The sequence below is a fragment of the Apodemus sylvaticus genome, chromosome 18, assembly GCF_947179515.1.
Source record: "Apodemus sylvaticus chromosome 18, mApoSyl1.1, whole genome shotgun sequence".
Lineage (NCBI taxonomy): Eukaryota > Metazoa > Chordata > Mammalia > Rodentia > Muridae > Apodemus > Apodemus sylvaticus.
Window position 1 is genome coordinate 64475203 of NC_067489.1, and position 72089 is coordinate 64547291.

The 72089-nt window shown below is 40.0% G+C and overlaps 1 protein-coding gene across 1 annotated transcript; it reads left to right on the plus strand.

Moving 5' to 3' along the window:
- Nucleotides 1-14388: 14388 nt before the first annotated feature.
- Naf1 (nuclear assembly factor 1 ribonucleoprotein) lies at nt 14389-50018 on the plus strand. The gene is made up of 8 exons (XM_052162502.1): nt 14389-14790; nt 18540-18702; nt 35824-35917; nt 38050-38132; nt 43007-43167; nt 45324-45375; nt 47347-47449; nt 48930-50018. The coding sequence occupies exons 1-8, from the start codon at nt 14525-14527 to the stop codon at nt 49376-49378; spliced, it is 1371 nt and encodes a 456-aa protein (XP_052018462.1). The 5' UTR covers nt 14389-14524; the 3' UTR covers nt 49379-50018.
- Nucleotides 50019-72089: the final 22071 nt, after the last annotated feature.

Here is a 72089-nt window from a genome sequence, read left to right on the forward strand (position 1 = left end):
AGAAAACACAGCTGGGATGCTATGGGAGCTAGCTGGGAGAGAATAGCTCGGATGCAAGACTACACCAAGCAGGACCCTGCCGAGCCATGGTGTTGTGGCCTGGCGGGACAGGAGAGATGACAGGTTCTTTTTTAATATTTCATGCAACATAATGATAATAGACTATACCTCTGAACTGTAAGTCAGCCCCAATTAAATGTTTTCCTTTATAAGAGTTGTCACGGTCATGGAGTCTCTTCTCAACAATAAAACCCAGACAATGACAGTAGTCTTGACATCATGAGACTTTACTTTTGCCAGGCTGCCCATCTGCCCATGTACATTTTTTCTGAAGGTCTGGGTGTCTACTTTTTTTTTTTTTTTTTTTTAGTTTGTTTTTTTCCGAGACAGGGTTTTTCTGTGTAGTCCTGGCTGTCCTGGAACTCACTCTGTAGACCAGGCTGGCCTTGAACTCTGAAATCTGCCTGCCTCTGCCTCATAAGTGCTGGAATTAAAGGCGTGGGCCACAACCGCCCAGCAAGGGTGTCTATTTTCTTGCAGTCTGTGAGCCAGTCTATGTGTATTCTGTGACTGCCTGTGTGAGGCCTGTGTGCTCACATGTGCCTGGGTTCCTTCAGGAGACTGTCTGCCTAGTGATCAGTGTGCTGGTGAATAAAATGTTTTCTTTGTCCAAGGCTCCTGTCTTAGTGAGGGCTTTATTGCTGTGAAGAGATACTGTAGTGGTTATTCCTGGTTGTCAACTTGACTATATCTGGAATGAACTTGTAACAATCCAGAATTGGAAGGCTCACCCATGATCCTAATCTGGAGGCTCAGAGAAACAAGTTTCTGATCTGGATCTTGGCATGAAGATCTTGAAGCACAGTGGCTATGAATTCCAGAAGATTAAGACAAGGAGATCTCTGAGTTCAAGGTTATCTGGGATTAAAGGCTTGTGTGACCCTAAATCTGGGCCACACAGCTGCTGCTGATCATTGTTGGGGAGTTGGACTACAATCTGTAATTCCCTAATTATATAGAGACTACCCATACATTCTGTGACTCTAGAGAACCTTAACTAATACAGAAGTTGGTACCAGGAGTGATTATAGAGGATCAAAGGTATAAAGATGAATCTTTAAAAAATCTGGAGTTGGTTGGTTGATCCACTAGCACCTTCAACTACTGAAACCTCTGCAGATTCTCTCCCTCATGGGAGCTCAGAGAATATTGAAGACCTGAGGTTGAAACTATATTTCAAGCTTAAAGAAACTAATGTCTTTGATTATCTTGATGAAGTAGGCTATTTGGTGGCATACAGAAATTTCTACAAGTTGGGGAAAACCTGGGGAAATGATTTTGCTGTCTGGTTGCTCTTAGCATCTGGGGGAGGAGGGGAAACTATGAAGGAAAGGAAGGAGTTGTGTGATAAAACCAAACAGCTCCAGATGCAAGTAAACAATCTAAAAGTTGCTAAGTGTGTCCTTGAAGAGAATCTTTTCTCTAGCAGCCACAGAGCCCATATTGCAGAAAATCAAACTGAAGCCCTCGTTATAAGGTTAGCTGAATTATAGCAAAATTTCAGGTCTCAGCCTCAGAGGGTGTCAGCAGTTAAAGTAAGGGCATTAATTGGCAAAGAATGGGATCCTATAACTTGGCATGGGGATGTGTGGAAAGACCCTGTTGAAATTGAAAATTTTGAATCTTCAGATTTTCAAGGATTTGCCCCACCTGAGAAAGTAGTACCCTCAGCCCCACCCCTTAAAATAATGCCTTCTCCACATGAGGAAATTAATCCCTCAGAGCCTGATAAACCAGCAGTGACTTTTGCGGAAGAAAATGCCAGACAAGACAATACTGATGATTCTCAAGGCCCACCAATTGTTTCTTCTAGACCTATAAGGAGACTCAAGGCAAAACAGGCCCATAAAGGGGAGAAAGTGTAGTCCATGAGGAAATGAGCTATACTACTAAGGAGCTAAATGAGTTTGCTAATTCATTCAAGTAGAAATTTGGGGAATATGTGTGGGAATGGATTTTAAGGGTGTGGGATAATGGTGGAAGGAACATAAAACTAGAGCAGGATGAGTTTATTGGCATGGGCCCTCTGAGTGGAGATTCTAGGTTTAATATGGATGCTCACACAGTTAAAAAATGTATCAGAAGTTTGTTTGAATGATTGGCTGAAGTGTTTATCAAAAGATGGCCTACTGAAAAGGAGTTGGAGATGCCTGATATCCCTTGGCTTAGTGTGGTTGAAGGGATTTTAAGGTTTAGGGAAATTGCAATGCTAGAGTGGATACATTGTGTAAAACCTTATCCTCCACAATGGGAAGATCCAAAAGATATGCCCTTCACTAGTCCTATAAGACACGAACTAGTGAGAGTTTTTTGTTCTTGTCCTTTTCCTTGGGCCAAACCTTAGGGTTGGAGATGCTGCTGCTCAATTAGATGAATTAAGTTCAATGGGTTTAACTGGGCTCTGAGGTAACAAGGGCCAGATTGAATAGCCAGAGACAAGGTGATCGTAGTTATTATAATGGACAGGGTAGACAAAACAATGTTTATAATGACATACCATGTAATGGTCAGCACAAGAGAGGTAGAATTTATAGTGGCATGACTCGTTTGGACCTTTGGTATTGGCTAATCTATCATGGTGTTTTCAGGCATGAAATAGATAGGAAACCTACTGCTTATCTGTTTGAACTGTACAAGCAGAGAAATTTTCAAACAAACGAAAGAAAGCTTACATTGGATCATGGCAAAAGGCAATCTCCGCCAGTGAATCAATTTCCAGACTTGAGCCAGTTCACAGATCCAGAACCCCTTGAATGAAGGGGTGGCCAGGTTACCCTGAGGAAGGGTCTTGATAAGACTCCTAAAAGTTTTGCTGTTAGTCTTTCTCAAATTCTTCCCCAGAGGGACCTATGGCCTTTTACAAAGGTAACTGTACACTGGGGGGAAAGGAAATAATCAGACTTTCTGGGGGATATTGGATACTGGTTCTGAATTGACACTGATCCCAGGAGATCCCAAAAAACATTGTGTCCCTCCAGTTAGAGTAGGGGCTTATGGAGGACAGGTGATTAATGGAGTTTTGACTGATGTCCGACTCACAGAAGGTCCAGTAAGTCCTTGAACACATCCTGTGGTCATTTCCCCAGTTCCAGAATGTATAATTGGGATAGATATACTCAGAAATTGGCAGAATTCTCACATTGGTTCCCTGACCTACCTGCGAAGTGTGGGCTATTATGGTTGGAAAGGCAAAACGGAAGCCTTTAGAGTTGGCTCTGCCAAAGAAAATAGTGAATCAAGAACTGTATCTTATTCTTGGAGGAATTGTAGAAATTACTGCCACTATCAAGGACATGAAAGATGCAGGGGTGGTGGTTCCCACCACATCTCCCTTTAACTCTCCCATCTGGCCAGTACAGAAGACAGATGGATCATGGAGAAAGACAGTTGACTATCGAAAACTAAATCAGGTAGCTCCTGAACCAGATGTAGTTTCATTATTTGAGCAAATTAACACATCTCCTGGAACCTGATATGCAGTTATTGACCTGGCAAATGCCTTCTTCTCAGTACCTGTCCATAAGGACCACCAGAAGCAATTTGCTTTCAGTTGGCAAGGCCAGCAGTATACCTTTACAGTTTTGCCTCAAGGATATATTAACTCTCCTGCCTTGTGTCATAACTTAGATAGAAGGGATCTTGATCATTTGTTTCTTCCACAAAATATCCCATTGGCGCACTATATTGATGGCATCATGCTGATTGGACCAAGTGAGCAGGAAGTAGCAACCACTTTGGATTCATTGGTAACACATATGCATATCAGAGGATGGGAAATAAATCCAACCAAAATTCAAGGACCATCTACCTCAGTGAAATTCTTAGGAGTACAGTGGTGTGGAGCATGCAGAGATATTCCTTCTAAGGTGAAAGATAAGTTATTGTACCTGTCCCCTCCCACGACCAAGAAAGAAGCACAACATTTAGTGGGTCTACTTCATCTATTTGGAGACAGCACATTCCTCACATAGGTGTGTTACTCAGTCCTATTTACCAATCGATTGGGAAAGCTGCTAGCTTTATGTGGGGCCTGGAACAGGAGAAGGTTCTTCAACAGGTCCAGGCTGCTGTGCAGGCTGCTCTACCACTTGGACCATATGATCCAGCAGACCCTATGGTACTTGAGGTGTCAGTGACATATAGAGATGCTGTTTGGAGCCTCTGGCAGTCCTCTCTAGTGAATCACAGAAGAGACTTTTGGGATTTTGGAGCAAAGCTCTACCATCATCTGCAGACAACTACTCTCCCTTTGAAAAACAGCTCTTGGCCTGCTATTGGGCCTTAGTGGAAACTGAACGTTTGACAATAGGGCACCAAGTTACTATGCAACCTGAACTGCCCATCATGAGCTGGGTGTTATCTGACCCTCCAAGTCATAAAGTAGGACTTGCACAGCAGCAGTCTATTATCAAATAGAAGTGGTATATACGAGATCAGGCCAGAGCAGGTCCTGAAGGCACAAGCAAGTTACATGAAGAAGTTACTCAAATGCCTATGGTTTCTATTCCTGTTGCAATGCCAACAGCTGCCAAGCATGCGCCTATAGCCTCATGCTGTGTTCCCTATGACTGGCTGACAAAAGAAAAGACTAGGGCCTGGATTACTGATGGCTCTGCGGGTTATACAGGCACCACCCAGAAGTGGACAGCTGCAGCATTACAACCTCTTTCTGGGACAACCCTGAAAGATACAGGTGAAGGAAAATCTTCACAGATGGCAGATCTTCCGGCAGTACACATGGTATTATAGTTTGTTTGGAAGAAGAAATGGCCAGAAGAAATTGTTCACTAGCTGAACAATCATTGGCTGTAGCTAATGCTCTGGATGGTCAGGGTCATGAAAAAATCACAATAGGAAAAATGGTGAGAAAGACATCTGGGGAAGAAGTATGTGGATAGATCTCTCCAAATGGGCAAAGGATGTGAAGATATTTGCAATATTTTCCCATGTAAATGCTCACCAAAAGGTGACTTCAGCTGAGGAGGAGTTCAGTAATCAAGTGGATAAGATGACCCGTTCTGTGGACAGTCAGCCTCTTTCCCCAGCCATCCCTGTCATTGCCCAATGGGAACATGAACAAAGTGGCCATGGTGGCCGAGATGGAGGTTATGCTTGGGCACAACAACATGGACTTCCACTCACCAAGGCTGACCTGGATACAGCTTCCGGTGAATGCCAGATCTGCCAACAGCAGAAACCAACACTGAACCCCAGATATGGCACCATTCCTCGAGGTGACCAGCCAGCAACCTGGTGGCAGGTTGACTACATTGGACTACTTCCCACGTGGAAAGAACAACGTTTTGTTCTTACTGGAGTAGATACTTATTCTGGTTATATATTTGCTTTTCCTACACATAATGCTTTTGCCAAAATCACCATCTGTGGACTCACAGAATGCCTCATCTATTGTCATGGTATTCCACACAGTATTGCTTCTGACCAAGGAACTCATTTCACAGCCAGAGAAGTGCGATAGTGGGCCCATGATCATGGAATTCACTGGTCTTACCATGCCCCCCATCACTCTGAAGCAGCTGGTCTGATAGAAAGATGGAATGGCCTTTTGAAGACACAGTTACAGTGCTAATTAGGTGGCAACGGCCTGGAGGGCTGGGGCAGAGTTCTTAAGAAGACAGTATATGCTTTGATTCAGCATTCAATATATGGTAGTTTCTCTCATAGCCAGGATCTATAGGTCCAGGAATCAAGGGGTGGAAAAGGGAATAGTTCCACTCACTATCACTCCTAGTGACCCTCTAGGAAAATTTTTGCTTTCTGTCCCCACAACTTTAGGTTCTGCTAGCCTAGAAGTTTTGGTTCCAGAGTGGGGAGTGCTCCAACCAGGAACCACAACAAACATTCCATTGAACTGGAAGCCCAGACTTCCACCTGGTCATTTTGGGCTTCTAATGCCCTTAAACCAACAGGCCAAGAAAGGAATAACAGTGTTAGGAGGGGTGATAGATCCAGATTACCATGGGGAAATTGGATTGCCTCTCCACAATAGAGGTAAATAGGATTATGTCTGGAGTGCAGGAGATCCCTTAGGGCATCTCTTAGTACTACCATATCCTGTGATTAAAGTCAATGGGAAACTACAACAGCCTAATCCAAGCAGGATGACAAAGGATGCAGACCCATCAGGAATGAAGGTATGGGTCAATACTCCAGGAAAAGAGCCAAGACCTGCTGAGGTGCTTGACAAGGGTGATGGAAATACAGAATGGGTAGTAGAAGAAGGTAGTTATAAATACCAGTTAAGGCCATGTAACCAGTTGAAGAAACAAGGATTATAAAGTAATATGAATGTTTCTGTCTTTTTTTTAAAGAATACATTGGTCTTTCTTCCAATTTCTTTAACATCAATTGGTATTTAAGTAGAGACACTAAAGAATGTTCCCAAGGGACATTGCCCCATTATAAATTTACATATGTGTTTGAGATTATATGAGGAATAGTTATATCATGTTAGCATATTCATGACCTTGTTATTGTTTCATGTGGACATGAGATATTATTTGTGTCAAGTTGACAAGAGGTGGATTGTAGTGGCTATTCCCGGTTGTCAACTTGACTATATCAGGAATGAACTACAATCCAGAATTATACATTCATCAACAAATTCCCTATCTATATAGAGACTACCCATACGTTCTGTGACTCTAGAGAACCCTGACTAATACAGATACCATGACCATATTGGGGCTGGCTTACAGTTTCAGAGGTCAAGTCCATTATCAACATGGTGAGAAACATGGCAGTGTTCAGGCAGGCATGGTGATGGAACAAATGTTGAGATTTCTACATCTTCATCAGCAAGAAGGCATCTGCAAGATACTGTCTTCTGCAGGCATCCAGGAGGCTCTCTTCTCTACTGGGCTGGGCCTGTGCACAGGAGGCCTCAAAGCCCATCTACAAACTCTCCATACTTCCTCCAACAAGGCTATACCTCCTTCAATAAGACCACACCGCCTAACAGTACCACTTCCTAAGGGGGTAGGGATGGGTAAGCATATTCAATGCACCAGAGCTTGTCACAGTTTCTTCAACCTCCCAGCCTCCCATGACTCTAGTCCTTTCCTGGCATCTATAGTTAGGCTTTTCATCATCTCTGATGCAAAACAAAAAAAAAAAAATTACATTTTGAGTTCCATGAGCTCATGAGTTTTTTCATTTACTTAATCACTTTCTTCCCATTTGCTAGGGTTATACTTAACACAAATTTATTGCTGACTGAATGAATACATAGCAGACAGAGAAAACTAAGTGACTAAAACAAAAATCACTCAGCATTTTTGTGAGGTTGGGACTTTGTACATAGTGAGTGACTAACAGACAGTGGAATTGTTATCAGAATGGAGACCAAAGGAGAAGTATGAGGAAGAGATGCTGAGCATTTGGGACTTTGAGGAACTTGTCACTAACCTAAGTACATGGGTTGGCCTACGATAAGTGTGCTGGCTGGTTTTGTGTGTCAACTGGACACAAGCTGGAGTTATCACAGGGCAAGTAGCAGAAATGCTTCCATGAGATCCAACTGTAAGGCATTTTCTCAATTAGTGATTTGGGGGAGGTGGGGGGTGAAGGGGGTGGGGGGGCCACTATGAGTGGTGTCATCCCTGGGCTGGTAGTCCTGGGTTCTATAAGAAAACAAGCTAAGAAAGCCAAGGGAAGCAATCTAGTAAGCAGCACCCTTCCATGGCCTCTGCATCAGCTCCTGCCTCCTAGTTCCTATCCTGTGTGAGTTCCTGTCCTGACTTCCTTTGGTGATGAACAGTGATGTGGAAGTGTAAGCTGAGTAAACCCTTTGATTCACAACTTGCTTCTTGGTGATGATGTTTTGTACAGGAATACAAACCCTGACTAAGACAATAAGATATTCAATAGTTTGTTTCTATTCACTGGCTGCACATCCACCATAATTTTTGAGACAAGGATTTTCAAGAGCCTAGAATTTACTATGTAAGGCTAACTGGCAACTGAGCCTCCAAGATCTGCCCATATCATTATTTTTCCTCCTCTGGGAAGGCATTGGTATACATGACACTAAATGTGGTGGTTTGAATAGGTATGGTCCTCATAGATTCATGTGTTCAAATGCTTGGCCACAAGGAATGTCACTATTTGGAGGAGTGGCCTTACTAGATTAGGTATGGCATTGTTGAAGGAAGTATGACACTGTAGGGGCAGGCTTTGATGTTATATATGCTAGGGGACACTCAGTGAGATGACAGTCCCCCTCTGCTGCCTGTGGGTCATGATGTAGACAGCTCAGCTCCTTGTCTTGTATGTGTCTGCTTGCACGTTGCCATGGTTCCCATAATGATGTTAATGAGATTGCAAGCCAACCCCAATTAACAAGTTTTCTGTAATTCTAATGTATTCTAATGCTAATTGGGTCCCCCAAAACTGTTTGCACAAGAGTGTCTGCAGACAGCATCTGAGAACCTGCCCCCAGTTAATTCTGATTGGTAAATAAAAATGGCAGCAGCCAAGAGCTGGGGAGGAAAGACAAAGGTGGGTTTTAGGTTTCCTGGGTTTGGGACCTCAAAGAAGCAGGAGGCAAAGAGATGCCATGCTTTAGGCCTGTCAAAGAGAGAGATTGTAGAGAAGCAAGGCATGCACCCTGGACCCTGGGCCAAGGAAACGTGGCCCAGAGGGCTGAGTAACGAGTTAAGAACAGCCAAGATGGAACATAGAAATTAGTAAGTAGTAAGTCAGAGTTATCCGTGAGTGGTAGATTCTACCAGCATGGAAGGTAAGCAGGTGCCCAGCTACTGTGCTGCTTAAGGAATATTAAAATATAAAGGCTGTGTGTGTCTTTCATTTGGGAACATAAACCATCGAGGCAGGTAGTAACCCCACACCAGGATTTATTAAAATATTCATACTACAGTTTTCCTTTATAAGAGTTGCCATGGTCATGGTGTCTCTTGACAGCAATAAAACCTGAGCTAAGACAGCACAACCTGTCTGACATTTCTTTTCTTTTTCTTTCTCTTTTCTTTCTTCCTTTTTTCTTTGCTTGTCTTCCTTCCTTCCTTCCTTCCTTCCTTCCTTCCTTCCTTCCTTCCTTCCTTCCTTCCTTTCTTTTGTTCACATATATGTTCATTTATTTTTCTTTTTAAGTGGATTCCAGGGATGGCACTCAGCCCTTCATGCTTGCATAAGCAAGCACATCAGTGACTGAACTATTTCACTAGTTTTCACTAGTTTTGTTTTTTTGTTTTTGTTTTTTGAGAAATATGGTCTTACTAAGGCTCCAAGCCTTAAATAGCCTTAAACTCCCTAAGGTGCTCCTGCTTCAGTCCAGAAGTGAATGCTGGGATTACAGGCAGGAGGCCCCACAGTCAATTAAAATGTGAATTGTAATGCAGGTCTGGGGCAAGGCTAAAGATTCTACCCAGCCCTGTGACAAGTGTCAACCTCCTCTACATTTTGGACAGCAAGATAGACAGTACAGAGCAGCAGCCTTATGAACTGGTTAGGATTAGGTTTTGTTTGTTTCTTTGCTATGCAATTTTTCTGTCTTAACAGTGTACAGAATATTGCATATTTGCTAAATCATCTTGCTAAATTTTATTTTCACATATTAAATAATGTATCATTCTGAAGTGGAATTTGGCCTTTGATTTGGAATTAATTCAATGAGGCAAATTCTCCTCTTGAAATTTTACTGGTGATTCTGTCAGGTATTCAGATGCCAAAAAGTTAGAGTTAGCCTTGGGCTAAATACTTCAGGCTAAGCTTAGCAGCTATTAGAAATAATGCAGTAGGCAGGAAGGTACTGGAAGTACTGGAGGTAAATTCAGGACATTTTGAAACATTCAAGCACTTAGAAAAAGCACCAATTGTGAAAGAGTGACCTATTTCAAAGTCAGGCACAGGTACAGCTATTCTTATCCTAAAACCCAGGTTGGCCCCATCTTAGAAACAAGAGATTTTTACAGCTACAGCAGCTTTCTTAGTTATTGCTGAGAATGAACAACTGCAGTGTCATCTTCAGTGTTATCTAAAATATAAAAAAAAATATCAAAAATAAAATATAAGTTTTATATTTTTTTCTTTCATTCTTCTATTCAAATATCTTTATGGGGCCTGGTAAGTAGCACAGTGGGTTAATTCCCTTGCTGGTAAGCCTGATGACCTGAGTTCAATCCTAGAATCTATACGGTGGAAGACAAGAAGCGGCTCTTTTAAGTTTTCTTCTGACCTCCCTAAGTACCTGCCCATACACATGCGCAAGCACAAAACAGATGTTTCAAAAACTCTTCGTAATATTTGTTATAATCTGAACAAGAAAAATAGCTTTAATATTTAGACAAAGTCCTTAGGTTCATGAGACTTCATTTTTCAGGAGAAAAAAAGAGATAAGGGATAATAAATATAATAAGTAGTACCTAATTTCATAAGTATAACATGAAGCTATTGGACAGAAAAAAAATAAGCAATAATAATTTAGGCAGTGACTAATACTTGAGTACCAAGGTTGATTGTCTAGTTGAGGGGTCTCTTCTGGAGTGTTACATTTACCAGGGTAAAATGAGTAATTTATTCTTGTTCTTGTGCAAAGAAATAATACCAACAAAGCAAAAAGGTCATTTATGGAGAAAAAATCTGGTGGACTGAAGGACTTCTCAACCAGAAAACATGAGACACAAAAGAGGGGGAGAGAGCAGAAGACAAAAATAAGAGAGTGAATTGCATCCAGAGTAAACGGAGCTCGAAACCTAAGCTGGGCATTTAGCTTGATTACTTTTGTTTGTTTGTTTTTCAATTCTTTGTGCAGTTTCCTTGTTTTCTCAGATTAACATATCCATGGATCTCTTTAAAGGTCTAGCTCTGCTCACCCTAATGTAAAAGTCTGATACAGTGCTGGGTGGGTATGGGGTGGTCCTGGGGTTCCCTATTTATCCTGGGGGCCAGTTCTCCACTTAGTTCCCATTTCTGTTAAAGATGACCTTAGGCACTGGCTGGAACTCACCTGTTTTCTTCTGGTCTGACAAAATAGACAGTATAAGGTGTCTTAGTCAGGGTTTCTATTCCTGCACAAACATCATGACCAAGAAGCAAGTTGGGGAGGAAAGGGTTTACTGAGTTTACACTTCCACGTTGCAGTTCATCACTAAAGGAAGTCAGGACTGGAACTCAAGCAGGTCAGGACACAAGAGCTGATGGCCATGGATGGATGTTTCTTACTGGCTTGCTTCCCCTGGCTTGCTCAGCCTGCTCTCTTATAGAACCCAAGAGCACCAGCCCAAAGGTGGTACCACCCACAAGGGGCCCTCCCCACTTGATCACTAATTGAGAAAATGCCCCACAGCTGGATCTCATGGAGGCACTTCCCCAACTGAAGCTCCTTTCTCTGTGATAACTCCAGCCTGTGTCAAGTTGACAAACGAAACCAGCCAGTACATGAGGCTAGGCTCAGTGGTAGAGTTCTTGAACAACCTATTCGAGGTCCTGCCTTTACTCTCCAATGCGGCAAAGAAGGACCTTGGTGACCCAGTCCCATGGGACAGATATAGTCAGAAATGGTAACTGTTACCCAGTTGAGTCTCTATGTGGAGGGTATTCTTGGGCTTTGAGATCCTTTTCCCTCTTATGATTGTATTGGATATGGGGCAGTTACAAAATATTGGCTTCACAGAGAAAAGACTGAGCTTTTCTTAGAAGGGTCGGCTTCGTTTTAAGGCTCAAAAAAGTTGTGTCTGTGTGAAAAGAAGTCTCTATTTTTCTGCATCGTCACACTGCTAAACGATCTGTAGTGAGGACCTTGAAATATGCTTGAGGCAGGTTACAGCAACTGTGAACATTACAGTTCCTTTATTTCCCGGACTACATACTGCAGCTTCTTACCTTACCAAGGGTCTTCTCCATTCTCAGCTTTCCTCATTTCTGTCATAAAAATGCACAGTATGAAAACAAACAAACAGAAATGCCAGGTGAGATAGTGCATGCCTTTAATCTCAGGAGGCAGAGGCAGGTGGATTTCTGTGAGTTTGAGGCCAGCCTGATATACAAACACTTCCAGGACAGTCAGGGCTACCCAGAGAAACATTGTATTGAAAAACCAAACCAAACCAAATCACACCACACCAAACCAAAGTACCTTCCTCTTCTACACAAATATCTCTCATTTTCCAACTTATTCTTTTCACTGAAGTATGAATTCCTTCTGAGTAGGATTGTGACTGTGCAAACAAGTTATACAGCAGTGCATAGCTCAAAACAATGCTACGTAAATAATTTTGGGCTGAACAGATGAGTTATGGGATTATCCTTGAACTCTGCTTCTGATCCTAAGTTTTTATTGAATGCCCATCTTGCATTTTTAAATTCCCTTTGGCACTTTCAGTTGATTGTGATTTTTTTTTTCTGAGTCAGTTTCACACACTCATTAGTATTTTCTAACTTCTCCAGTTTTTCAGGCAATGTCAACTTCTTTGTTCTTTCCTAGGTCACAAGTTTTCTAGTACCTTGTTTCAGTCTTAAGATTTTGAATTGTTATTTATTCTACCTCATGGACTTAATCCCTAGTTTAGACTGCTGTCATCTAATTCCTGAAAAAAAAATTTTTTGCTGCCCACAGAATTATTTTTAATAATATGTTGTCTCTTCTAAAATTCAGCTGAGCCGGGCGGTGGTGGCACACGCCTATAATCCCAGCACTCTGGGAGGCAGAGGCAGAGGCAGGTGGATTTCTGAGTTCGAGGCCAGCCTGGTCTACAGAGTGAGTTCCAGGACAGCCAGGGCTACACAGAGAAACCCTGTCTCAAACAAAACAAAACAAAACAAAACAAAAATAAAAAAAAAACCCTAAAATTCAGTTGCGCATCTTTACAATATCAGTATCAATGATACATATTATTCATAAATCCATGCTTTGGCTCACTTTGCAGGGATTTCTTTTCACTGAATGCATGTTAGGCACATCTTGCTTCTCCATACAACCTTACTTAATGTTCTATAAACTAAATGAGATAGTATTTTTGTCGGTATTCTACAGATAAGAAAATTAAGATGTAGTTACACCAGGTTGCATATTTCAAGGACTATGACAGTATTGGGGTTTTAGGACACGTGTATTTACTTGGGCAACACTGCCTAATTGTTGTATTAGTAACTACCGTCTTGATTTTCTACTTCATGTGGAAGGATTTCCAGAACTCAGCCCACCAATCTTAACTTTCCATTGTTGTGCTATTGAATGTCTATTTTATACTTCAATTCTCTGCCAAGGATTTGCCTTTGCTTTTCAAACTCACACTTGATTGTAAACATTTTAATGTGCAGGAGTGCCTGGATTACGTCTTCTTTTACTTTAATTGAGAGTCTTCCATGGAGTTCCTACAATAAATTGTCAGTAAATAACATATAAAATTTTACATAGTCCTTTGTATGTATGCTTACTAAATTGTTGCAATATTATTAGGTTAGGTATTGATGCATCAAATTGAAGACCCAGAAACCCAGAAAATTTTGATCTTTCCCTAAATCTTCTTTTGTAGTCTTGGCTGTCCTGGAATTAGCTCAGTAGACCAGGCTGGCATCAAAATGACAGAGATCCACCTACCTCTGCCTCCTGAGTGCTGGGAATAAAGGCGTGCACCAACACCAACACCTGACTTTTCTCCCCACGTCTTAAGAACTTTGTGCTTGAGTGACTTAAAATCTGACTAAAAGATATCCAGATTAAAATGCTACATTTTAGAGTCACCCCACCCTTCCTATGAAACAGCATCAGCTATGATATAGCATTGCCATAACATTATCAGTAAAATCCTTTACAACAGTTGTCTTTTCAATATACTGGAGAAAGAAAAATAGTTGTTTTTTTTCCTTTTATGATGAGAATGTAAATGTGTTTTTGTATATTCATTTAACTTTCAAGATAAATTACTAAAGTTGACTTTTCAAGACGTCTTGACTCAAGATTCTTTTTTTTATTTGTTTTTTGTTTGTTTGTTTTGTTTTGTTTTTTTCGTGACAGGATTTGTTTGTGTAGCCCTGACTGTCCTGGAACTCACTGTGTAGACCAGGCTGGCTTTGAACTCAGAAATCCGCCTGCCTCAGCCTCCCAGAGTGCTGGGATTAAAGGCGTGCGCCACTACCGCCCGGCACCTGACTCAAGATTCTTACGTACAGACACTAATACTATAATTTTGCTTCATTCTCATCATGCCTGGAAGCCCTAGCTTTTGTGAGCAGCACAGGTCATCAGAAGCAGTGAACACGGCGGACTTAGGGCCGCGCGGAAGCCAAGATTCCTCCAGCCTCTGGGAACCAGCGTCTCGTCCATGACGTCACCAGCCCTCCCGGAAGTCCCGTGAATGATGCCGGGGGCGTGTCTTCAGGTCCCTCCGCGTGCGGTTACCTGAGAGACGCGCGAGTTTTAGTGCAGCGGCGGAGGCGAGCTCAAGAGGAGAACCTCGAGCTGGTCTACGGCCCGTGCGGCGACATGGAGGTGGTGGAGGCCGCCGCGCAGCTGCAGACGCTCAAGTTCGGCGGCTCCGGCCAGGGATCCGCAGCACCGCCGCCACCACCTGAGGACGCCCAGCAGGCGGAGCGGGCCCCGCCGGCAGGGGAGCAGCCGCCGCCAGCCCAGAGCTCCGATGCTTGCGGCAGCCCACCGCTGCGGAACGAGGCCTGCGTCACCGGCCCGGACGCCGCGGAGCCGCCGCCAGTGCTGCAGGCCTCGGACTCCTCGGACTCGGATTCCGACAGGTCGAGTGCACGCGAACCCCGGGGGTGCCGGGGCGGGGGACACGGGGCCTAGGTGGTGGTGTGCGCGCTTGCTCGGCGGGGCGGCCCGGCTGAGCTCTGCGCACGTGCTCTCTGGGAGCTGCCCCCCCCTCCCCGGTCTCGCCGGATTGCTTTCCACGGTCCCAACTTACTTTTAGAGTTCCCCACTTCCTTTCCAAACTAGACGCAAAGTTACAAGTGTATAGTTGCAACCTATTTACAGTATAGAAACCTCGACGTTTGTAGATTGTTTGTAAAATTACTTTTGCTGTGTTATCTTAGGAACTCAATTTAACATGTACTTTAGGGTTAGAACTTCTGAATTTTGTTTTAGTTCAGAATTGCTCATTTTTTTTTTTTTTCATCGAGACTACTATTTTGGACCCTTAGGAGTTGAGGGTCAGGAAAAGGATTACTACTTTAGGTTTCAAAGTTCATTCTCCCCCTTTCCATCAAGGATCTTGTGTAGCCCAGACTGGTCTGTATCCTGGGAGGCTGAGGTTGAACTCCTGGTCCTCCTGTCTCCACCCTCCAAGTGCAGGGTTGTACAAGCCATCCACTACCGTTCTCATAAAGTTGCTTCTTGACAGTTAACTGTTAATCGGTAGAATCTGCTTAGGGAGCAGGATTCTATGAAATTTGAAAACCAGTTTCTTGGTATTTGGGTCTCTGTGTTTTACACAGACGTTTCCTCAGTGTGTTGTTCTTTGTGGAATTAGACACAGAATATAGAAGGTTATCAAACTACAAATGTTTGAGTAAGCATGGGGTGAGGGGATTTTAGGAGACAGGACACGTTTAAGAAACTACTAAGAGAGGTAAGGGAGAATGGTTTCAGCAAGAGGGAGGGGGTGTGAGGAGATTGGTGGAGAGAGCTAAGCCAATTATGAACAGTTTGGTTTCTTGACAGATCTGAGACGGTAGTCATCTTGTAAAGTCAAGAGCCTGCACTGCTGGGGAACAGATACAGGCAGTGGATCAGGATGGTTGGAAGGGAAGCATGGGATATGGTCAATTGCAAGACAGAATAGTGTTGGCTTCTCGCCCCGGGTGGCGGAGGATACCAGATACTTGAAAAGAGGTACTGCTTTTTGCCTATGTGCTAGGGAGATAATGTTTTGTTAATAGAACCATTCATTTCAAGTTTTTGATTGCTGTGTGACATTTTCTGGGGAGACATGAACAGACATCTCTTCATTCCAGATTGTATATGGTAACGGGTCAAGGAAACGGGTGCACCCAAGCCTAGCTCAGTGAGCAGTACACATATGGTGCTTGTATGCAAGAGCATGGGTACTCAGGTAGCTGCATCATGGGAAAGCCCATGGTGCCTGGGCGACAGAAAAGCTGTCCCTGGAGTTCCTTGCTGTGGTGACAGCTCTACCAGCAGTCTGCCCAGCAAGTTACTACTTTTCTAACTTCAGGTCAGGGCCTTGTGAGTTCCACTAGTTTCTTGAGTCTTCTAGGTCCTTCTGCATCCTCTAGGAGGCAGAGTTTCAGTTGGGAGGAAATAATTACACAGCAATAGCCCAAACTAACTTTTTATTTATTTTTTTTAAAGATTTGTTTATTTTTATTTATTTTATTTATATGAGTACATTGTAGCTGTCTTAAGACACACACCAGAAAAGGGCATCTGATCCCATTACAGAAGGCTGTGAGCCACCATGTGGTTGCTGGGAATTGAACTCAGGACCTCTGGAAGAACAGTCAGTGCTCTTAACTGCTGACCTATTTCTCCAGCTCCCCAAACTAGTTTTTAAGAAGTTGTGGACTGCCTCCAGAAGCAATTTAAAAAGTACACTAGAGAATCAGGAAGGAGAGTGATTTGGTGACATCAAAGCAAGTAGTATTTAATGTTTTCTAGGCTGAAGGCATGTCAGGCAAATCACATAGTATAATTGCATAATAGTGAATATACTAGGAGTTTGGAAAGTTTCATGCACTTGGAGAATAGAATTAGGCTTCATGTAGATAGTGGGAGGATCGAGGTTCTCGTGGTTACTAAAAACCTGATTTTGAGGCAGTCTAAGGCTGACATACAAAGGAGACTGTCTTTCTTATCTTGTCCATAGTATAGATGTTTTGGAGGAGAATTAACATTTTTCTGTGAATATTTTCTTAGTTTTAAGTACAAACCCATATAGCTACTGTCTCAGTATTTTCAGAATTGAATGTTATTGGGCCATTTAAAACTAATATCTGTTATAATTGAACAATTTATTTTGGGCATACAGCATAATATTCTGATCATGACTTGACTCCCTCATCTCCTCCCAGATCCTCCCCACCCATCCAAGGTCACACCTTCTGCTTCCATCTCTTTAGAAAGCAAATAGAGAGCATTCCCTCTCCTGGGAGGATAACCTTGAATTTCTGATTCCCTTGCTTCTAGGAGAGCCGAGGAGGGTTCAACCGTGTACCACCATAATTGGTTTAAAGTGGATATTCCTTTATTTGAACACAACACTATTACCACAATCATAAGTACTGTCTTAAAAATTACTATCTCTTGTCATATTTATGTCAGTTTACATCAGTCATGAGTTTTTCCTTTATAACAAGAGGAGGAGCTCACTTGGATGAACGGTCACAAGAAGGCTAAAGTAACTGCAGAGGGATGGAGAAAATGTGGGAGAGGCCAGGCTATTACCGAAAAGGTGGGATTGATGAGGAAGTACAATAGGTTAGGAGACTGGACTTTATGATTGACCAAGTACGAAGTAGTTTAAAAATGATCCCAGGGTCTCAGCCACCATGACTGCATGGAAGACTGAGTAGTGAAATGAAAAGAGATGTTCCAGGAAGGAGACCCATTCAGTAAGAAGAATGATATTTGCCTCTTTGCTCTTAGCTTGGTGGAAATATGAGGTATGTACAGTTCATGCAGTCATGATTGGTATGTGCCTAGGCATTAAAACTCCAGAATAGCAATGTCAGGACTGAGATGGGAGGCGTTTATTTGTACGTGGACGAAGACTGAGGTCAGTAGAGTGAATTTTTTATGTCTGAAGAGTACAGAGAATAACAGGTGACTATGGATAGAACAATTAAAAATAGCACATACAATGGGCTGAAAGGGGGGGTTAGTGAGTCAAGCCAAAGGAGTTCTCAGAGATAAGTGGTCACCATGGCATCTTTGAAGAATTTCCAGGGTGAGAAGAAACTTGTTATTGAATTAAGTATTCTCATTCATAGGTGAATCAGACAGATTCTTGGCTGTTAGAGTTATCATTAGTCAATGATTGTCACATGCTTAATTATATTTGTAGAGCTTGATAACAAGGTACTATCGGCTCAGAGAAGGCCCAGGATTTATATATCTTTAGTAGTTATATAGCCAGTGCCAAAAATGGCCTCTCCCCATAATTATTCTTCATCCCAGTGTTACTCTGACCTTCTCATGGCCTTTCATCCTAGTGAGCTATGTTGCTTTAAGTCAAAGATTTAAAAATGAACAAAATAAACCCGGTGTTGTGGTGCACATCTTTAATTCTATCACTTAGGAGGCAGAGGCAGGCAGATCTCTGAGTTTAAGGCCACCCTGGTTTATAGAGGGATTTCCAGGACAGCCAGGGTTACGCGTGAAACCTTGTCTCAAAAAAACCAGAACAAACAACAAACTGATAACCCACCATCAAAGTCAGTTTGAAATGTTAGTTTTCTACTGGAAACAAGATTTTATTTGAATTATAATGGTACTTACCAAGTTTTCAACTTTTCCTCTACAGTGAAACGGATTCAGATAGCTCAAGCTCTTCCTCTTCATCCTCGTCTTCATCTTCCTCCTGTGTATCACTTCCTCCTGTGTTGTCAGATGGAGATGAGGATGTCCAAGTTGAAAAAGAAAATAAGAGTTTTCCTCTTAAAACAAAAGATGAATTGCTTCTTAATGTAAGTACTTACATTGATTGATTGTTCCAAAACCTTAGTGCCTCCTCGTGGCTTTTTGCATGTCCCTCTGCTGGGCTTTGATAGTCTTCTGTAAGAGAGTTTATAAGGAGGCTGCTTCTGACCCTGGCCCTTGATACGAACCACATGAAGCATTGACTTCACTTTGGTGACTTACTTGTTTTCAGATGTTGAGAATACTTTCTGGATGTAGGACTGTTTTGGACCACCAGCATGCATGGAAAACCCAATGATCTGTGTTCATTCTCTAGCACTACCAAACAATGTGAAAATAACTGTGCTGACTTTTGTGCGAAGTTGTTTTGTGTCCTGTTTTGTCAACTTGACACAGGCCAGAGTTATCAGAGAGGAAGGAGTCTTAGGTAACTCCTTCGTGAGACCCGGTTAGAAGGCATTTTTTTTTTTTTTCAATTAATCGTCAGTTGGGGAGGTCATTGTGGGTGGTGCAATCCTTGGACGTGTGATTCTGGGTTCTATAAGAAAGTACACAGAGCCAGCCAAGGAAAGCAAGTCAGTAAGCAGCATCCCATCTATGGCTTCTGCTTCAGCTCCTGCATCCAGGTTCCTTCCCTGTGTGAGCTCCTGTCCCGATTTCCTTCAGTGATGAACAGTGATAGATAGGTAACAGTAAGCCCTTCTCTCTGACTTGCTCTTTGTCGTGGTGGTTGATGGCAGCAGGGGAAACCTGGACTAATACAGTTCCTTTTCTGGTTCATGGCATTTCTTTTTTTGTTCCTGCTCTTGGTCCCCAAGTGAGAAAGTTTCTTCCAAAGTAATTGAAACCTCTAACATTTAGAGAATTAGAATGCAAAATTCACTGTGTTTATTAAATGTAAGGTAGCTTTTTAGGCTACCTAGTCACTTGAAACCTTATATTCATTATTTTAAAAGTCATAGTTGGGAAACAAGTTATATTGACACCTCATTGAGGTGGTTGGCAAAACTTTCTGTGGGATTATTTTATCTTACTGTGTAACTGTGCCTTTGGAAAAGGATGGCACGTTTGGTTAAAATCTGTAGTTCCAGAGGATAGTCTCAGAAATTAGTCCAGGCTAAATTGCTTGTATTTGGTCTAGTTTGTGTACTTAAGTTATCAATGCTTTTTAAAAGTTTGGTAATCATTACCTGTAATTAGTATAAGACTAAATTGGTGACTAGTTTAATATGAAATCTGAAGGCTAAGTATTTCTTGGCTGGATTCTACCAATATTACTTATTGCTCATAGTAAAGATTTTTTTTTTCTATATTCTTTGTTTACATTCCAAATGCTTTCCCCTTTCCTGGCTCCCCCCTCCCCCAAATGTCCCATAAGCCCTCTTCCCTCCACCCATTCCCCCGATCAAACCCCTCCCATTTCTCTGTCATGGTACTCCCCTACAATGCTGGATCAAGCCTTTCCAGGACCAGGGCCCTCTCCTTCTTCATGGGAATCATTTGATATGCTAATGGTTTTCTTGAGCATTCAGAGCTTCTGGGCTAATTAATATCCACTTATAAGTGATTGCATTCCATGTGTATTCTTTTGTGATTGGGTTACCTGACTTAGGATGATATTTTCCAGTTCCAACCATTTGCCTAAAAATTTCATGAATTCATTTTTTTTTATTGCCGAGTAGTATTCCATTGTGTAAATATACCACATTTTCTGTATCCATTCCTCCACTGGGGGACATCTGGATTCTTTCCAGCTTCTGGCTATTATACATAAGGCTGCTATGAACATACTGGAGCATGTGTCCTTATTGCATGCCAGGGAATCCTCTGGGTATATGCCTAGGACTGGTATAGCAGGGTCCTCCGGAAGTGTCATGCCCAGTTTTCTGAGAAACCGCCAGACTGATTTCCAAAGTGGTTGTACCATCTTACAATCCCACCAGCAGTGGAGGAGTGTTCTCTTTCTCCACATCCTCGCCAACACCTGCTGTCTCCTGAGTTTTTGACTTTAGCCATTCTGACTGGTGTGAGGTGAAATCTCAGGGTTTTGATCTGCATTTCCCTAATGACTAATGATGTTGAACATTTCTTAAGGTGCTTCTCAGCCATCCGAATTTCTTCAGTTGAAAATTCTTTGTTTAGAGCTGCACCCCATTTTTTAATAGGGTTATTTGGTTCTCTGGGTTCTAACTTCTTGAGTTCTTTGTATGTATTGGACATTAGCCCTCTGTTGGGTGTAGGTTTGGTGAAGATCTTTTCCCAATTTGTTGGTTGACGTTTTGTCCTTTGCCTTACAGAAACTTTGTAATTTTATGAGGTCCGATTTGTCAATTCTTGAGCTTAGAGCATAAGCTATTGGTGTTCTGTTCAGGAACTTTTCCCCTGTGCCCATGTCCTCAAGGGTCTTCCCCAGTTTCTTTTCTATTAGTTTCAGTGTGTCAGGTGTTATGTGGAGGTCCTTGATCCACTTGGAGTTAGTACAAGGATATAAGAATGGATCAATTCGCATTCTTCTGCATGCTGATCTCCAATTGAACCAGCACCATTTGTTGAAAAGGCTGTCTTTTTTCCACTGGATGTTTTCAGGTCCTTTGTAAAAGATTAAGTGGCCATAGGTGTGTGGGTTCATTTCTAGGTCTTCAATTCTATTCCATTGCTTGAGGTCCAGGATACTGATTTCCCCCAGAAGTTCTTTTACTGTTGAGAATAGTTTTAGCTATCTTGGGTTTTTTGGTTTATTACAGATGAATTTGAGAATTGCTCTTTTTAACTCTATGAAGAACTGAGTTGGGATTTTGATGGGGATCACGTTGAATCTATAGATTGCTTTTGGCAAGGTGGTCATTTTAACTATATTCTTCCAATCCACAAGCATGGAAGATTTTTCCATTTTCCGAGGTCTTCTGTTTCCTTCTTCAGAGACCTGAAGTTCTTGTCATACAGATCTTTTATTTGTTTGGTTAGAGTCACACCAAGATACTTTATATAGTTTGTGGCTATTGTGAAGGGTGTCATTTCCCTAACTTCTTTCTCAGCCTGCTTATCCTTTGAGTATAGGAAGGCTACTGATTTGCTTGAATTGATTTTGTAACCAACCACTTTGCTGAAGTTGTTTATCAGCTGTAGGAGTTCTCTGGTGGAGTTTTTGGGTCACTTAAGTAGACTATCATATGATCTGCACATAGTGATAGTTTGACTTCTTCCCTTCCAATTTCTATCCCTTTGACCTCCTTATGTTTTCTAATTGCTCTAGCTAGAACTTCAAGTACTATATTGAAAAGATATGGAGAGAGAGGGCAGCCTTGTCTAGTCCCTGATTTTAGTGGGATTGCTTCAAGTTTCTCTCTATTTAGTTTGATGTTGGTTAGTGGTTTCCTGTTTATTGCTTTAACTATGTTTAGGTATGGGCCTTGAATTCCTGTTCTTTCCAAGACTTTTAGCATGAAAGGATGCTGAATTTTGTCCAATGCTTTTTTATCATCTAATGAAATGATCATGAGTTTTTTTTCTTTTGAGTGTGTTTATGTAGTGGATTGCATTGATGGATTTCCGTATATGAACTATCCCTGCATCCCTGCGATGAAGCCTACTTAATCATGGTGGATGATTGTTTTGATGTGTTCTTGGATTCGGTTGGCAAGAATTTTATTTAGTATTTTTGCATGGATATTCGTAAGGGAAATTGGCCTGAAGTTCTCTTTCTTTGTTGGATCTTTGTGTGGTTTTGGTATCAGTGTAATTGTGGCTTTGTAGAAGAGTTGGGTAGTGTTCCTTCTGTTTCTATTTTGTGGAATAGTTTGAAGAGTATTGGTGGTAGGTCTTCTTTGAAGGTCGATGGAATTCTGCCCTAAAACTATCTGGTCCTGTGCTTTTTTTGGTTGGGAGACTGTCTATGACCCATTTTATTTCTTTAGAAGATTTTTGTTTTTCTTAGGCTTGACATTGTAGGCTTTTGGATTAGTGTGCCATGGTTTATGTGTTAGTAGTTCATGATAGATTCTGGCAAATAAAGGCTCATAATCAACTATTTTTTGAAAGTACACAGAAACCTGGTCTCTGTTTTACCTGTATCCTGATGACCTTTCAGAAGTTTGCAGATTGTAAAACCAATAAGTAGGAGATTTATCTATATGGTTTTATTTGCCTTATTGAGTCTGAATTTTTAACATTAGGAGTCCTTTGAATTTAACACAAAATCTTATATTGTTGTGTTTGTGTGGTGTCTAAATAGAATACTGTAGACATTTATGAGAAATCAGACAGGGTCTGTGGCCACACAGGCTTTGTTCTTTGAATACTGAGTTCATAACTGATTTTTGCATCTCCCTGGTACCATAAAGTAGTTGACCCTGATGGTTGGTTCATAGTCAACAGTAGTAATGATTACGGAAAGAATCTGAATGAGTGTCTTTTCTTCATTGGATCTTTTAAGAAATTGTAACATACCTGTAACATATGCCAGGTCGATATTGAGTGTGGAAAGATACTAAATAGAGCAGAAGACACATTTAATTGCTTGAGTTCTGTTGAAATGTGTTGGCACAAATGAATTTTTCCTTTGGGAGTACATTGTTGTCTTTTAGAACTTAGAACAGTGAGTAGTGTGTTCCTGTTTGTGCCATTTCTAAGAGATCTTTTGGAAAAGACAAAGAGGAGGCACTGTGGTGGTTTGATTAGGAACAGCCCCCATAAATGCATTTGAATACTTGGCCCATTGGGAATGCACTATTAGGGGTATGGACTTGTTAGAGCAGGTGTGGCCTTGTTGGAGGACGTGTGTCACTTTGGAGGTAGGACTTTGAGGTCTCATAAATAAGCTCAAACTACACCCAATGCAGAAAATGGGCTTTTCCTGTCTGCCTTTGGATAGAGGTGTAGAACTCTGAGCTCACAGTCATGCTTTGTGCCATGATGATAATCAACCTCTGACCTCTAAGCCAGCCTAAATTGTTTTCTTTGATAAGAGTTGTCTTGGTCCTGTTGTCCTGTAACAGCAATGAAACCCAAAGACAGGCACTTACAGATTTTAGTTAGTTGGGTGTTTTCCATACCTAACTTACTTATATTTTATGTTCATTGGTGTTTGACTCTGTATGTCTGTGTGAGAGTATTAGAAGCCCTTGAACTGGAGTTACAGACAGGTGTGAGCTGCCATGTTGGTGCTGGGAATTGAATCCAGGTCCTATGGAAGAGCAGCCAGTGCTCTTACCCATCTCTTCAGCCCTTATTTACTGCCCTTATTTATTTAGGTTTTTGAGACAGGGTTTCTCTACATAGCCTTGGCTGTCCTGGAATTTATTGCATAGACCAGGTTGGCCTTGATCTGCCTTTCTCCGCTTACTGAGTTCTCGGATTAAAGGTACACCCAGCAAGTTTTTAATTTTAAAATAAATGGATTTTTTATTGGATATTAACATATATTTATATGAATAGTATTAGGAAGGAAAAAATACTGCTGCTTTGTTGCTAGAGGTAGGGAGACATTATAATTTTCTGGTTTGCCCTAAATCTCTAACTTTGTAAAGATCTATTAACAACTCTCTCAAAGGATTCAACAAATTCATGACAGAAGACTATCTGTGAGAAAAAAGTCTAAAAAAATTTAGAGAAAATGAGTAGCTGAATTCCAAGGATGGTATGACCTCAGCGTCTTTCCTGCGCTGCCTCTGTGTTGTTCTGTAGAGGTGACAGTTTGTCCACCAATATGCACTTTTTTATGAGGGGTTAAATCAGCTATGTATACTTGGTTACATAGCCTTGAATGAATAATGCATGAATTTGCTTGGACATGAGCCTCATGGCCATCCGTGTTTGTGTGGGCAAGTCTGTAGGAGGTGAGAATGGGAAAGTGAGAGCTCGAGGTGTGTGGGCAAGCGAAGCACCTAGTGACCGTGGGAGCAGGAGTGGGAATGTGTGTAGTGACAGTTTGGAGTTTGTTTTTTTGTTGTTGTTTTTGTTTTTTAGATTTATTTATTTATTATATATAAGTACTCTGTAGTTATCTTCTGACACTCCAACAAAGGGCGTCAGATCTCATTACAGATGGTTGTGAGCTACCATGTGGTTGCTGAGATATGAGCTCACAACCTTTGTGACTAAGAGCAGTTAGTGCTCTTAAGCGCTGAGCCATCTCTCCAGCCCCAGTTTTGGAATTTTGATTTCTTTAAAAAACCCACAGAAATATTATAATAATGTGTTTTCATTTTAACCCCAGGTGTGGGATATAGGGCTGCTTCAGATTCTTGACAGCACTTTGCTGTGATTTGCCTTGTACTCTGGTTGGGGGAGCAGGGGGTGGGGCATGATTTTGCTAGCTGCAGATAATTTCTGCGATTGTGTGACATTTGGAATTCTGGGGACTTGTCAGAGGGTATATAAATGCTAGAGCCTCTAAAGGAGGGCTGGGTTGTTCGTTGTTGTGCGTTGTATGTTGTGTGTTAAGAAGAAATCTGATATCCTGACAGTGAAGATCAAACTTGCCTCAAGGAACTCGAGGTCCCTAATCATCAGGAAGTAGTCTAAGTATAACATTAGCCCCCTTTCCAGCCCCTGACTTCACTCCGAGATCTTTTGCCTTTCCTCTCTTTTTTCTGTCTTACCTAGTTTAGGAGGTTGAAAGGGTGGAAGAAAATCCGTGAAGCACGGAAAGCAGAAGAACCACAAAGTAGGAAAAGGCAGCTACGATGTGTATTGGGTGGGTATTGGGTTATTGGGATGGTCTTCTGACAAGTGAAGGATACTGAGCCCTTGGAGTATCAGTGTTAACTGGTAGAGGCAAGTACTTGGAAGTGACTGTGATGCTAAGCCAAGGTTGGAATCAGTATTGTGAGAAGACTCGACTTACCAAAGAGAACAGAAGGATTGTAAACTTGGGTTGGAAAGCCATGGGAACTAAGGTAGCTATTAGGTCATTATTTCTGTGCCTCTTGGATATTCTTCCATCTTCAATGGAAGCCATGTGATTCTGTCTTTCCACACTGGCTTCCTGTGCTCACCTTCAGAGGGAACTTTTTCATTATAGCTTTATGGACATCTCCTTCCCTGGCTCTAGGTGAGGCATTTTCTTGTTAATTGGCTACTGTCTTGTTTCTTTTATCTTGGGTCAAAATATGAGGTTTTTGTTTTTGTTTGTTTAGTAAGTAGCAATTCATTTTTTTGGGAACTGTTCCCTCTTTGCTTCAACTAAATGCTGTAGGCTGTTTTGTTAAGACCTTGGATGGGGCCAGGCGATGGTGGCGCACACCTGTAATCCCAGCACTTGGGAGGCTGAGGCAGGTGGATTTCTGAGTTCGAGGCCAGCCTGGTCTACAGAGTGAGTTCCAGGACATCCAGGACTACACAGAGAAACCCTGTCTCGAAAACAAAAACCAAAAAAAAAAAAAAAAGGATGGGTCACTTGAACTCTTAGGCAGTGTTAGCATGGCTTAGTGGTGGATCAGCTGGATGGAAGCAGTCTATTAATTTTGTATCTAATAAAATTCAGAAGAAAATGAGGTAAATGCTCCAAACTGTTAATGGCAGGTTTCAGTTTGGAGTCCTGGGGATGCCTGGATCGTGCACATGCCCAGTTTAGTGCAATTTTATGTCCTATGTGCTTTTAAAGTGTTCATTCATCTTTGAGGAGTGGTCACTTCACATGTGCAGAACATCCTCTTCCCTTCAGTCTGCTTTCAAGAATGCTTCCTATGCCTTCTTAAGTCTTTCCTATTGTTTGAAAACTAGAACTCCGTGATTTAGCTATAGGTTGAGCATCCTTAATTTGAACCATAGAGGAAGTGAAAAAGGAGCCCCAATTAGCCCTCTTGGTGATGTCACGTTTACAGGTGGTGATGTCACGTTTACAGGTGGTGATGTCACGTTTACAGGTGGTGATGTCACGTTTACAGGTGGTGATGTCACATTTACAGGTGGTGATGTCACATTTACAGGCTCTGATGTGTGATTTAACGTATTGCACTTCCTCAGCGTAAACCTCAGAATGCTGTAGAACCGTTGTAGAACAACGGTAAAGGGCACATGCATTACAGCCTTGGAGTCAGGTTAAGCCCCACAGCATGCTAAAATCAAAAATTAGATTCATTTTGACAGTTTTCTCGGATACTTCTGCTCTTAACTCTTCATTCAAATAAATCAATGTAATTGAAAATATAAATTATTAAAAACATTAGGAATGCTAATGGTTCAACCTAGGAACTAGAAATAAATTTTATACATTGTTGCTTATTTTATCTGAGAATTATGACTTCAGTGCTTATGTGCAGTATTCATTAGGGGTAACCATGTATATTTATGCATTTGGAACACTATGACCAAGGAAATGTTCATGGGAACTCCAACTTTCTCATCAAGATTGCCTGCCTTCCTTCCTTCCTTCCTTCCTTCCTTCCTTCCTTCCTTCCTTCCTCCCTTCCTTCCTTCCTTCCTTCGAAATGTACTTTGTATTTAGCTTGAAGACATATATTCACCTGATTTTGCTAAGTCATGCATCCAGACGTGACTAAAACATCTTCACATGAAGGAAAGAAATACCTGGGCCATTTCAGGTGGTTAGAAGTTGAACTGAACAATTTCATACCTGCCTGATGTCTCAACTCCTGTGAAATTGCACTATGGTCTGCACTAAGTGAATATGTGTTTTTCAGGGTCTGACTTATTTATCATTTTGTACTAAATATAGGGGAAATTTTAAGTTTTTATGATACTGGGTAGAATTGGAATTTACTACAATCTAACCTGGATACTAATGAAAGTTGTCACAATGCCTGATATTTAGCAGTGTTTTATAGACTCAGAGGAAGATGATTTTTCATTAGTATTTGATATTATACAATCGTCAAATTTTTTAAAGGAAGACTTTGTCTTTACAGATGATTCTGTAAAGCCCACATGCAGTATGCTGGAGATGTAACTGTGATAAAGCACTTGCTTTAACACCCACTGGGTCCCAGGTTCTAGCACCATGCGTTATTCAAGGCCGTAAAATGAAGTTTGTTCAGCTTCAAGTGAAGGTTTTTATGCACTAGAGCATCCTTACATTTCCACTGTATGTACATACATTTGGTTTTAATTGTTTGGAACCATCCCATGTTCTTACTTTCCCTGATAGACTTTAAAAAGTATGCTTGTCTAGCTGAAGTGTGAGGCATTCACGTGTTGAAAGAGTGACAGAATTAATGACAGTTTCAGAGGAATGCTGTGTGGTAAGCAGTAGGACCTGTAGAAAGTGAAGGCAACTTGCCTTGAACAGCCTGGTGAGGAGCATGTGAACTTACCCAAGACAGGGTGATCGATCCCATTGCAGTTGTAGTCTCAGTCACTGGGAACTCACAAAGTGATGATTTGTTCCTTTATCATCCACACAACTAATGTTGGTAGTTCTAAACTGACTTTTTTTTTTTTAACCTTTAAAGATTTTAGAGATGTGATCTGAGGCAGTCACAGTATCTTTTCTCTTAGTTTTATGTAAGATCATAAATGAAATGTACAGTCTCAGGTAATAACAAGAGATATTCTTAGAGTTTGTTGTTTAAAGATTTTTTTCATTCTGAGGCATAATTTTAATTCAGTTTTATAGTTGAGTTTTAGTCTTTTGCAGAGTTTTGTTGAAGCTTGTGGTTTGGGGTTTTGGGTTTTTTTGTTTGTTGTTTTTATTTGCTGTGTGCTTCTGAGACAGCATCTTATTATGTAGCTCTGACTGGCCTCAAACTCTACATAGACGATCTGGCCTTGAACTCTCAGAGATCTGCTTCTCCCTGAGATTAAAGGTGTGCACCGCTGTGACCCGTCTCAAACTTTGCTTTTGGTGACAGTCATTTTAGAGAAAAATAGGATGAAAACATAATCATTGGATAAGAAAAAAAAGACATTTCAAAGAATCATTGACATTTTTAGGTGTAACTATTTAATGGCTGGCCTGAGACTGTTTGGTATTATATAACAGGGCACTAATATATACATAAGGGCACTAATGATGCAATCAATATGCAGATGGGTGAGTTCTACAGAAATCTGTGAAGTTAAAAAATTATTAATGAAATTAATTATGGTCATAGATGCCACAAATTGTACAGAGCTAATCCATTCTCTTTTTTTTTTTCAATATGTTTTACCAGATAATAGGAAAAATAAAAATTGAGTCTTGGCTCTCAGTCCTCCAGAGGTTGGATCCTACCTTCCAAGCATATCTGCACAGTGAAGGCTCACCTAATAGCTTCAGGTAATTGGCATGCATTCTTCTTGGGTAATAAGAGAAAAGTGGCCTGATAATTTATTCCACTTTCCCCACTTTTCTCAATTCTGCCCAAACTAGTACCAGAAGGGAGTTCTGCTTTTTCCCAGATACTTTATTACTCTTACTCCAGTTTTGTGAGTAAAAACACACATAAGATTCTTTAGATAATTTTACCTTAGATCATCAAATTGGCTTTTTTTCTCTTTGTTTTTCAATAGTAAACCTTCAAAAAAGAGCTAGAGAAGCCGAAGCCATTGTAGTGGATGAAGGCCATTTCCTAGGGACCTGCTGCGGCACAGTAGCTCCTTCAGTGTTTGTGCCTGAAGTTTTGTTTTTAGTACAATGCATTTTGAATGCTGTGCGTTACTCATTTGAGTATTTTGTTGAGCAGAAAACCTTGTATACCTCACAGATGTTTACAGAGTCAGAATACAATAATCTTACAACAAATGTCTCAAGACTGTTCCAGAAGTATTGTTAGGGTCTTTTTGTTTGGTTGTATTGCTTTGCTTTGCTATGGGCAGTCTTACTGTTTAGCTCTGGCTATCCTGTAACTCTCAACCTAGATCATACTGGGCTAGGACTCATGGGAGAGTCACTTGTCTCTGCCTCCTGAGTGCTACTATTAAGGGTAAGCACCATCACATCATTCCTGGGTCTTGTGATTTTATGGCTTTCTTTTAAGTAATTTATCAGAAAATCATAGTAATTTTGTTTTTATCTGTATATAGTTTCCATATTCATTACATATTCAGTGCCTTTTTGAGGGTGATTCCTCAGCCTGTTGTCAATTGTATTGTTAGACATTCGTATTAAGATAATTTGCTCAGTTTTCTGCATTATTAGTGGGAAAAAAAATTAATAGCAGAAAAAAAGAGACTTTCTGAGAACCTGTTAAGTGGGAAGGAACAGATTCAAAATTGGTAAGATTAATAGCAAAGTGCCTAGTCACATTAGAATCTGGGTAAGTTATTTATTATTATTTAGGTTTTCAATAATAGTAGATTATTTTGTCATGATGAAGAATCTGTTGAATATACGTTTTCTTAAATTGTATTTTTTGTCAGATTTGCTTCACCTTTGACTTAGCTGTAGAGTGTGTAGAAAATATGACTTGAATTTTGAATTTTAGTCATTCCTTTACAAGAAGTGCTTGGTGTATTTTATGTTCGGTTAGCCTTTTGGGCTGACAATATCAATCCTTGTGTATTCTGTTATCAAATACAGAAATATGGACTGTCTAGGAAAATATTTTTATTCTTGGATTTTAAGATAGAAAACCTTTTATAATACTTGTTGTAGATAAATGACAACATAAGTATTTGTGTTTAGTTATAGATAATGTACATTTAAAACAAGTTTTTAATTTCATTTTAACTTTTGAAACTAAAATGTAGATTAATTACAGATCCTCATTTCCAAAGTAGATTATTTAGGTTAGCATTAAGGTGTTTCAGTAATATGGTTGTGTAATTTTAAAATGTTTAACTCTGACCCAGGCTGGAAGTAGATGAGTGTTAGAGCCTGAGTATGTGTCGGTGGTGGTCTCTGTTTCTTTGTGAGACTGTACAGTGAGGTTACGCAGAGGTTTATATGCAGTGGTGAGAATGCTTAATGTTGTTCTGACTTGAGACCGACTCTTTAATTAAATTTAATTTAATGAGTTACATCTAAACTTATCAGTGTAGTTAGTATCTTCCAATGTGGATATGTAAAAATGGAAAGGATTGTTTACATGTTGATGTAGGGCAGTCCCAGCTCATTTAAGTTTTCTGATCTGTAGATAAGTACCTTGTTTTCTCTGTATCCTGGGTTTTGTCCATTACTTGATGCATAGGGTCTTTCCCATTTCTCTCATTATCTCTGCATTAGATAATTAGGAGATCTCTTCCAATTCTGTACGTTCTGATTGGAATCAAAATGTCCATCAGTATGTATTCCAGCTATTTTTCCTCTATTGCTGTTTGTGAGTTTTTATTTCTTGTCACATGTATACCCTTTTACCATCTACAAAAAAGTAAAGCGATCGCCTCCTGTTCCTTTAATGTGCCTCTGAGGAGATTTACATATTGTCTGAGCAGGGCATGTGTTTTGCTCTCCAGGAAGCCAGTGTTAACCTAATTGTAGAAATGCTTGCAGCTGTAGCTAGAGGTGTCCATGCATCATTCTTGGCAGTAAGGTTTCTTAGGAGGCTTTATTTTAGTTTGAGGTGGTTGGGTTCAGGTGTTTTTCCTTCCTTGAGGGTTGTATATTAAATTATATTTTTATTTTCTGATTTTTCCTCTGACTAAAATGAACATTGATTTCTGGGATCCTTGATTAGCTTGGAGTGGTAACATGGGTCAGTTTTGTCAGTTTATTTAATAAATATATAATGAATGTACTAGTCATCATTCTGGTGCTAAGCTGACTAGGTCCTGGTTACAGGGTTTATTTTCTCATTAGGGATGTGGAAGAAATGCATAGAATGTCAGTGTGATTTGAAGGAGGCAAAGAGTAGAACATCAGGTAAAGAATAACTAGCTCTGGTCCTGCTGCTCTTTCGATTTAGCAGTTAGGAAGAGATTGTAAGTAACACTTGGAATACAAACATCAAGACAAGGCCATATTAATTCTTTATTGGGCATGGTGACCCAGAGAACTTCATGTTGGATTTTTTGTTTTTTTTTAATTTGGTTTTAATTTAATTTTGGAACTCACTCTGTAGACCAGGCTGGCCTTGAACTCAGAAATCCGCCTGCCTCTACCTCCCAGAGTATTGGGATTACAGATGTGCACCACCTCTGCCTGGCTTCACTTTCGATTTTCATAGAGACCATTTATTTATTTATTTATTTATTTGCTTATTTATTTATTTATTTATTTATGCAAACCTTTCAGAGTACTGCTTCTTTGGACTACCAGTAATTTTCAAGGAAAGAATATGTGTTAGATGAATCCTAGCTGATAGAACTTAAAATATTTTTCTTTCTCTTTTCTTTCTCCTAGCCTGTTTATTTGAAAGAAATAAGCATCTGTTTTCCATTGAGTTTTGTCTGAAAAACATCTGTCCTTCTGGACATAGCTTTGTACAGCTTGATTTAGCTGGCTTTTCAAGGCACGCTCTGTAATAAGCTCAAATTGGAGGTGTGTGGTGCTACTTTCATTACTTACCTCTTGCACTTTGTGTGTACACTATAGAGTAGATGATGTATGCTCTGCGCTCCGTAGAGTATTTAGAGTCTTTATTTATGGCACCGTATAGGTAGGTGTTATGCTGTAAAGGGTGCTGTGGTATATGTCTGCTGGGGAGGAAGGGGGTGACTACAGCTCTGAAGCTTGCATACCAGCCTGTGTAGTCAGTCAGTGAGCTTCAGATTTAGCAAAGATACCCAGTCTCAGCAACCAGGGTGAGAATGATAAAGATACTTATGCCAACCCCTGACACACACACACACACACACACACACACACACACACACATACACACATACACACACATACACATATTAATGAGCGAATGTAGGTGAATTTAATCCCTTCAATTTAATGCTGAGGAAATACTTATTCTTATGTTTCAGGCTCCTCCAGATTACTGAGATTGGAATGTGGTGACCATCACAAATCCTAGTCTTTAATTTTTTCCCTGTGTTTATTTCTCTATGAAATCAGATATCCTGTACAATTTTAGTTGGAACTTTTTATTGTTATTAATAATGATTGAAATAAGGTGGTGATTGGCTTACTAGACTTCCATCTGACAGCAACACTGAGCATTTGCCTTAAAAACAGTCTGGTGCTATATATTTTATTTTCTTCTACAAGTGTTCCTTAGAAGATTATAAGGACTTCATCATCCTGTACATTGAGGAAGCTTAACCTACAAAAATTGTGATGAAAAGACAGTAAAACTCACTGGGCTTCTTTTGATTAATCTTAGAGGAATAGTTATATACTTAACATTATATAAAATACATCAGTATGTAATTATTAATACAATATTATTAGAATTAGGTATCACGCCCACTATTTTACTTACTTGACACTAAAGAATCTGAAAACATAAAGCACTAATACTGCAAAGAATGTGTCAGTTACATTCCTGAAAAGAATCAGACAAAGCAGGGCAGAGTGGCACACACACACACACTTGGGAAGCACAGGTGGGCAGATTTCTGAGTTTGAGGCCAGCCTGGTCTGTATAGTGAGTTCCCACACAACCAGATCTACGCAGTGAGACCCTGCCTCAAAAGAGCATAGAGGAAGGGGAAAGAACTGAGTTCATGGGGGGTGGGGTTAAGAAGGAGTGTGGGGACTAAATACTAGGAATTTATGCTATTAGTAGTAACCTAATAATTAGTTATTAGTAGCTTATAATAAGTAATTAGTAGCTTATCATAAGCCTTAGTGCTATTGTAGGTATCCAGACTACTATACTGTGATTTCAGTCAATACTGATATTGACTGATATGACAATTACTAATATTACTAATATGACAATTCTGAAGTTTATCTAGTATAATAAACATGTAAGAACAATTAGAAAAATGCCATTGGGGAAAATATTGATGGACTTGGTAGGGAGTTAGCTCTTCCTGAGTAGATGAGAACCACAGTTGTTAGTGTACTGATGGTGTCACGGGTCAGTAGAGCTAAACTGAGATTTTGGTAGAACTGTGCAAGGATAAGTATATTTATTATGTTAAAGTCTGCTGTTAAGTCCATCTGGAAGATTATATTCTGTGGGGATTGCTGACTAGTATTGTAGGTAAAGAGAAAGCCAATTTCTGTTATACAAGGGTAGCATAATGAATGGCCCAGATAAACATACTGACTCCTGAAACTAGAGAAGTGACTATAATACCGAGGAGTTTTTGAGCAATTCAGAAGTATCAGATATGTGACAGATGCTAGGGGTGAAGGAGAGCGGATTTGCTGCATATGTGAAACAAGGAAAATAGCCTTAAATGTCCACAGTTCTCAGGAAAGTCAGTAAAAGGCAAATCCTCTAAAAGAAAACTGCACAAATTACATTTGCGGTTCATAAACACATACAGGTCACCAAAAAGATGTAGTTTTGCTTATCAGTCAAGTTTAAGGCCAAGAGGTTTTTAAAAGCAAGATACTGTCTTATTTTGTATCAGCTGGCAGAGATTTTAAGTTTACTTCTCAGGAGGGGCATGATGGAGGAAGTGTGAATTGATACAATGTAGGATGATATAGGAGGTCTGCTTCCAACAGGAGTCACACACACAGTCATGCAAAAACATGGATATCAGAGATTTCTAGGAAGTAGATAAACATGATTGCTGGGTTAGAGTATGGGACAGTTCTACAAGACCTACAGTAGGTATAGGGATAGTTGGGTCAGTATTTATGGTTTGGTCTAGGAAAATGTGCAGGTTGTAAAGGAGATAGCTTGTGTGCGGCAAGAATATAGAGTGAAATCTGCATAGTGAATGCATTTGAAGGGAACACAGGCCACTGACTGTGACTGGTGTGGCCAGGATGAGGTCCGGGAGTTTATTCTTTACTTTGTATCCTATACTACTAGAGAATGTTTTGCAATTAGAACTTATTTTGAAAGCCTTTTTGATGTCTGATAATCAGATTAATACTTTCAAAGCAGGGGGATCTTCTGTCCTCCTTATTGTGTTATAGAGCAGGTGGGTGCTGGACAGATTGCACAGCCTTTAAGAGGTTCACTTCCCATCGTACACTTGATGAACACATCTATAGCTAAAGTTCCAGGGATTCCATGCCCTCTTCTGGGCTTCTTGGGCACCAAGCAAACATGTAGTGCCCCTGCATACTTGTAATAAAGATATACACATAAAATAATATGTTTTAAAAGTGGCAGGTGTTGTTCTCTTCCTAAAGATGGTCAATAGAAATCTGACAATTGAAACAAAATTATTTCCTGTAATACTAGGAATGTTTTAACTGTACTGAGGCAAATTGCTGCACTGTTGGCTGAAACCCTATTAAGTAATCTTTGTTTAAAAAAAATAGTGTATCTCAAAAGGAAGTATATTTGAGACATACAATTAATTCCTTTAAAAAAATGTATGTTCCCACAGGAAAATGACTACCCATGATCATTTGCATTGTATTATTTAGATTTTTCTCATCTTTTTCAATATTTCTCCACACATCCTACCAACAACCACTAAGGGCATTGACAGGGCCTTTGCACTTTCAGGTCTCCTTCAGGAAGGAACTCATTTAGTCAAGGGTCAAGAGCAGAAAGCTCTGTTTACTTAATATGACAACTAACGTCTTAGGTTTTGCTTTAACTTCATCTATTTCAGTATTTAGTTTCTATAGCAACTGAGGTATGGTTTGCAGTTGGGTCATAAAAGGAATCCGTAGGTGTTAAGAAACTTATTTTTTAACCTGGAAAGAGAAGGTAGGAGGTAACCATCTTTTACAGGCCACATCTGTTTCCAAAAAGTCTGTATTTGATTAATAGGCGTCCCTGTCAGACTTTTATGTTTCACACAGTGCCAGGGAAGATTGCGGATTGTTTATTCTACTATAATTAAAGTCACATTAATTAATTAGCTAGGTTAACAAAACAGCTCAAAGAAGAGAACCTCCTGTTGTGGAGGAATGGTAGTTGTTAGTAGAACTCTTCAAATGGAATCTCTGGATTCCTTAATACAGCTTTTCTTTACAGAGGTCATCTCTTGTCAAGTGTGATTGGTAGTGTTTAAGTCTATATCATTTGGCTAATGTACAAAGAGTCACTGAGCCACTTAAGCGTCGGAGCTGCGATCAGCAGTCCAGTTGGCTACTTACTGGCTATGTAACCACAAAGGAGACACTGAGGGAATGCTTTAACCCTTACCATCCATCTTCAGCAGTCACATCACACTTTAAATGAAAAATATTTCTCCTCTTTTTAAAAAATGTTTTTGAAGCTTCAAGAAGATTAATGTTGTCCACTATATTATAGGAACTACCTTCTGTTGAAGAACTTACTGTAATTCTGCCTGAAGACATTGAACTGAAGCCTCTTGGGAAAGTTTCGAGTATTATCGAACAATTAGGTATGTAAGTAACTTATATTAACAAAAATTATGTTCAGGCATGCAGTTGATGTCCAGGTCAAGGACTTGATGTATTAAATTTTTTTGAAACATGTACACTTTATCTTAGTCATTAAACTCGAAAGTAATAATGTTCAGTTTTTAGTTAAATATATTTTTTCTTGTCTTTGGTTTTTGAGAATTGTTTTTTAATTGTGTTTATTGGCTGTAACACATTGACATGGATTTTGTAACTTAGAAATAGTACAAATTTGCTATCTAAAAGCCTTGTGGAGTAGTCTGCACAGGTCTGGTCCTAGAAGGCTACACTCGGATGTCTAATGATTCTCCCTTTCTTAGGCTCATGGGGGATTGATCCTCTTTTGGTTTTGTTTGCTTGTTTGTTTGTTTCTAGGCACAACCCACAAGTTTCCTGTCTCTTGTTTTCTCTTCTTCATCCTTTTGTTTGTTTGCTTGCTTTGCTTTTGTTTTTTGAGACAGGGTCTCTCTGTATATCCCTGGCTGACCTGCAACTCTGTAGACCAGGCTAGCCTTGAATGCAGAGATTCACCTGCCTCCTATATAAAGGTAGGAATTAACCCTCTTTGATCCGCATCCATAATTGCATCTACTGTTGACTGTCCCTTGGAAAGTCGACTGCATGATCAGCCAGTACAATTAGGAGTAGTACCTGATGTAGATGAAGAAGGCCTTCCCATCATGTCTCTGGCTATAAGAAACCATAAGGCTCCTCCCTAAACATGTATTATATGTAGAGAATACAGAGATTTGCCTTCAATAATAAGAACTGCATCCTCTCAGAAATCCTAGATTTGATCAGGACAGTGGTTTGCAGATTTTCTTAGAAAAGTAAACAGCCAAAGGATAAAATGATTGACTCTACAAGGCCCTGGGTGAAAAGGTTTTCCCTCTACACCCTATTAAACGTAGTTTAGTTTTTGTGTCCTGCAACCAATGTGTGTGGAGTCTTTGGCAGCTGGATCTTATCATCTAATTATGGTAGTCAACCAACTAACGAGTCTTACAGTGAGACAAATCTAGGAAGCTACAATTGGCAGAGACAGCCAGAGGATTTTTGAATTTGAGAAAACAACTAAATTATGAGTTCCTTTGGTTTATAGAGCACACATAACACAGAATTCAAGTCTTACTCTTCTGATCAATTATACAAATAGCTCAGATAGAACTTTATCTTCTGACCCATTCCTAAGCAATAGCTATATCCATATTTTTAAAAATTAGTACTTACCATAATGTTTTAATTTTTCATTTAAATTTGGGTTAAAGTAGATATCTTTATTTTTATAAAAAGTAATTCTAAAATTTACTCCAGTTACTACATTTACTGCATTTACATATACCCCATGATTCATAAGTCTTTACATCTTATTACTGAGTGTATATGGGGGGGGAGTCTCCTGATTCCATATCATGTATTATATTTAGAACTCAGAATTTAATTGTAGAAATCAATTGAAATACAAAAGAAAATTTTGTATTATATGGGCTTCATTTCCAGTAAACATGGCATTATCAGTGTAGTATAATGATGTTCTGTGTTATTGTAACTTTTCTAGAACTTACTGAGGTGTATATATGTTACAGATAAGAATTGGGTATTATGCTAAAGCCTTGGTATACCGAGTCTTCCTCTTTTGAGAAGAGAGGTATATAATAGCAATCTTAGTGGGCCTATTGTCACCTTATTTTCATTTATTTAGAGGAAGATGCTTTCGTGAGTCATTAAACTTTTGCTAGTAAACAGGCAAAACTTGTAGGAAAGAATACCAATGTTCTATAATAGAAGTTTTGAGACTACATAATATATTTTATAATAACTGCTTAAAGATGTACAGGGTTTGAATTTGTTCAAGACTAATGATCAGTTAATATTTTTGTTACTCTATTTTTTTCCTCTGGGAATTGTAGTTTTTATATTAAAATAACTACAACCACAACCAATCTTTGTTTGCTATTTGGTAATTAAGATTTTGTTTACTAAGAAGGAATGCTGAGGTATGTTATGCCACCTTAAATCGTCAGCTGTATTGCGCTTAAAGCTTTGATTACATTTAAAATTCTAGCTTATCTTCTTTTTAAACCATAATCTGTTTTTTTTGTGTATTTTTCAGTAATAATTGAGTCTATGACTAACATACCTCCAGTTAATGAGGATACTGTCATTTTCAAAAGTGATCGGCAAGCAGCAGGGAAGGTTTGTTAAAACTAATACAAATTCTTATTACTTTGTTTTCTAGTTTATCTTGTTTGTCTTAAGAGCTTATTAAGTAGACAAGTCTTCAAGTTATAATTCATTCTCAGTTCTCGTGTGTGTGTTATAAATTGACTTAATATGCCTTAGAATTCTTTGTTGCATAACCAGTAAATTCACATGTTCATTTTTGTTTTTCTCAGTGTTTTGTCAGATACTCAAAGGCAGAACTTCTAAATACTGACATTGCTTCTCTTTTGACAGGTACTCAGAGCTGACTAGCATTTCCACAGTGTAGTAGTAGCTACCAGTTTTCTTTTAAGTTAGCGATTTTGAAACTCTTCAGATAGCTGTACAAAGGGGACTTTATTTATTTTTTATGGGAAAAGATTTCAGCAACAAATTCAATATTGCTTTATATACAACTAGAGGGTTATCAATATGAATATAGTAGTCATGTTCACAGGGCCTCTTCTTCCTTCTTAGTGGGCAACCATGCTTGTCTATGCTTAATGGGAAACCACACACTTTGCCCAGTAAGTAAGGTAATTCTGGACCTCTGAAATTGAAGAGCTTGAGTACTAACCAAGTGTTCATTTTTGAATTAACATGCTGAGTAGATGTGTATCTGCTTGAATCTTATGTAAGAAACCTGTGGCTCTCTGCAACTTGCTGTTAGGATTTAGTTCTTCCCAGATGAGCTTTTTTGTTTCAGGAGATTAAAGTAAGTTACAGTGAGGCAGGAAGAAGGAAATATCCCTAGGCAAACTTACCCCCTTCTCGGTTCTTTGCTTTCCTCGATGTTTTAATTTTAAAACAGCTTAGAAAGGATCAAGTTTTACTGATTCTGTCACCTTTTACCACCTACATCCGTTAAATTTGGCGGGCTGGTATACCACTGGCCAATTGCAAAGCAGTTGGTGGCAGGATTTATTGGCATTGAGAACTTTTTATTTGGGGGAAAGTTGGGAAGTTGGGAAGTGAGGGAATATTTATATATGGAGGAAGGTGCTGTGCTTCTCCTCCTCTGAGATGTTGTTGGTGTCAGTGTGTGTCTCCATACAGAACACCCCCCCCCCCCACCCCGGAAAGAAAAGGAGAGAGAGAGGCTGGAGGACCATGCTGTGGCAGCTCGCCATGCCCACTCTACATTTTTTTCCCTAGCAAAAATAGAGTGCTTACTGCTCTCCTCAAGGAAGTGGTGACAGCTGCTACTTGATTTTTCTTTTAATCTAGATGAGTTTAAAAAAAATTGATGGCTTCTCTAATTCTTGCTATTTTATTTTACTCTCATAGTTGTCTTGGGCACTTTTAATTTCATAATACATGCTTTGGTAGTTTAGCCTTAAAAATGGCATTTTTATACCACAAATATGTGAATTTTCAGAGTAGTAAATGTTGATGTGCCTTAGATGAAGTTTACATGCGTGGCGGTAAATGACATCAGTGTTTAAATTTTACTTAGAGAACTTGTAAATTTGAAAAGTGGAAGGCAATGCAACATTCAGTTGTCTGAGCAGAATTGAAGATATCCTACTTAAAGAGGAAATAAAATGTAATTGTAAATATAAGCACCTTTTCTTTAAAATGGGTTTAGAGAAGAGCTGGGTAAAGATATTTATGAAACAAACCAGTGACCAGAATGAGAAAAACAAGCTGTTTTAGGTCTGTTTCCTGATAGATTTCTGCTTTCCGCTTAGAGAAAAAAGGAGTAGCATGGTCCTACATGGACTGACTCTGCAGGGTGCATGAATAGAAGGGAGATGGCGTTCATCCCCCATAGTCTGTCAGCTGGCTAAGCCAGGACTCACACGCTGCTGGGTCATAAACAGAACAGCCGTGAGATGAGAATTTGGGGGACTGCATACTCTTGTTACTAGTTGTTCCTCATAGCTTCATATGTTCTGCGGGTGCTATGTTGTGGTAGTGACAGGGTAACTGCTTTGATAGGAATCCTTTGTATAATTGCATCTTATTTAGATATAAAGATGCTTGTAGGTGGCTCAAAGTAAATGTCTCAGTTCTTATTGTTCTAAACTTTGCTTTTTATGCTTTTCTTACACGTTACAATTTCCTTTGTTCTAATTTCACATTAGATGGTGTGCAATTACAAACTTTCCGATATTGAGTAAAATGTCATGGCAAGGGTGCAAAGAACGCCTAGGGAACTCTGGGAAGGCAGGCTAGGGAACTCTGGGAAGGCAGGCAGGCAGGCAGGCGTGCTACCCAGAGTCCAACTGTAAAGTTGCTCTGCAGTTTCATCCTCAGGTGTTGCTCAATATCAGATCTATATTCTGAGCATTATAAGGCTTTTTGATTGATTGTTTCTTTGTTTTGTTTTAAAATAGTGTTACTATATCTTTTTAAATAACCTTGATTGAGTAAATTATATATTTGAGTCAACCAAGTTTTCCTGTGACTGAGGTACAGCCCTGAGGCGCAGGCTAAGTCTCTAATAATCTTCCCATTACTTGCTACGTGATACTTTTAAAAAGTAATTTATTTATTCACTTTATATCCCCAAATCTCCCCTCTTCCTGAGTCTCCCTTTGACGCTCCTCCCCCATTACCCCCTCTGCTTCTGCTCTGAGAAGGGGCATTCCTCCCTGAATATCCCTACCCCCCACCCTACACACACATCAGTTACTGCGGGGCTAGCTAGGCACATCCTCTCTCATTGAAGTCAGACAGGGATGTTAGGGGAATGGGATCTGTAGGCAAGTGTGTGTGTGTGTGTGTGTGTGTATATGTATGTGTGGTGGGGTAGGTCCAGAATGTGTATGCTCCTTGGTTGGTGGTTCAGTCTCTGAGAGACCCCAAGGGTCCAGGTTATTTGACTCTGTTGGTCTTCCTGTGAAGTCCCTATCCTGTTCGGGTCCCCCAATTCTTCCCCTGACTCTCCACAGACTTCCCAAGCTCCACCTAATGTTTGGCTGTGGGTCTCTGCATCTGTTTAGGTCAGCTGTTGGGTGGAGCCTCTCAGGGGACAGATATGCTAGGCTCCTGTCTGCAAGCATAACGGAGAATGATTACTAGTGCCCGGGAGTGGCTTGTGCTTATGGGATGGGCCTCAATTTAAACCAGGCATTGGTCGGCCATTTTTTCCCTCCATTTCTGCTTTATCTTTGACCCTGCACATCTTACAGGCAGGCCACATTTTGTATTGAAGGTTCTGTGGGTGGGTTGCTATCCTTATTCTTTTCACTGGGAGCACTGCCTGGCTATGGGAAGTGGCCACTTTGGGATCTGTATTCCCTACTACTAGGAGTTTCAGCTAGAGTCATCCTCATAGCCACCCTGGGACCTTACCTCCCCACCCACCTACCCCTGTCTCTACCACCTGCCCCCTTCCCCTTGCCCATTCCCCATCCCCCCCCCATCTGTCTGTTTCCATTCTCTCTCCTGCTCTCCCTACACCTGATCCCCAACCCTCCACCCCACCCCTGTTCCTCTCCCAGCCGGTTCCCTCCCTCCTTCCACCTATGTGCTACATTTTTTTCTTTTTTTACTTAAAACTTCATAATGATTTAATTGTAACTAGCTGTGAAGCAGAAACACTTTAGATCCTAAAGGAATGGGTTACTTCAAATGTGTGCAAGAATTTTCAGTGTCACAGATTTAATATAAACCAAGATCTACTTAAGCCCGAAGTTGTTTTTGGGGACCTCGGGTAAAATCATTACCATAGTTAACAAATGGAATCCTGCTATTCAGAAATGAGACCCTAGGGGTGAGTTTAAGTACAAGGTTATAGTGATTACTGTGTATTGTTAGAGTCACACAATTTTTTTTTAATGATGAAGATTATTACTATCATATCAAGTTTGTCCAGGAAGTTAAACTTTTTGCATTACTAAAGGTAAGATGAGTTAAGTGAGGTGTTTGTCTAGAATAGGACAGTAAAAGTGGTGGGGCTGACAGTCTTCCATCCTATGCTGTATAGCTTTCCTTGGAAGTCTGCTAGTTCTTTAAACCTTTTTGAAGCTTTTATCGTGCTATATTGTTAAATTATTGTCTTAGTTTTTAAATTAAATGAAGCAATATTGATATTCCTAGTTTTATTTTAGAATGACTTCTTATTTTTCACTATTCCTAAACTTGAGAATACTCTTATCTTGATAGATTAGCAGTTTTGTTCTTTAACAAAGATGGATAAAATATTGAATAACAAAATGAGAATACTTAGAAAATTAGGTGCCAAGGGGGTGGTGAACCAGGCACATTTATTGCCTTTAGTAAGTCGGTAAAAAATACTGTAGTCATCATGCTTTCCCCTCTGACAGTTGCACCTCTTCCACATCAAGGACTCCATGATTTCATCACCATGTGATGTTAGCAACTTTGCAACTGCCTTAAACAGTACAAGTAGTGAAGTATGCTGGATCACAAAGGGGACTTCCGAGTCCTCTTGTAGCTGTGGAGAACAGGGCTTGTGTCGGGCCTCCAGCTCCTGCCTCCAGTGACAGGCAGGGAGGGATTGCACCTTACAGCCCTGTGCCAGCTGCTCTGCCCTTCTAATCTAGGAGAAGCCATGGCAGCCACAGATAGTTCCACTTTCCAAAATGCCAGCTGTTTTATGGGAACAGCATAATTGACCCATTAGCTTGCTTTTGTGTTTTCCATTATAAGATTCCAATTTTTGACTGTGCCCCTCTGTTTTGTATAGCATATAACTCATGAACATTGATAGAAAAGTTTACTATTTGCATCTAGAATGTACCACTAAAATGGTTAGAATTGTCCAGAAAACAAACTTGCTATTCCTTTATTTGCAGGAAAAATTGCCTTGTTTTAGCAATTATCAGTATTTTAAAAAATCTTGCTACCTTTTCAAATTACTATTGAAGGAAATATATCCCATGTTTTCTGTTTTGTAGATATTTGAGATATTTGGACCTGTTGCCCATCCATTTTATGTGTTACGGTTTAATTCTTCAGATCACATTGAAAGTAAAGGTATTAAAATAAAGGACACAATGTATTTTGCTCCATCAATGAAAGACTTCACTCAGTATATATTCACAGAAAAACTCAAACAGTAAGTGCTTGGTTGCTGTCTGGTCTTCACTTGTATTTGAGGAGTGATTCTCCTTAGACGATCATTTCTTACACTTAAATGGCAGCTGCTTTCCAGAAAACTCATTTTTCTTTCTCTGAACGCCTTTGAGAGTTGTGACTTGTCATCAGCATTAACAGGGAGAAAATGTGTAATTTTATGCTTTCCCCAGAAACTATGATCAGCCACTAGGATCACAGCGTTTGCATAACATAGAACTCTATAAATTTTAGTCCATTTTTCCCCTTATGTATTTTGTTGTACAAACTACTTCATTATTAGTATTACTACATAAGGAAAATTATTTCCAATAATGTTGTAAGTTTAAAGAACTGTTTTTAGGGTTTTGTTTTATTTTTGTTTATTTATTTGTTTGTTTGTTTTTTGGTTGTTTAACGCAGAGTCATATCCCTAGCTGGACTTATTTGTGGTCCTCCTGTGTTCTGAGTTTTCAAGTTTGTACCACAGTACTTAGTTTTATAAAAAGATACTATTTTCTTAGATAACACATAAGAAATTCTCCATGCCATTTTTATGTTAAAATAGGTTTCTAAATTTCATGTACTATTTCAGAAGTGAATATTTTTGTCTTCGTAATGGGCATACCATCTATAAGGATCTAGAGCTTTAATTATTTTTCTAGCTGTATGTGGTTTTGTTTGTTTGTTTTGTTTTGTTTTGTTTTTACATCAAATGGTGACAGGATAAATGAGTTAAATAGATACTAAGTCATAAAGACATTATATTTTAAATAATGCTTAGACAGTGACTATTTCATTCTTCCGTGAAAACTAAGATGCTACCACATCTTATGTGCTACATATGTAACCTTTAACAGATACCAAAAAGGGTTTCTGAAAGTTCTTATGAAATAGCTAAGTAAAAGCAGATCTTTATTGGTGATTTGCAATTCTGAGAAATATATTTAAACCAGAGAAGGGAGCAGTGAGGCTGTACTGCAGAAACCCTACCCGTTTATTCATTTTGGTATCTGCTTGTACGTGTGTGTAGACCTTGGCTTTTGGAGTAGTGTGGTTCAGCCCGTTGTAAACCTAGCAAGACTACTTTAGCCAGCTTGCTGCCACTTTCTGTCTTATTGCTTGATCTTTTCTTGGGTGACTTGGAGTTTCTTGTGGTACACACACTAGCTAAGGAACTTTACTGTATTCTCTATAAACCCCGGATGAAGGATCCCAAACACATTTCTAGTACTGGTTGTATTCAAAAGGAACACTGGGTTCACATAAAGTGAACAGTTTAATGACAGCTGACTCACTTAAGAAACAGTCATCGATAGCACCAGATAATGTCAAACAAAGAGCTCAGAGAAAATTTTAAATTTAAGAATTTTCAAGCAATTTAGTTTTCATTTTGTGACATCAGTGTCATTGGCACATTGATTTTAGTGGCACTGATTCTGGAGAATTTCATTTATCTTTAAGATCTAAAGTGGTCAGGATATCTGGTCACAATAATTTGTATTAATATAGATGAGTAAAAAAGATACCTGAAACCATAGTTATGATTAAACAGGTTTTAGAAATTATAGTTATTCTTTCATGCTTACACTTTATTTTTGTTTACTAATTTTGTCTCTAATGACTCATTTCATATCAGCCATGTGATACACTACAGTGTCCTTCAGCATGTTCAGTGTTCCTTCTCCCCAGACTTACCAGTCTTTCTTTTACTTCTGTTTTGAGAATCACTCAGAAAACTGATGGTATTTCTTAGGTGGGTTAAGGAAAAAACTTGTGCCTTTGCCTCTGCCTGTTCTGCGCAGTTCTAGAGAGGGAATTGTTCTATTGTTGTTCGTGTCTGCAGCAATGCTTCTCATGTGTGGTGTGGGACCAAGAGGTCCGGCATCTTCAAAGTGACAATCCAGTGCAGCCAATCACTCTGCACAGCAAAACCTTCTTATTTCAGATCCCCAGTGTTAACACATGTTCCAGGTGTTCTTGTGCATGTGCATGTGTGTGTGTGTGTATCTTTTCTATAGGACACCTGTATTATTTGGGATTAATAAAAAACACCAAAATAGTTTCAGTTTCTTCATAATTTCATATAAAAGTAAAGGCTGGGCACATCTAGTTTCTCTTAGGTTCTATAAGCACTTAACAAAATATGATCTTTTCTAGGGACAGAGGATCGGATGCTTCTTGGAAGAATGATCAAGAACCACCTCCAGAAGTTAGTACGGACCTTTGCATTTAATGTTTCACAAGGCAGCATATACCTTAATCATATACATTGTTAATTAATTCTAGCTTACTTAGTTTGATTTACATTTTTGAAATAAAACTACATTGTTAGTAGTCAAAATGTTATTACTTGATATCAAGTTTACTCTTAAGTGTCGTGAATGCCAGAGTGGGAATGGCTAACCTCTGGCTGTGATGCAGAAGTAAGTCCCCCAGTGGGGCTGTGGGTAGTGTCAGCAGATGCCAGGTCTACTCCCTCATGCTTGTAGAGCACAGTTACTCTTCTAATCATCTCTCGATTTTATATTTCCTGTCTTTGTCCATAGGACCTTAGTTTCATCTCTTAAGGGGACCAGTAATTTAATCTTTCTAGAGTTGTGGATCTTATTTGGGAATCACATACAAACAAGTTATTTTCTTGTACTCCAGGTGATGGAGAATTGGGTATTCTAAAGATTTTGTTTTATGGCTTTGGTTTAATTGAAGATTTAACTTCTGAGTACTTCAAATATCTCAAATGGTGCAGAAGATCATGGACTGTGTTAGTTTCTAACTTTTCAGGTACTTTTGGGGTCAGGTTATGGCCCCTTTAGGAGGGAGATCTTACAGGCATGAATCACTTCAGGAGTATCCTGTCACGGTATCGACACCAAATGTTACCTAGTGATGCTAAGAATGTACACTCACATTCTCTGGTATACTTACATCTTAATAATGAAATTGTATCTTTTAAAGTGTTTGGGCATCAGTATGGGCCTTAAAATTGATCCTGTTAAATCTCCATTTTAGGTCTCAGAATTAAAGTTAGTAATTTTGGTAATGTTAAGTTCTTGTAAAATTGGTTTACTTTTTTACAGAAGCAAATATGATTGTGGGTTTTTTGGGGGGTGGGGTGAGGGTGGCAGACTAGTTCTTCAAAAACTTAATTTTATATAGTTGTTAATGACATCTTGCAGTCCAGAAGAATTCTCTATTTTAGACCATGGTAAAATGCTGGACTTTCATAAAAGATATAAAGATTTCTTAGAAATAAATCGTACTCATCTTTATCTATAATTCTGATGTACATATGCAAACTTTAATTGATTTAAATATTCCGTGAATGCAAAATTGAATTTGTATAAGAAAGATTGTTTTAGGGGATGAAAGCAAAATTTACTCAGTGCAATCTCAAAATCTTCTCCAATTCAAAAGTGTTTTCCCTCTCACTCCAGTGAAGACAGTTAACTTGATACTAGAGTGTTGTGATTCTGTTCTATTAGAGAAAAGCTTTGGTTTGCCTTACAGAGCACACTTACTTTACTGCACATACTGTGTTCTTTTGACGGTATGCTCAGGAGGTCCTCCTTGCTGCTCTTTCCTTACCCACCCCACACTCCACACTGCCACAGTTTGTAGTGTTGTGTATTGTAAGGAGCGAGATTGAGCTGACATGAGGTTGATGGACAAGGCCTATGTCCAATTTCAAGTGAACAAGTCATCGAATGATATCTTTGCTCTCTCTTGGATCTGGTGATGTATAAATGTAGCTTAGTCTTCATTACTGCTTTCTTTGGCTTTCTCTGGCATAATCTGGCAGCTGGCATGATAATGAGTCTTAAATCTAAGCAGGAAGTTGGACTTCTGGCCAGGGAATGGAGTATGCCTTCCATATCTGAATATTGCTAATTTTGGCATTTTAAAGTGACCTATCTGAAGATTTCTAGAGATTAAATAGATCAAAACCAAACAAACAGAGAACCAGAGTGTCCACCTTAATAAAGTTATTACGACGACTTAAAAACAAAGTAGCCAGATTTTTTGTTATTATTTTAGATGTTAACTCACATTGATAGATAGTATTAAGTTGAAATGAGCACCTTTCCTCTGGTCAGTGAGTAAGCAGCGGTTTGATCAAGTAAGTGTCTGTTGTCCCATTGACAAACCGATAGATAAGTGCATCTCTACCTTTATCTGCCAGGCCTTGGATTTCAGTGATGATGAGAAAGAAAAGGAAGCCAAACAGAGGAAAAAATCTCAGATTCAAGGCCGCAAAAAACTCAAATCTGAATTGAATGAGTCAGGTGAGTATATTGTTATTTTTATAGTCATTTTTGGCCTTCATCCACAAATAGGTAAGTACAAATTAAGGAGAAGCATTGGTGTTCTCCATTTATCTCCTGGTGCCCCTCATGCTGGAGGCATTACACAGCATGTAATCAGCTGTGTTGAGAGTCCTCTGACTCCATCTCACGGTGTCCTAGGGTAACAAATTGAGTCTGTTCAACGCAGCTGGGCTTCCATCGCGGTTTTCTCAAGATGTCTATGTGCCCGTGATTGGGCTTCAGTGCTGTGGCAACCAATTCCCACTATTTATTTTGACTTTCCCTTTTATAATATTTTCATTTTAAAAATTAAGCTTTTTTAGATAATTGTAGATTTTACATAGTTGTGTTAAACGAGAGATTTATTGTGTCTTCACCCCATTTCTTTTACTTGCAACATCTTATAAAATGCTGTTTCACAGCTAGGATTATTATAGAGGTAATATTTTCAAGGCTCTGTTTTTCTGAGACCAGAACAGAATGCTCCTTAATCCTTGATTTGCTTTCTGGTTGTGACTATTGTATATCTTCTTCACCTCAGTTCATGACAAGCACGCCTGTCTGCCTGCCTGTTTCTCTGTTCCTTCCTTCTCTTTCTGTCTTGCACGTGCAACTGCTGGGCTCAAGATTATTTGTTTGTGCTGTTCTCATTTTGGTAATACCTGGTCATTTTAGGAACCTCAGTAAAATCCTATAGTGGATCACACAGTGTTAAAATCCCACATTGCTTTTGGTGCTGATCATATTGTCCTGGATATTCATCCAAGGCGCTAGATGTATAGATTGTTCCTTCCTTCTAGATTCCTGTCCTGGAGGGAATTGTGCAATACATCATCTAACTACTTACCCCGGTGGTCACATCTGCCTTGTTTCCATTGTTTCTTCCTTTTTCTTTTTTTTTTTTCTTTTTGGTCAGGAGTAAATCTTCTTCTTTTGTATTTTTGTTGTTGTTGTTGTTTTGTTTTGTTTTTTTGCATTTGGTTTTTTCGAGACAGAGTTTCTCTGTGTAGCCCTGGCTGTCCTGGAACTCACTCTGTAGACCAGGCTGGCCTCTAACTCAGAAATCCGCCTGCCTCTGCCTCCCAGAGTGCTGGGATTACAGGCATGTGCCACTACCACCCGGCTGTAAATCTTCTATAAATATGTTTGTAAATGCTTTTAAAATAAATTTTTACTTCTCTAGGACAAATAGTAGGCAGGAATGTAGCCTTCCTGTTCAAACTTGAACGTGGATGGGAATAATGCTGTGGGGTTTCTGTGGGGTTTGAATACAGTTATTAGTAAATATCTTCTGTGTTGCTGGTTCTTAATCCTTAAGCATAAGTTGTGCCTTTTCAATTCATTTAAAATTGGAATTTTCTGTCATGTTAGTAACTTAAAGGAATAGAAGTTACTTTTTGACAATAATCTTGATATATTAAACTAAATTTTAATTTTTCTTTTATTTTTGCCATCAAAGGTGAAGATTTTGGTGAAGTGCATCAGAATTGGAATGCTTATAGTTCTTCAGAACATTCAAAAGGATATCACAACAGGGAATTCACAAGAGGCTTTCCGAGGGGTAGATATTCTCGAGGAAGCCATGGTAGGCCTCCACCTCAGCAGTACTACAACCCTGATCATATGTCATCTCAAGAAAGCTCCGGATTTCCGCCTCAGAGACAAGATAATCCTGTCGTGCCCCACTATACTTTCCCTCCCCCACCCGTGTTTGATATGCATAGCTTTCCACTCCCGCCCCCACCCCCGCCCCCGCCAACTGTGAGCATGGGGTGGGCAGCACCTAGCATGGCCTCTCACCCTGTGCTCAACTTACCCTACTCCCTGCCCCCACCACCCCTTCTTCCACCACCTCCCCCTCCCTCTCCCGGGGAAAGTAATTCTTCTCATTTTGGACCTTACTATTAGTTGTATGCTTGTATTTCAGAGAAATATGGTTAAAAAAAAGAAAATTAACATATATTATAGAACTAGATTTTTTTTAAAAAAAAATCATTGTAAAATACTAAATGAAATTACTCAGTTGTATGTTCATATATATTTTAAATAGCTAAGTTATGAGCTCATATATATTTGTAGCCTTTGTGAAATGGTATTCACAGGGACAGTTCATCTCATTCTTAGAAAACTCCAGTTCAGGTACTGTTTAAGTAGAATGTTGAATCATGTCCTCCACTACCCACTGCCAGTAAGCAACATGCACAGTGGTGGTTATGATATGCTCAACACTGAGAGTTGGTAAAGTATTTTTCTAAACTTGACACTTTTGGAATTGATTTTAAGTATAAGAATTTTTTAAACTTGATTTAAGCAAGTTACGAGTATGAACTATTGAGTACACTATTGGCCAACGCTCTCGCCAGCTGGCTAGTATTAACTATGTATTGATAGCCTTCTGTTGTTTATGTAGCTGTCTGTTATTTAGAAAGCTTTACTGTCCTGCTGCTTACATTAAGGCATGTGTTGGTGTATATGTGTATTCCATGTCTGTCCCCAGGCGCTCCAGTGTCTGACAGGGGTGACGTGTAATAAAGGCATATTGAATGACTGAGTGAATTTAGAGTTTTAATGAAATGAGTGTTTTTCCCGGCACTGGTGTAAATGTTCAGCATAATTAAGGAATGTTGGAACATGAGTAGTAGGTCTCCAGCGTATTTGTACCCTCCATTTATTGACTGAGGAGTCTGAGTGCTCAGAAGGGGCTATCGTCTAACCAGGCCACTTAGCTATGACAGTGGCACGGAGGTGAATCAGGTGTTTCTTCTTTCCCGGCACCTTACTCAGTTGGTGCTTCTAACCTTTCATTCCTCGACATCCTTACAATACTTCGTATGGCAGCTTATCCAAGCCTGTTGGCTCTGTCTGCACTGAGGTCTGGCTCCCTGCAGAAAGGCAGCTGCAGCGCTGGCGGAGAGCACTGCAGGTCTCTGGCTGGGCACGTGAAGCTTGACTTAGTCTGTGCAGCGTGTCAACTTTATTACATTGGGGATTCTTCATTACCCTCTGAAGATGCTCTTCAGATGTATAGTTTACAGTATGTATTTCCGGCTTGTAGAATGTTTCTTGTTGATAGAATTAAGAGTAAGATTGTATTTGGAATAGAGCGACCACTCAGCAGTTAAGAGTGCATACTGCTATTGCATAGAATTTAATCTTAGTCTGCAGATATTTCAGGGTAAACACTACAACTTTCTTGACAACTCGAACTTGGGTGAGCTAAGTTTGGGTAGCAGTGGTTGTACAAGTGAGGAAAACTACAAGTTCTATATCCGCAGCATTTGAGGATGGATTATCTTCTCAGGATACGTCTTCTCAGCTCTTCATCTTTGGTCTGGAGCCTAGCTGCTAACAGACTTTTACGTCCAATGTGAGTGATTAGACACAGTCTGCTGTAGGTGGTATTAAGCGGTGTGGGCCTTTGGGATGGGATTCCTCATGAGAGAGGCTACCATCAGTGGGTGAATGGCGGAGACTGGTAGCTCTCTTCCTCTTCTAACCTTCCTGTGGATGATCTGGGAATGAGGTGCTGATTTTGGAACAGAAATCGCCCAGTGCCAAAGAAGCTGCTGTGTTTTCTTGCCTGCAGAACTAAGAATATTAATCTGTATTGTGTATAAGTTACCCAGTCTATGGATTTTGGAGCAGTACACTAATAGACCTTTTAAGAGAGATTGTCTCTCTTGCTTTAATGGTATGGTACTTTATAATCACCCTGGCCCTACAGTTAACTCCAACCTGAAAAGTTGTTGAATGAATTTCCCGAGGGACATGCTGTATTAGGTGGTGCAGTTCTGTAACACTGTGCCACAGACTGGGTAATTCTTATCAAACCAATTGGCTGCCTCACAGTTTCGGAGTTCTGGAAGCCCAGTGTCAAAGTGCCAATCTGCCAAGGATATCTGTGTGTTGCTTTATCACATGGTAAAAGCAGTTGGGGAAAGTGAGGTATTTTATCATAACCACTTTATGAGGTGACACCCATTTTTAAAGATCCTACTTACTAGTACCCCTCCAATAACTAACATGAGTTTTGGGGAGGGGGCAGTCAGACCATAGTGGAACATTTTGGGAAAGTGAATTAAGTACCCCCTCCACTGTAATGAGATGGTAGTAACAGACCTTAGTCATCAGTGCTAAGTAGAGAAGGGACAGACAGCTAGAAGCAGCACTTCCCCTCTCCACTTCTCCCTACACCACTCCTTTATAGACTTTTCGTTACTTTCATGTGTTAACTGTTTTGCTAATAAAACACCATTTGATGAGAATCTGAGTGTTGCCATTTTAACTGCTAATGTGGGATGGATGAGATATAAGGTCCCAGTATTTCCGAGGCTACTTCATGTATATCTACAGTGATACTCTGAAGCACGACTGTTTTCAGGAGACACAACTCAAGCATAGCTTGAGTATCATTGATGTTTCCTTTCAACAGTAATGGCTGTTTTTTGAATTTGATTATATGGATTTGTACATTTTAATATTTTAAGTGGCTTTGATATTTCTGTTTGGTCTTTTACAAAATTCCAATTGTTGAGTCCTAATATTAAATACCTTTCTGCTACACTATGGTCTGCCTCACCTCCAATTGACTTAGACAGGAAATACAAACTCAGTGATGTCACAGCTTTGGTTCTTTCCCCATCTTAGCTCAATGTCCTAAGACTTGAACACATTCCTTATATGGAGTACTATCATCACATGCTCAAGGTGCCTAGAACTTCATTAAAACAGCCATACCATGTTCAACTGTGGTTGTGTGCTAGGGACACTTGCTCTGTGGCCTCTTAAATAAGAGCCCTTAAATTTCAAAACTTGACATTTGCAGAATGAGTTCATCTGCATGTTGAGACTGCTTGTTTGTCATTAACGAAAACCTATGCACACACATTCACAGAACTTTCAGTGAAGTTTGGGTTGAAAATGTAAAATATCAAAAATCTAATTTACAAAAATCCATCAGGTATTGTTAAACCTGAACTATTTATGACTTACTGCAGTTAGAATTCTAAAAGAAAGCATATATCAATATCTTTTCAGCCATTGTAATGCTAAATACTCGGCTTCTCATTTTATGACTTTGTTTATCCTTATGTATGTGAATATAAGTTAACATATGATAACAGACAAGATTCTGCACAGTTGTGTCCTGAGATATTAAGGGCACACTGTACTATAGTTGAAACCAAGGTTGGAGCTTATCTCTTTAAGATTTCCTAGCAGATACTTGCTTTAAGCAACAATAACATCACATATTTATCTACGCTAGATCTAAATTCTTGTAGTGAATTAGATATGGTCAACTACTTAGTGTACTGGAAAAATGAACAAATATGTCTATTAGTTGGTAAACAAATAATGAAAGCACAGAATGAAAAATAACTTCCTTAGTGCAAATAAAGTTTCATTGTATGCTCTATATTCTATACTACTATCCATGTTTATTATTTGAAACCTAGCACGAAAACCTCACCATGACATGTCAGTTGTTCATTGCCTCTTCTCTTTTGTAAAGTTGATGAAAGACAAATGGTTCACACTGTAGTACCTTATAGTTCATCTCATTATCCCCCAAACAGAACAGATTGACCTTGTTCATGTGGTAAATGCTTTCATTCATATTGAGGATAAAGGAGCCAAATGCTTTTTCTAACAAGAGATGTGACCCCAAAGATAACCTAGCACAGATACAAAGGGATAGGTCTGTGAGCAGGTACTGCTCATTGAAACGTGGTAAATAGATGACAGCAGTTTCAGTGTGGCGATGGTAGAGGTGGTCGAAAATGTTCTTGATACTAATTGCCAGTCATTGGGCAGAGCCTGTTAGCATACCTCGCTAAAGCTTTTACGGTGTGCTCTGGTGACACGGGAGTGCTGGGGAACATTTGTTTTTTTCCCTCCAACAGCACTTGAAATATCTGATGATGTATCATGCAGTGTTTTGTTTCAGACATGATTTGGCACCATCAGACTCAATTATGGAAGCTGTTTTGGTATATGATTCATTTGCTGTAGAGATAATTTTTATGCTTTGGATTTCAACTGTATAATTATTGGTATATCTATTGGTAACTCTAGGTTTGGATGAATTCAGTTTACAAGTTACAGGAAGAAATGGTTTTAAGAGAAGAAAATAGCTGAAGGCATTAATTTTGTTAATGTATTCCAATACTGTTAAATTGAGCCATTCAAAACTGGCTACAAGGTGACAGTTGGATAGGGTTTATTCTAATGTATAGGTTGGGGACATATCGCTTAATGCATATTTTTCTTCATAGAACTTTGCCTAAAAGTGACTTTGGGATAATTGGAATTTTGTGGTAGGGTGTTGTAGTTTGAATGAGACTCATATTTGCATGGAATGCTTGGATTCCAGTTAGTGGAACTAGTTGAGAGGGATTAGGTGTCGATCCCATGTTGGAGTAGGTATAAGGTTGGATCTCTTTTTACCCCCTTTCCTTCCTCCCCCACCCTTCAGAGATAATAAGCAAACTCATAATTAAATGGTTCTGTCTATAAAAGTTGCCTTGGTCATGGCATCCCTTTCACAGCAAGAGAGCAGTAACTAAGACAGGAGTCTGTCTTAGAGATGGCCCATCCTGATAACAAGATCATTAGACCAAGAGCAACCACTGTTCTTTGGTGTAGTCTGTAGGTTCAAGTGCATGGCTTTTGCTACCCAATCTTTCAGAAACTCCTTGAAATCCATGTAGATTTTCCTAGAAGAAAAGGTCTCACCTTATTTTCAGAATTGAGAGGACAAGAAACAATCCACAAGATGTTTAGAACTCAAGTAACATAACCAAAAGTGTTTCTAAATCTGACAGTGTTCAAATATTCAAAATCTTTGTGCTTGTCAGCTGTACATAGTAACTTTTATTTACATATGGTACTTTGTATTCTCCCAATTTTGTCTTGGCCTTCCGTCCTCCTTCCTTCCTTACATCTCCAACTTCCTACTTCCAAGTCTGTTTTCTGTCTTGCTCCCTGGCTTCAATGGGTGGGTGGGCGGCTATCGTTAGCTAAACATGGTCAGCCCTGCTGAATTCCATTTTCCTGAAAGGGACCTGATTTGGTGGTGTGTGTGTGCTGAATACTCTGCTATGTACCAGTACTGCTTTCTGTATCCTCATATCAGTTGATAGCCACATAGGTTGACTTCCCAGTGTAGCTCTTGGAGTAGTGCTTCAGTAAGCATGCGTGTACAGATGTCCCCGGAACCCTTTGTTCCCTTTGAATCTTCCTGTAAGTGCCATTGCTAGGTCGCATGGTACTTATATTCCTACTGTTTTAGGGAGCTATAGTGTTTTCCATAGTAGCTGTTAATCTGCACTGTCTCCTCCCCCACATCCCCACCCACCCCACAAATTCATAAAGATTTCCTTTACCTGCTCGCATTCGTGCTAGCTTTTTTTCACTTGTTTTGTTTTGGGTTTAGTATGCTGTCTTCTTTAAAATTGTTTATTACTATGTCTATATACATGGGGAGATTTGAAGATGGCAGTATCAAGTTGATCTTCCACCTTTATGTGGGGCGGAACTGAACCAGGCTTGTTTTAGAAGTACCTTAACACATTGGACCATCTCCTTGGCCCATCATTTTGCTTTCTGATGAAGCCATTTTAATTGGACTGAGATGGAACCTGAGCTAGCTTTTACTCATTTTCATTTTGTGATTTTTTTTTCCCCGTGTAGCTAAAGGTGTTCGGTACGTTCATGTATTTGTAGACCCTTTGTAACGTTCTTGAGAATCTATTCACAGGTTCTTATTTTTTCTCTTTATTCTTCCCCGCTTGTGCCTCCATCCCCTCTGTCCTTCAACTATGTGCTGAGTGTAGCAAATTCTAACTCAAGGCCCTGCGGCCCATGGAAACCGTCTACCACTGAGCCACACAATCAGCTTGAGTTCTTTAGAGATTCTGCATGTTAGCGCTCTGTTGGATGAGTGGATGGCCAAGAGTCTCTCTCCCTTTCTATAGGTGGCCTCTCCCTTTTCAGTGTAAAAAGCTTTTTAATTCAATACAACTACAAATGCCAGTTCTTTTATGTTCTAAACTGTGTTAAAAGTGCTGCTCAGTAATCACAGTCTACGCCAGGATCCCGAAGCTTTTCCTTTGGTCTTCCTACCAGTTTAAGGTTTGCAGGAAGGCCTGTGCTCTATTTTGAGGTAATTTTCATACAGCGTAAAAGAGATCTAATTTTGCTCTTCTATCTGTGCATGCTCTATTTTGTAACACCTTTACTAAAGAACCTACCTTTTCTCTAAAATTTTTGCCACATTTGTTCAAGAATAATTTAAAAATATTTGTTATGGACACCTGATTATCTGTGAGACAGTTTGGGAAAAAAAACTGAGTTTTAATACTTTTTAAGTATAATCTTTGTTCTTAAAGAATTTTATGTAGTGTGTTTTGATTGTACTCTACTTCTTTCCTCCAGCTCTACCCAGCTCCCCCCCCCCCCCCCCCCCCCCGCCATTTTCTTTAAGGAACTAAAACCCGAGAGAGAAAGGGTAAGCAAACTGCGTTTCAGATGGCCTAAGAGGAAGGGGGAAGGGCGGATGGATTTTTGATCAAGTGCAGCCAGAAGCAGAAGAAATATTTGACATCTATGATATCTAAGAATGTCCAGAATACAAGTTTCTTCCTGAAGGGAATTTAATTCTAGATTGCAAGTGAGAACTCATTCAGATATTACAAGAAAGGGATACAGCTTCGGCTTGATACATTTGCTTGCCAGTCTACTGTACATAACTTATCACAGGCAGACTGGAAAGGTGGAAAATTATGCAAGTTCTCCAAGTATGTGGATACTCATAGATGAAGGAGGGAGGGGGGGGAGGAAAGAGAGAGGCAGGACAAGCAAAAGACAGAAAGGTTTGTAGAAGAGAAGTGGAGGTGAGGGCAGAATGAGGCCACTCTGGAGCCTGCTCAGCCAAGATGCTGTGACCTTTGGGCAAAGAATGTGCCAAGTGTCACCACATTAAAAATAATAATAATTAGCCCTTGATATTTATCCAAGATTGAGCCTGGTTGTTTAGAAGAGTTCCGACATGTTCTCGGATCTGAACAATGCCATCCTATCTCTTAAATAGAGGCAAAAATACTATATGGAAAAGGAATGAGGGGTTTTTGTCTTAATGAGTCTTTTACAGGAATCCTACAAGGGGATGGTTTTTCTTACTCCATTGACCTAGAACAGCACACAAAGCCATAAGCAGGTATCATCAACCTACGCCCAAAGGTTTCCAACACTAATGGGGAGCATTGCCACTTGGTGCTTTGAGTGACGGTCAACAGGTCTTATGCAAGGCTATATTCTGAGTCAGGCATGAATGGTTCACAAGGTGGCAAACTATCTGTTTCCAGCTTAGCATGTAGGAGTTAATAACATTGGGAGTCCAAAGAATAATGCGATTTATTACATTGTTTTTTTCTAAAGGTCACTTCATTCTAAGCAGGCTGAGTCCCCAGTATGCAAGATAGAATACATACCTGTAAAGGATCTCAAGGCTAGTATTAACTTGGTTACTACAGGCTACAAGAAGCTTCTCTGAGAACAGCCATCCCCACAGACCTACAGGAAACTGCAATGCGTGCAGTTTCATAACATATACTAAGAGGGAGCAGCACAGACATTTTCCTTACCAAAGGTGTATTCAAATATGCTAGCTAACACAACTTCTGGGTAAAGCTCTTTTCGTGTGAAGCTCTTCGAACTTAAGACAATCATGGCTATCAATGTGAACATAACAGCAAGGCCTACTATGGAACTCTCATTTCTGTCTGTAAATGTGACTGTGCTGACTTTTCATTGCTGTGGTCTTCATCTGAGAATCGGAGGTTAGGACTGATCTTCCGTTCTGGAGTCTTCTTTTCCAGGGCCTGCCTAACACAGAGAGGGTATTTAAGAGACAGCCACTGTATCCTTGTTTCTGGGCATCACTAGCCGTCTGTCTGCCCCCTGGGAGTCTTTGTGTTTCTGAGTATAGAACTTCACCTGTGCTAATTGCAGAACATTACCAGAAGCCTGTTTAATGGCTGAAAGGTATTTCTAAATAACTTCATTATAAACCTATTTTACATAGACTTCATGCCAGTTGTTTCTCACAATTTGCTTAGATCAATGGTAAAATGGTTTAATTTTCTCCTCCTCCTCCTCCTCCTCCTCCTCCTCCTCCTTCTACTCCTCCTCCTCCCTCCCTCCTTCCTTTCCTCTCTTCTTCATTCCTTCTTTTTTTTTTGAATGTTTAAATTTATAAGTTGTACTTATTTATAGGGCATACGATTCTATATCAGTGCATTTATACTTTGTGTAATGGTTGAATTTGGTTCTATCTCCTTTCAGATTTGTTACTTTTTTATGATGAAAACATTTGGGATACTTTCTGATACCTTTTTCCCAGTTTACAATAATAATAATAATTATTATAAGCACTTCAGAACTTCTTGCTACTGTCTATAATCCAGGTCAAGGTGAACAACCTGTCCATCTGTCTCACCCCTTACTCTCCTCAGCTGCGAGCACCCAGTATTATATCCTCAGATCATTAGTGGTCAGTATGTAGTTTCACATATCATGCCTGGGTTTGTTTGTTTTTGTCTAATGCAATGGGCTAGGACTGGTTTTGAGAGGACTTGAACTATGACATAGAAATCACCAAATTTTAGAAAAAGAACGGTTTTTTGTTTGTTTTTTGTTTTTTAACCACTTTCATCATTGTGAATTTGCTTGAAAAGTAGGAGTTCAAATAATGTCTTAGTGACTGTTCTATTGCTATGACAAAACATCATGACCAAGGCAGCTTATAAAAGAAAGCATTTAATTCGGTACTTGATGACAGTTTTAGAGGATGAGTTTATGAGCATCATGGTAGCAGGTAGGCACTAGAAAAGTAGTTGACAGTTGTAAGCGTTCTGATCCAAAAGTCAGGCAGAGACAGTCAGAGACAGAGTGTGCTAACTGTTGAAACTGCAATACCCACTCCCCACTGACACACCTACTGCAGAGAAGTCATACCTCCTAATCTTTCCTAAGCAGTCTACCAACTTGGGACCAATCGGTCAAACATATGAGCCCCTTGGGGCTATTTTCATCCGTACCACCTCAGATGGTCTATGAAAACACGGTCTCCAAACTATTTATTTGAGGAAGATAAAAGTCCAGAAGGTTTTAGTTCATCTCAGTGTGGATATTCCAGTGAGACTACCCCAGCTGTTGTATTTGTAAGTCACATCTGGGGCAGATGGACTTTAGTGATGCCATCAAGAGCACTGCCTTTTACAGCTGGCAAAGAGTTATGGGTGCTGTGTGTATATATCAGGTTTCTAAGGGAGGTTAAAGGGCTAGATGGTACACACCGAGAGATTTGTCCTCCAGGTCTGCTCAGCTTTTCAGGACGAGGAAGACTCTGGAGGCAATACACTAGCTTTACTTGTAAAACTATTAAAAAGAGATATTAAAGAACAAATCTGTAAATTTCATGGAACAAACACTAGGGGAGCACTGTATAATCTGTTGTTAATGTTTCCTTTAATGAGTCCCTCTAGTAAATGTGGTTTAGAGAGCCTTTGAATTGTCTGTCATCTCATTGATTCAAAGAGTATTCATTTTGTGATCATTGTCTGATGATAGGGTATAACTCTTAGACTTCAATGGTAGTAATTACACACACAAGGACACCAGGTATTATACAATATGTTTATGTGAAGCTACAGTGGGAACTGTAGGAGTGAACCGTTCTAAATTGGGCAGGGATGGGAAGGGTTAACTATGAGTTCGGTACCCATCTGACATACAAAGTTAAACTGTTTTAATAATAAGTAAATAAACAAGTAAATAAAAGGAAACAATAAAAAGCTCATTAAATTTCTAAACAAAATGTGCTTTACAAGACAATTTGGTACCATGGTGATGGCATCAGTTCATGTGATAGTTTGCAAACATGGAATCTTTTGACTTTCAGAATGCTTCATTAAGCAATTAATAGGGAACAGTTATGAAATTCTGTTGCATTTGTGTATATTGAAAACATTAAAATGATACAATTTGTACTATTTAAATAGGAAAGAATATTCCAACCTAACAGCAACCCCTAGGAAGGCTCTGTGTGCAGGTCCTGTTATCATAGGTAAAAAAACCAAACCAAACCAAACAACCAAATGGCTAAAACTGTAACCCATGGGAAGCTCATGAAAACTACTTATTTGGTAAGTTTGCTAGAAACCTTTGAAAAAAATTAAAATAGTCTTTGAGCATGCTAAATGGTCAACGGATGATAAAGGACAATGGTGCTGAGTTTGACAGGAGCCGCAGAGGTGCTCATTATTCTCTCTATAATAGTTTTCAACTTTATAGAGTAGCAATGCCGTGTACTCTTTCATGCATTTCATTCCAATAATTCGACTTTTTGAAGTTGCTGATGATTCTATGAGAAATATAACTGACAAGTATATCCACATAGTTAAAAATAACCATGATTATATGTGGATATAAGCAAATAGTAGCCCACAAAAACCCTTCTTGCTAATAATTTTTCTCAAAAAATCATCTATCTGTGAAAACCTAAGAATGAAAATGGACAAAGAAACAAAACAAAGAAACAAACAAAAAAAGCAAGGCCTCTTAACTATTAAGCAGGAGCAGCATCAGGAGAATCCTCAGGGCCACATAGCTTCACATGTAAATTGTAAGCATTTTACAAACAAATATTCAATTTCGATGAGAAAGTCAAAGAAAATATAGTTTATGAGACCAGTGCAACTGATATTAAATCTGAGTAAGACTATAGAAAAAGAAAAATTATAGGCTTGTTTCTCTTAGAAATGTAGACTTGAAAATTCCATTGAGTATAGTGAATTAACAAGAACCCAGTGTAGTCTTCAAAAGATGAAACCGCAGCATCACCTAGGACTCGCACTATAGGTCCAGGCTGACTCAACACGGCGACCACTGCAGTCCTACCTCCTCGTCCACTTCCTGAACACCATCACATCTCCTGTGCTGGGAAGTTGCCTCTTGTTGTATCCTTTTAAGTCTTACTTCTGATGCTCGTTGCCAGCTCCTGTCCCCGTCTACCTCAGCCATCCCTGTGAGTCCAGCCTTCAGCTGCCATTACTGCTTTCTCTTTGGTTTGCTACCACTGACTAAGGAAACAACTTTGTCAAGTCCACAAATGACATTTGCACAGTCTGGAGATGTGAACTGATCTAACCAGTCTGTAGGACTGCTGGACTCTTCCGGAGTATCAAGCTGCTGTGTCCAGCCGGCTTTCCGAGTCCCAGGGCCCAGGCTCACGTCATCAGACTTGAGCAGCCTCACTCTCCGTGAGGTGTCTCCCCCGCCCCCATTTCTGTCTTCTGCGTGCATAGCTCTCTTCCATACATCTCCCAAATGCAGATAGCTTTACCTTTGTAACAGAGACCTTGCCATGCCCACAATAGAACCAGAGACTTCCATTTAAAGTGTGCTTTAGTAGAAGTTTCTGCTCTTGCACTTGGCAACTCCATCTTTCCAGTTGCTCGAGCCTCAGGCATCTGATTCAAAATAAGGCAAAATGGAAAAAAATAAAATAAAGACTGCCTTTTTCTTTACATTATATTGAAATATATTGGAAGTGAATAGCAGTGGTTAAAGTAGAAAACTGATCTCTTTTCCAGCATTTTAGGAGTTTACCTATTTCATTTAAACATTGTCCCCATCCACTGAAGCAAGCCACTCATAATCTGTGAAGCTTTACCTTGGTTGTTAAATTAACACAGCCCAGAGGCAGGATCCTCTACTGAATAGTTAGATAGGCCTGCCTGCAGCCATGTCTTTGGAGGCATTTTTGTGATCGCTAACTGATGAGGTTTCAGTATACTGTTCTTAGTACCATCCCTGGGCAGAGGGGCCTGGGTCTAGAAAGGTAGCTAAATGCAAGTCTGTCTGTCCTGAGCAGTGTAAGGGAATGTGAAGCAGGCTGTATTCCTCCATGGTCTGTGCTCTGGGTTTCTACATGAAAATCTGCCCTGGCTTCCCTCGGTGGACTGTAACCAGTAATATGAAACAATTTCCTCCCCAAGTTGCTTTGTAGTTTGTTCACCATAGGAGCAGAAAAGCAGACTAGAACACCATCATCTCCCTTGATACCCACCCCTTTTACACGTGACTAGTATCCGTCTCTTTGTTTATCATCACATCATTGTTAACTTGTGGAAGCAAGTATTTGTCACTTGTCCCTCTGGAGAAGCAGCTGGGAGCAGTCAGCTGTGCTGTCAGTGATGTCTAGACTCTTTGCCCAAATAAATTTACATAAGGGAGTTTTCTGGGGGGTATTCAGAAAATGATTTTTGGGGTTTACCTTAATCGTCCCCTCACCCCCATGGATAACTGAAAAGGAATACAAATCCTAGCTATTGTACAGGGAGAGGCAGGCTCAGACAGCTCCACAGAATTTTAATGTAATGCTTTTTTAATTTGTTTTTCTGAATATGACTCTTTAGATTGTATAACTATAGAAAAAGTTATTCTGTACACATATGGAGGTCAAAAGAAAACCCAGTGGGGTTGGCATGCTGTTTCTTTCCGCCTTTAGGTGGGACTCTTGGATGGAAGCCAAGTTGTCAGGCCTATGCAGCGGCTGCTCTCCGAGGTGACCTGCTGAGCCAGTGCTCAGAGATCATGATGATCAGTTTCTAAGATGACAAATGTAAATATCTGTGTTAGAGGTAGCTAGAGTTCATTAACGTGGGCTCCAAAAATCTATACTAGAGTCTGTATGATGGAGACAAAACCAGGAAAGTCCCAAAGCAAAACTGAAAGGCAGCTTCATATCCATCTGTTCACTCCAGAAGAAACTGAAACACAAACCCTCTACTTTGACTCAGTCTCGACATTCCGGACTAGCAGAAGGACAGGCTCCACTCCTCAACACCTCTGCATTCGTGTCTGGTGATAGGAATGGCGAGCCTCTACTAATGCAGAGCAGTCTACTGCATCATCCTTTACAAGCCCAAATAATCATTATGTCTACATAGATAGCAGGTAGAGTGCTATGCACGTTACATTTGCAGTAAGTAAAAGCAAAGGTAATGCAAGTATTGCACCCAGGCATTTAAAAGGCACGGCGTTTCGTCATTTTTATTGCACGTGGGAGCAGACCAGTTCCTGTCCATTCAGTTCTGAGCCTATTTTAGACTGCTCAGACTTGTCAAGGACAAAAATAATCTCCAAATATATGCAGCGTGTGAGGTAATTCTGAAAACTACCATTCTGCTAAAACGAAGGCAGGTTTTAGCTCTTCATAGAAGACTATCCCCCTCCTGCCCTAGAGTTCACAGAAACATGTTCCACTTTGCCTTTCTAGGTTCTACAAGACAGCTGCATCATTATCTGTTGGGATAATCTTTTTTTTTTTTTTTTTTTAAACTTTGTATGGAGGTGTATTTCTACATTTTCAATTGTTAATTCTCTACTGGCAGAGAGGTAAATGCTGACAGGTTTTAGTATTCTCATTTCTATTGCTCATTTCTGTTTACATTGGTAAATGTAGAAATGTGAATTACCTCATCCTCCTAGAATTGTATCAGATGTTGTCTCATTGCTGATTAGTTATAATAAAGTATGTAACAATATACTGATGGCCAGGAGCCAGTGCAGGAAGTAGGAGGTGGAACTTCTGTACAGAGTGCATGAAGCCGGAGAATATAGCAGATGCAAGATATTTGGGAGTGGACACGGGGGACAGAAGAAGAGACTGCCCACCATAGAGTAGAGTGGTATAGAGCTAGCCACATGCTGGATCATAGGTTCAGCTAGATGAACTGGCTGGGAGATTGATAGCAAAAGGCCTATGGTTTACACTATATAGCAGACTCTGTGTCATACCAAGTACTTTCTCTGGCAGGCCGGAGAAAGTACTGCTATAATTTTTTCTCTTCTTGTTACTACTGGTGTATTGTCTGTATTTCACCTTTCCCAGTATCTCAGAAATAATCATTTTCTCTACAATCAGGTTACTTTTCTCTTCTCAGATGAACTGAAATGGTTTGTTTCTTCTCTCCTCCAAACAAATAGTAGCAGTTGTGAGTCATCATGTCAGTGTAGTCAAGCTGAATTATATTTGTGTTTTAAAGCCTGAAGTTAAGTCGGCCTTCTTGAGTTAGTTTGTGGCATGAATTTCTTATGGAGTCTGTTATCATGAATAATGCAAAGGTAAAACGCTATGTTTTAATTAATTTTTTTATTTACATTCCAAATGATATCCCCCTTCCCGGTTACCCCTCCACAGACCCCATCCCATCGCCCCTCTCCCCCTCCCCTTTGCCTCTATGAGGGTGCTTTTCTATCCACCCACTCACTCCACCTCACTACTCTAGCATCCCCTACACTGGGGCATCAAGCCTTCCTCTCGACATATGCAGTTGGAGTCCTGGCTCCCTCCATGTGTACTCTTTGGTTGGTGGTTCAGTCCCTGGGAGCTCTGTGTGGTTCAATTAGCTTACGGGGTCCCCCTTCCATTAGGGTCCCCAGGCTCAGTCAGAGGGTTGGCTTCGAGCATCCGCATCTGTATCAGTTAGGTGCTGGTAGACCCTCTTAGTGAATAACCATATCAGGCTCCTGTCAGCAAGCACTTCTTGGCATTAGCAACAGTGTGGGGATTTGGTGTCTAGAAATAGCATGGATCCCTAGGAGAGGCAGTCTCTGGATGGCCTTTCCTTGGATCTCTGTTCCATTTTTGGTCCCTGTCTTTCTTTTCTGCAGGAACATGTCTGGGTTAAAATTTTTGAGGTGTGGCCCCATCCCTCAACTGGGGGGTTGTGCCTTCTACTGGAGGTGGTGTCTATTGGGTATTTGTTATCTCCCCTCTGTTGGGTATTTCGGCTAAAGTCATCACCACTGGGTCCTGGGAGCCACTGGATTCCCTGGAGCCTGGAACTTTCTAGTGGCTATCCTAGTTCCACATCCCCTACTGCTACATGTTTCTATTCAATTTTCTGACCCTCTGCACTTCTTTCCTGTCCCTTCTAACACCTGATACTGCCCCTCCCTTCCCCCCTCCTCTCTCCTTTCCAGGTCCCTTCTTTCTCTACCTCCTGTGATTATTTTGTTCCCTGTTCTATGTAGGATTGAAGCATCTACACTGTCCTGGATCTAATTGGTCTTACTTCTTCTTAAGCTACATATGATTTTTGGGTTGTATCATGGGTATTCTGAATTTCTGAGCTAAAATCTACTTATCAGTGAGTGCATACCATGTGTGTTCTTTTGTTTCTGGGTTACCTCACTCAGGAAGATATTTTCTAGTTCTATCCATTTGTCTGCAAAGTTCATGAATTCATTGTTTTTAATAGCTAAGTAGTGCTCTGCTGTGTAAATGAATCACATTTTCTGTGTCCATTTCTCTGTTGAGGGACATCTGGGCTGTTTGCAGCTTCTGGCTATTATAAATAAGGCTGCTGTGAACATAGTGGAACATGTGTTTTTGTTATGTGTTGGAGTATCTTCTGGATGTATGCCCAGTAGTGATCTAGCTGGGTCTTCAGGTAGCACTATTTCCAGTTTTCTGAGGAACTGTCAGATTGATTTCCAAAGTAGTTTTACCAGCTTACAGTCCCACCGGCAATGGAGGAGTGTTCCTCTTGTATGTGAATGTAGTCTAGTCTGGCCGTATTCTCTCATGCCTGGCAAGACTGTTTCCACTGAGGTGACATTCACAAAAGGGAGGAAAGAGAACACCAACCTTTCCTTATTTCTTTATGTAGTTGTACTTGGCTTAATGAAAACAGAAATGCCTTCAAATGCAAAAGGTACAGATAGAGAGTTTTAAAGCAATCTATTGTCAATCCATAGACAAGACGTGGGGAAAGTAAGTAGAGAACAGGAAACTGTCCTGGATCTAATTGCTCTAAGGGGCTCTAACAGGGCTGGGGGCGGGGCACTGACTCTTCTCTGGTAATGAGCTAATGGAACGAGAAGGAGCCAAAGGCTCACACTGAATAACTGTTGAACGAATGAATAGTAGAGTTATTAATCAAGAAATCAGGCGACATAGTGTTGTCTGTGTCGCTTTGGCTGAATAACCCATAAAACGACCTCACACAGTGCTTTATGGTCTTCAGAGTTATTTTTATTGGCTCATTTTCTTACGTGAAGCATAATGAACCAAAACATTACGGAAACAGGCACCCGTGTGGCTTTGGTTTTAAAGATTTCTTGATTGATTAATGAATATAAGGGAGAAAAACTTAGGACTAAGTGAAGAGTTTAGGTTTATATAAATCTTTAGCTTTTATTATTTTCTTTTAAGTATTTATAGATCTGTTTTAGTAGTTTGTGTATGTGCATGTGTGTGCATGCGGCTCTCTGTGTATGTACACGTTTGTGTTTGCGTGTTTCTCTCCCTCTGTGTGTGTGTATGTGTGTGTGCACATGTGTGCATGCATGTGTGTGTGTATGTGTGTATGTGTGTGTGTGTGTGTGTATGCGTGCGTGCGTGTGCATGAAAATCTGCAGAGGCCAGAAGAATGTGCCTCTTCTAGAACTGGAAACTAGTGACTAAGCTCTGGTCCTCTGCAAGTGCAGCAAGAATTCTGCACATTGGAACCATCTTTTCAGCCCCAGAAACTATTGTTTTAAAGCACAGAGTACTCTCTCATGTTGAATTTAGTGATTAGACATCTAAATAGAACTTTGTTTTTTTGGAAATGGTGGGAGATTTTAATCATTTGAGACTGGGAAAATAAAAATAAATCTTATGAGCCAACTTTCAGAGTAGGCTGTTTCAAAAGAAACGTGGGTAAGTGGTCAGCTAGCACTTTGGAGAAGAAAGGCTCCTGGAACATTTAGGGTGTGTCACGTGTGATAGTATTGTCTTCCCTTTCACCCGCCCCCCCCCCATGACATCCATGACCCTGGCTTGCTTATAAGCACTGCAAATTAAAATTGTGGATAAGAATGACAGAAGCCTTCACTTGTCCAAGACAAGTGACTTCAGGCACCATGGCTCATGAAGTCCATGTCTGCAAATGAAGTACTGATATATGCAAATTATGTATGCAGAGGATCTATTATCCTGAACTTTTCCTTATTCAAACAAGTGTGTTTGATGCATGTGACAGTGCAGCGTGACACAAGCAAAGGTTCCTGAAATGTGTGTTGCCTGTCTCTAGTGCTTCAATTCCTATGTATCAAGATTATCAAAGGGCAGGATTACTCCCACAGATGCAAATCTTGGAGTTGTTGTTGTTGTTGTTGTTGTTTGTTTGTTTGTTTTTCAAGACAGGGTTTCTCTCTGTAGCCCTGGCTGTCCTGGAACTCACTCTGTAGACCAGGCTGGCCTTGAACTCAGAAATCTGCCTACTTCTGCTTCCCAAGTGCTGGGATTACAGACGTGCGCCACCACTGCCTGGCTTTAAATCTTGGTTCTTAGAAGGGAGATTGTCCTTCATCTTTTTATATCTAAATATGTTTACATGCATATTGAATTTTTAGGGTAAGGGATTAGGAAAAACATGTCTGAAAAGACTATTTGGAGGCACAACAATAGTGATGATGATGATGATAGAACTCAGAAACTCTATTATATTTTGTGCTTTTAGTTTTTATTAAAGATTTTATCCTCCCATGCCCCTGGCTAATGGAACAAATTGTAGAGAACTAAGAGCTATCTGGGGACCAATTTTTTTAAGTGGTCGAGCCAACACAGGGCTCTCTGGTAAAAGCTTGTTTACAGCATGTGCCGAGTCTTGGACGAAAGTGAGGCTGCTCTTGTTTGAGCTGAAGTCTGGCCGTTTCTGAAGGATGAGGTCAGCCCCAGGCAGAAGAAAGGAAGCTGTGCCCTGGATGGAAGATGGCAGTCTGAGAGTGTACCTGGACTCCCGCACTGAAGGGTCAGACTCAATGAGCCGGCTCTGGGCACAGCCCGACCACAGCAAGTGGACACACAGGGTTCCACTCTGGGGCTCAGCCACGCCTACCTCTCCACAAAGGAGAGAGTTCTATTTTATGTTGCTCTTAGCAAGTATTCAATAATACTTCATTTCATGGGAATGAAATTTTGCTTATAATAAAAAAATTGACTTTTCATCTTACTAAACTGTAAATAAAAAGCATCTAAGAAAAATAATTAGTTTTGACAGAACTTTGTAGCACTAAAATAAATCTGTCCTCTCAAGTCCAGCAATAACACGAGAGAGAATATTCATAGTATTTGTTTAATAATAAATATTGAGCACATATTTTAGTTCAGAATAACAAAGAATAGGTTCAAAACCTATAAACTTCATTTTTGAAATCATTCTTGTTTTTCTCCATTTTCTACTTGGGAGTTTAATTATTGGTACTACTGTTTATTAAGCATTCAAGACTATACATTGGGTACCCTTCTAACTGCAATTTAATAGTTTCTCAATACTTATTAGAATGCTATTATCTGAGAGCTATTTTTAGCTGCAGCTTGTAGTGAATAATTCTCCGGCGTTCACACTGCTAGCAAATTGCAGAGTTGAGGACTGCATCAGCCTTTATCTCAGTGCCGATCCATGCTCAGATCTCAGCTCAGGAGCCTCTGCCCCGGAAGCTGCTCATTATGCCACAGTACTCGCCAGGAATAGCCACGGGGACTCTGCAGACCAGTGATTAAAAGGGAGGGGTCCTGATGTTTCTGGGGAATCTCCCTATAGCAGTGCAAGAAATGCAGCTTTTAATAATATCGGAGGAAAGAAAGATTGTCTCGAGCCTGACGCAAATCCCAGCTGCTACCTTTTGTGTTCGTTGCTTCTCTGAGATGTGGAATTTGCCAACACGTGAAAAAAATGCCGGACAATTTGTTGAGCTGAGAATACAATTAAAGTGGATTTATTTTATATACAAATAGTTCTCCAGGTAATTTATACTAAACCACCAAGAGTCTCACAAGTCTCCATATTATGCTGGGAGCCCTCGCTCTGACATTATCCCAGAAGGGAAACAGTCAGTCTCCATTATATTCAAATTGTTCTTAGTGGCATTTCTTCATAACTCTGGCTTATAAATCAATAAGCTTGGGAAGTAGGATAAATAAGTCTTCTTAAATAAAAATGTTCATCCTTGCCACTGTAATACAGGAGAGTAAATTGTAGGAATAAAAATATCGGTATCCTTTATGTCTGTCTTTCAGTAACAAAGTGAAATCACATGTATAAAATATAACAGAGCATGCCAAACAAATAGCTATGACTGATGTCCTTCCTTATAGTCGGTTCTTTTGTGTGTGTTTATGGTATAGGGACATAGTCATGTGTGTGTTCATGTGTGCATGCAGGTGCATTGACACGTGTGTGAGCACTTATGGGGAGAAAGGAGACAGCGGTGTTTTCCATAACAGTTCTCCACCTTAATTTACAAACAAACAACAAACCCCAAAACACAGGGTCTCTCTCTCTCTCTCTCTCACTGAACTTGTTCGCTAGCCTGGCTGGCCCCTCCAGCTGCTTACCAAGCACTGGGCTCAGGGTGTGTGCTACCACACCTAGTTTTTAAACTTGGGGACTGAGTATCTGAATCTCATTCTCCCACTTGCATGTCAGGCACTCGGCCAAAGAGCCATCCCCCCCCCCTCAAGCCCCTCCAACAGCATCAGCTTCATTAAAGATATTCCTTTGCAAAATGCCAAGTATACCAAAGATGACGGCAAGAAACTACCATCTAAGTCACATATTTATTTATATGTCAAATTATCTGTCCTGAAGAAATCACTTGATGAACTTTATGGTCCTCAAATTACAATCTCTTTGTAAACAAATGGCTAAGACATGATTAGAGAAAACTTCAAGGAAATATACAAAAGCTACAAAAGTCACAACATCTGTAGTTCAAAGGAGCAGCTGTTGTTTTGTTGACAGAATAGTTGTCAGACTTCAGTGAGGTAGAATTTTGACAAAGACTAATTTCCTTGAAAAAGAAATATACAGTTGTGAATCACTGAATCACTTTAAAATTTAGATTATTGTAGGCTCGGCTTAGAATGGTTAGATCTTTTAGTTTGGGAGAAATCAGTTTTGTTTTTAATTTAACCTCTTTCTTTGTTCATTAGTATCATGTGTCAGTGCATGACCTGTGCAGGTGGGCGGGCATATGTTCCGTGGTGCACGGAGGTCAGAGGGACAAGGCCTGGGCAGTCACGACTCTCTTTCCAACTTCCAGAAGTGTCTGGGAATGGAACTGACGTTCCAGGATTTTTGGCAAGAGCCTTTACTCTGTGAACCACCTCACTCACTCAATTACATAACTTATTTTTCATTCATTTTACTTGCCTTTTTGCCTCGTACATTGACAGCAAGACTGGAGAGAGAGGGAAAAATCAGAACAGAGACAAGTCATTTTCTTTGCAAGCTCACCCTTTTATAGATGAAAGAGGAAGAAACCGTTTCAAGTTGCAACCTGCAGCAGAAATAAAGTTCTGCAGCCTGTAGTCTAGAACGAGTCCACAGTCGTGCGAGCTCCTGCAAACTCAAGCAGGTCAGAGCTGAAGCATCTGAAGGAAGTCGTTACTCGGAATCCGGAAAGAAATGTGGCAAAAAAGAGAAACACAAACAAAAGCTAGGGGAGGACACTCTTCTTACTGGTTTTCAATTTTAAGGGTTTCTTTTGTTTTAATTATGTACCTATGTGCGACTGTGCAGCGCCCTCTGGGGGCAGAGGTGGTTATTGTATCCCTTGGTGCTAGAGTTAGTCATCTGACCAGGGTGCTGGGAATCCAGCTAAAGTTTGCTGCAGGAGCAGTATTTGTTCTTAACCACTGAGCCATCTCCGTAGCCCAAAAGAGGGTGGGTTTGAGGTTTCTTTCTTTGTTTTCCCTGGAAGCTGACCATTATGCTTTGAACCAGCTAGCTCCCCCGCCCCAGCCCACCCCTGAAACTTAAGTGAGAACAGAAACATGATGACAAGAGTAAAGAAGTCTCCAGCTCCAACAGCCGCAGACTGGGGTGCCTTCAAAAACGTCAGGCTCCCAAGTGACTGAGATCTGGATTAGAAGGGTAAGTAGAGGCAAGGGCTGCTCACCCTCTCCAGGTTTGCCACAACCTCAGATAAAGAGGATTTCCTTGAACCCAGAGTTTTAATGTGTTAAGGTGGAAATTTAAAAATGGGAAAAATTAAAAGAGAAACACTGCTGAAATTATGTGATATGAAGACGATCCCCTGTCCATCCTTCCCCCTCTCCCTCCTTCTCTGTCTCTGGTTTTGTGAGACAGGAGTTTGTTATGTAGTCCAGGCTTTCCTGGGACTATGTAGCTCAGTCTATCCTGAAACCTGGAAATGTGCTTCCTCAGCCTCGTGAGTGCTGGTGTAGAGAAGTGAACCTCCACACTCAGCTCACAAAAGCAACAATAGGAGAAAAAATAATGTCAATAACAAACTGTATCCAAAAGAGAAAAGATTATAGTTAACATTCTAATATTACACATTAAAGAACAAATAAGATAAGAAATGAATAAACCCAGCCCGAAGTTAGAACAAAAGAAATATTTGTGATTAGACATTACATAGGGACTAAAGAGGTATGTGCCAAGATTGGCCTAATGAAAATTTGATTTTTTTTTTTGAGGAAAAAAAAAAAAGACTTTCAGCTTGAATAAAAAAGAGAGAGAGTGGAGGGAGGGAATCAAATACCAAGGAAATAAAAACTGTAATAGAACAGTATGAGCAGTTACACACCAGTAAATTGGACAGACAGCTTTGGGAAAAAATGGATACATATGAAGGAATAGAAACAGAAGTGTGAGGCAGAGATTAAGGCCTGTACTTTGGTGCGTGTGGTGCCACATCACTGTAATCCCAGCACTAAAGATTGTGGGTTTGAGATCAGCCAGAGTTACTGAGTCTGAGTTCAGTCAGGTATAATTCTCCCACTAAAGGAAAGCCTGGGCCCTGCTGGCTTCACCACTGAATTCTATCAGACATTTAAGAAGAAATATCAATCATTTTTAGACTTCCAAAAGTTAAGGAAGAAATATCTCTACTCTTTTTCAAGGCTAGTGTTAGTATGATAGCAAAGCAAATAGGAATATTTCAAGAAAAGAGAATTATAGGTCAGTGTTCTTGATGAATATAGATGCAAAATTCCCCAACCAAAAAAAAAAAAAACTAAAATAATTGAATTCAGTGCTATATTTATTCATCCTTGAGATACAAGGATAGTTGAATGTACACAAATCAGTAAACATGATTTAACCTTTAATACAACAAAAGACAAGAAGCCCACTGGATCATTTCATTGCATAAGGCAAAAAAACAACCAACCAAACAAAAAAAACCTTTGCTAAATTCAGCATCCTTTCGCAGTGGAAACTCTTACAAGTTTGTGTGTAGAAAGAATGTATCCATCAGCAAAAGAGAGGCCAAGTATGAGAAATTCTAAGCTAATGGTGAGACTCAGTTTCAGGAGAGCATGCTGGACCAAAGTCTCACATGCAAGGAGAGAGGAAGAAAGGGATGGGGTGCGGGGGAATGGGGTGCGGGGGATGGGGATGTCAGAATGGGGTGTGGGGGATGGGGATGTCAGAATGGGGTGTGGGGGATGGGGGTGTAAGAATGGGCTGGGGGATGGGGGGTTCAGGATGGGGTGTAGGGGATGGGGATGTCAGAATGGGGTGTGGGGGAT

Excerpts from the sequence above, each read along its gene's own strand:
- Naf1 (XM_052162502.1), top strand. The coding sequence starts at position 14,525 with ATGGAGGTGGTGGAGGCCGCCGCGCAGCTGCAGACGCTCAAGTTCGGC. Across the intron at positions 38,133-43,006 it reads ATCGGCAAGCAGCAGGGAAG|ATATTTGAGATATTTGGACC; the intron begins GTTTGTTAAAAC and ends TCTGTTTTGTAG. Across the intron at positions 45,376-47,346 it reads ATCAAGAACCACCTCCAGAA|GCCTTGGATTTCAGTGATGA; the intron begins GTTAGTACGGAC and ends TTTATCTGCCAG.